The sequence below is a fragment of the Ascaphus truei genome, chromosome 6 (assembly GCF_040206685.1).
Source record: "Ascaphus truei isolate aAscTru1 chromosome 6, aAscTru1.hap1, whole genome shotgun sequence".
In the NCBI taxonomy this organism is placed as follows: Eukaryota; Metazoa; Chordata; class Amphibia; order Anura; family Ascaphidae; genus Ascaphus; species Ascaphus truei.
Genome location: NC_134488.1, coordinates 61,537,970 through 61,598,917, shown reverse-complemented (window position 1 = coordinate 61,598,917; position 60,948 = coordinate 61,537,970). Strand labels below are relative to the sequence as shown.

Sequence of the window (60,948 nt, the reverse complement as noted above, 5' to 3'; positions counted from 1 at the left end):
CGAACAGTTTGTTGTCTCCCGGGGGCTCGAGTTCGTCACATTGCGGATCGGGTAGACAGATTGTTGGGGGGGTGGGGGGCTGGGACTGACCCGGCAGTCCTGGTACATATTGGCAACAATGACAAAGTTAGAGAAAGATGGAGAGGCCAAAAAAATTATTTCAGAGTTCTAGGCCATAAGCTTAAGACAAGGACCTCCAAGGTAGTATTTTCTACCCCAGGGAGGCAGTTGAAGATTAGGGAGGTTAATGCATGGCTAAGAAAATTGTGTAGGAAGGAGGGTTTGGGTTTTTTCTGAGAGGTGCTATCTTTATGGAAGGTAAGGATTGCACCTCAAGAGGTATCTGCTGTGTTATGGGGTAGAATGTTAAAAAGGTTGGAGGAGATTTTAAACTTGGATGGAGGGGGGAGGGACAAAAAACAGATAAACTATATAGAATAGATGGGGATGGGGAAATAGCAAGGGGTCATGGAGGTAGAATGGGGGCAAGTGTACGTTTGGCAAGCAGGGAGACATCCATATTAAATACAGCTAATACTAGAAAACTTAAAAAAACTGAATCTAATTGGGAGTATAAAGGCAGGTGCAGGTAAAATAATAGTACAGACTGAAAAAAACTTAAATGCATGCTTGCTAATGCAAGAAGCCTGACAGATAAAATGGGTGAGCTTGAATTAATAGCTACAAGGGAGCAGTATGATATCATAGGCATTAGTGAAACATGATGGGATGAAACTCATGACTGGGCAGTTAATTTAGAGAGTTAATCCCTTTTCGGGAAGGATCGAGAAAATAGAAGTGGAGGTGGAGTATGTTTATATGTTAAACCGGATCTAACCCCTATTATAAGGGAAGATGTTTATGAAGGGAATGATGAAAATGTAGAGACCTTGTGGATAGAAATTAGCACTGGAGGTACAGTAAAAGTACAAAGAAAATGTTTTGTAGTACTATGCTATAAACCGCCAAATATCTATGAGATTGAGGAAGCCAAAATACTTTTGTAAATGGAGAAGGCATCAAAACTAGGTCATGTTTGCATAATGAGTGATTTTAGTTAACCAGACATAGACTGGGGCAATGAGATTAGCATTACAACGAAAGGAAAAAGGTTTTTGGGGGGGCTTAAAGACAATTACATGACCCAAATTATTGAGGAACCAACCAGGAAATGGGCAATACTGGATTTGCTAATATAAAACAATGTAGAAGTGTTCTGACAAGAAAATACTTATTCAAGAGATACTGATTCGGATTGCCAATTTCACCCACGACATACACATATGAATAATACCAACACCAGTTGTTAGTCAATTACAATTTATTGGTCAATTACTGTAGCTTCGGGTATATTCAGCATCTTATGGCAATCAGGATACCGCACAATGTCAACCAGGTGACCCCCACCATTTCAGAGATGAAATGCCTGGTGGTTGAATTTCTGTGATCATGTTTGTCCTGGGCGCAGAGCTGAGAACACTCCTGGTCTGCCGCAGATAAAGGTCTGTTAAATCTTGTGCGCCAGACAAACCTAGTCAGGAAACATATTCAGGCAGCCAGTCAAGATGTGAACAAAGATCGAGCGCAAATACCGTATTAGAGGGATGATGTAAAATAAATGAAAAGATAGAGACAAGAGGGCGGCACTCCAAACCGAAGGAGGTGTGTGCTGAGCACTGCTGTTTCGTGAAGGATTGCCCACCCAGGATTAACTCCCTGTATCCGGTGACCTGCTGTGGATGGCTACCACAAGGTTTTCCTGCGAGAAAGGGAGTGTTGGACTCTCCCTCCCTATCTGACCCAGGGTGGTCCCATTGCTTACATCCCATCTATGTTTGTGAGTGTTATTGATGATTTTTTTTAAATATTTCTATTATTATAAAGCAATCTGCACTATATTCTGTGTCCTCGCTTCCATACTGTGGGAATCTCCTCCCCATCCTCCTGACGATCTACGACCGGAGTTGGTTACTCTTAACAACCGCAAGGTACTCATTACTCACAATAAATGTGAGTAGGATTACTTCTGTGTACTATTTGGGCATTTCCCCTCCCCCGGCCCCCTTTTTGTACTGTATTGCACTATTGTATTTTTTCTTTTTTTTAATATATATACCTACCTGGATGTGAGTGCGCACCCGATCTCCTGCCCTCAGCCAGTCAAGATGCCAGCTACGGAAGCGCTTCTCACATCAAGTTATGGGTTAACCCCTTATGCGTCTTGGCAATCAGAAACAGGACACACTTTATTCTCCTAACAAGAAGCAATAACAAATATTCAAGTCCTGGAACATTTGGGTAACAGTGATCATAACATGGTCTCATTTGAAATAAATTATCAAAAAACAATTTACTCGGGTTCAACAAAGACTTTAACATTTAGAAAGGCAGATTTGAATAAACTGAGAAGTAATCTACAAGGAATATATTGGGATGATGTTTTTGCAGGGAAAAATGTGGAAGATAAATGGGCAGTCTTTAAAACATTGTTAGAAAAGCCCAATTATCAATGTATACCCTTGGGTAATAAATATAAAAAACAAGTCCAAACCAATGTGGCTAAATAAACAGGTAGGGGAGGAAATGGAAAAGAAGAGGTAGGCATTTAGATTCTTAAAGTCAGAAGGGACATAAGTATAATATTAGAATTATAAGGCATTTACCTAAAGTTGGAAAAGGGCAATCAAATTATCAAAAATGGATAATGAAAAAATTATTGCAATAAAAAGTAAGATCAACCCTAAAAAGTTATTTAACTACCTTAATAACAAAACAAATAGAAAAGAAAATATAGGACCCTTTCAGTGTGAGATGGGCAGGCAAATTATTGGATAAGGAAAAAGCACAGGTATTAAACACATTCTTTGCCTTTGTATTTACCAGGAAAGAAGCAATTGCCATAGTCAGGGCCACCAACAGGGGGGGGACAGAAGGGACAGGTTTCCCAGGCCTGGTGTCTGCAGGGGCCCGGGCAGCACTGCAAATTGTGCCCCACCTCTGGCCAGGCCTTGCTGCCGGTCCTCTCGCAGTCGAGTCCCGGTTCTCCTTCAACTGCAGGCCTCTTTCTTCTCTCTCCCATGCCGAGCTTCCAACACCAGTGCGTGACGGGCCTCTGTGACGTCAGCACGCTGGAAGTATGCTTAGCGCAGCTTCTGGCGCGCAGCAGCTGAGGGAGGCCCAGCATGTGCGCCAGCTTTGCAAGCACGTGGGACAGAGTGGAAGAGGCCCAACATGCAGCGCTGGCCACGGGGCCCCACGCAGACACCCGGCCCGGCCTGACCAGCTACAAGGTAAGTCTGTTTTTTAAGTATTGGGGGTGGGGGGTATTTTTTATATGTATTATGTTTTTTTATATGCATTGTTGTTTTTTTTATTTGTATTGGGGTATTTTTTGTATATGTATTTTTTTTAATATGAAACAGAGAAAAACCCGGGCGCTCCCTGATTGAGTTCTTAAGAACAGGGGCAATGTGACAATGAACTTTACAACCTTATAGACAAAGGTCCCCTCTGGTTCGTCTTCTTGTCCTATGGCTCAGACCCCAATAGGATCCTTATTTGTACAGGGATATAGAGAGAAAAAAGGGGGAGCACAGGTTGAAGAATTTGGGGTATCTAGAGTATCTAAATAGATATTTGTGGGTGTGCTTGAAAGATATATTAAATCACTTACACGGCGGTATGTATTTTTTTTTATATGCCTTGGTTTTTTTTAATATGTATTATTTTTCTTTTATATGTATTTTTTTTATATGTATTGTTTTTTTACTGGTGGATTTTTTTTATATTCATTGTTTTTTTTAATATGCATTAGGGCTTTTTTATATGTATTGTTTTTTTGTTTTTCGTCATTAAGTAATACAGCTTTACATATTAATTTGCATCACAGCAATTATTCAAATAAACACATTTGTATATAAAAGAAAATGTGAACCTAATTCAGGAAGGGTGGGAGGGGGGGGGGGATCGTCCAGACTTCCGCCTCTTCATTCTCTGAAGCTGACATAATTTCCTCCGAAGTACTTGAGTACGTCTCCCACGTGGCCAGCCTCATCGACCTCCTTCGAAGTTGCTGCTCTAGGCCTCTTTAAGGATATTCCCCATCCTATCTGTTTATTTTTCCAAGTTAATGTTAAGTCAGCGGAGAACGTGTTTCCCAAACTATTACAGCAGGACTGTGGATCCATCCACCCCATGGATGTCTATTTGTGTTAGCCACATAATCCAGACTTTTAGAAATTTAGCACCAGTATCATTAACCAAACTCGTTAACTTTTCCATCTGGCATACGTACCAAATTCTATTCCTAATTGCGGGAATAATTTCTGTCTGTTTCCGTAGTGCTGTGATCGCGCACCCCGTCGCAGTTGCAAAATGCACTATTAGTTTACTTTGCGATCTAGTAAGCCCCTTTACTGGTCTGTTTAATAGGAACAGCCAGAGGTCTAGTGGGATTGTTAGGCCTAAAAGCCTCTGTAGCCAATCTTTAATTTGCTCCCATATGGGAGATACCCGAGGGCAGGACCACAGCATATGTAAGAGATCTGCCTCATCTCCACACTGCTTTGGGCACAATGGGGAGTATCCTGGAACGAATTTGGGGGGTGAGGTACCACCTCATAAATAATTTATACGCGTTCTCCCTTAACGTTGTACATACAGACGTTTTAGCCGCAGCAGTAATTATTTTGTTCCATTCCTCTTCCTCTAGCGTTTCCCCTAGGTCCTGTTCCCACTGTGTCAGACAGCTTAGTTTCTTTGAGTGTGCTACTCCTGAACAGACCACCTCTCCGTATAGTCGAGATATGAGTCCCCTAGTTTCTGTTTTTAATTTACAGTTTCTCAAAATCTGTCAATTGGGATCGGGGCGAAGATTTGTTATAAAATGCTCTGATCTGGAGGAATCTTATTCTGTATGCGGGATGTCTTTTTCTGACTTAATTTGTTAAAATGTTTTGATTCTATTTCTCCCCTCCAGATCTTTAAGTCTAAAAACGCCTTTCTGTTTCCAAATGAGAAAATCTCTGCTGTTTAAACCTGGAGCGAAGTCTGCATTCCCATATAATGGGTCATTCATGAATTCTTTGTCATCTGTGAGCATCTAAATTTAGACGCCTCCCAAATTGCAAGTGAGTTGGTCATTGAGGACAGCGGCTCTTTCATGGATTGATAAATCCGTTTCGGGGTCCAAATCAGGTTGTGCAGTTCTAATGGAGCACATACCTCTTTCTCTAATTCTAGCCATCGTTTTAGGCTCGGATCTGTGTGCCATTGTAGGATTTGACCTAATTGGACCGCTTTGTAATACGATAACAAGCAAGGTACTGCTAGTCCCCCCGCCATTATTAGTGTGTCTTAGAATAATTCCCTTTATCCTTGGTCTCTTGTACCCTCATATAAATTTGGATATTAGTGACTGGAGCGCGGCTATGTCTTTATTTCTTACTGGTATTGGGAGAGTTTGAAATAAATATAAAATGCGAGGGAGAAGATTCATTTTTATACAATATACTCTGCCCAGCCAGGAGATTTTGTACGTGGACCATCTTCTGATATCTTCTCTTAATGTTTTTAATGTTTTAGGGAAATTTGCCCGATAGAGGGATTTAAAATTATTCGTAATTTGCACTCCTAGATATCTAATAGTAGATTGATGTTTAAAGCCTCTGACTTTGATCAATTTATTTTGAAACCTGAAATCTTATTAAACTTGTCCAGGAGGTGAAATAGATTTGTTAGTGAGATGAGAGGCCTAGATATAGTGAGGAAAATGTAATTCGCATATAACGCCACTTTATGTGTCTGATTTTTTAGGTGGATACCAGCTACATTTGGATTTGACCAAATTTGTGCCGCCAGTGTTTCCATACTTAGGGCAAATAATATAGGCGACAAGGGGCAGCCTTGTCTGGTGCCACTCTTAATTGGAAAAACAAGAACTAGGGAACTAGCTCGAACCAGGGGCACCAAAAGGCAGAGAAAAGGGAGTATATACACAATGGGTGATACTACCGTAATAGGTAACAGTGGTTTTCTCCAGAAATGAGTCCTATCTGCTCAAACCTCACTCGGATCTGTCCAAGATCCTTAGAACATGTGTAAAAAAGAGAGACAACAAGGGAGCAAAGGACAACAGCCAGAAGGGAATGGCAAGACACAGAAGAATAGAAAGATATCTTTTGTAGCTTCCTTCACAGTCTGCGCGGCTGTGTGTAGGGTCAATCAGTGGAACTGGTCTGGGTCAGATGACGTGATGTCAGCTGTATCTCTCTCCCACGTAGTTCTCCCACGATACAATAAAATGTATGGAGCGTATTTCAGATAAAAATAACAGCATTTATTGGTAGAAAAACACATATACACTGACATGTAGAAATGTCCTTGTCAGCAAACGTAGAAGCCGTGTACACTCCTGCAGTGATGTATCTCTGTCACCGCGTCCGGTAACAGGAGCTATGTCAAGCTGGAACTGGAGTGACTGCAAGCGACTACGGAAGCCTCCACAGGACAAGAAAGGCTGGCGGTTTGGAGCTACGCGTTTCGCCGTTAACACGGCTCCATTGAGCCTCCATAGAACCAGCTCAAGGCATCTTTTGGCTGCTAGCCCTTCTTCTACCCCTTATTTTTTATTTATTTACTAACCCTTATCTTTATTTGGCCAGAGCATTCTCTACTATCTTATTTGTTACCTTATTACCCGCCACTGGAAAACCAATAAAGACCTTGCACTTTTACCTATACTCCTGCCTGAGAGTGAAGTGTGTCGGGAGGAGGGGAAGGAATATTCTCTTGTAGATACTTCACCCCATACAGCTGGGGGCTGCAGGAGATGGAGGCACAACCCCAGAGGCCTGTCCTGTTCTCCCCCAAGTCATCGCGGGAGACTCAGGGCCCCACGTAGCCTGAGCATTAGATTCCCAAGGAGACCCTATCTGAGATTGGGGGGGGGAGGATAAGGGTTACATTTGGAGGCGCTGCTGAGATAATCAGGACAGGTTTTCAGTGAAGTAAAACAGAGTTATGTATGCTTCCCGAGCAAGTGCTGAGGATGGAAGGGCATCAGATACTAGGGGTAGTCAGGAGAGGCAGTCCGCTCGCAAAGCCCACCCTAGGTGCCCTAAGAGGGTGAAGTAGATCTGGATACAAGGCTATAGCTATCCTAGTCACCTTGAGGCAGATAGTTGTAGGATGCCTAGGGGGTAGCCTGGTTAACTTGGGACAGGAACTTCTGATAGGATCTGCACTATGAGTGGCTAAAAGTAGGTTGACGCCAAGTGCTGCAGGGAAGCCGAGTACACTAGCCAGTAACCAGAATACTAACCGCAGAGTACTCTGCAATTGTTTGCAATATGCACATAAGAGAGAGTTTTGCCTAGCCTGGGGTATGCCATGAGTTTTATCACTGGTTAGAGCTTAAATTGAGTATAGTATGTACCAAGGAACGAGTTGCCCTGAAGGCAGTGAGAGTAGTGCTACCGTGAGCCTAGTGGGTTCAGCAAAGATGGCGGCTGTAGGAACATGTGCCCCGCGCGGCCCTGAGGAGTTTAAAATGGCGACTGCTATGCCAGCTCATGCACCGCGTGGTGCAGAGGATCCAAAATGGCGACTCCTGCCAAGCCTAGATCGCGCACGTGCTGCATGCAAACAGGCTGTGCGACAAATGTTTGCAGAGATGTGCAAGGGTCTGGCACCAAAACCAGAACCAGACATAATTTCAAATTGTATGAAACACTGGTTTAAGAACCCTCGGCATCCATGGGGATCTCCCGCATAGCGGTTAGGAGTCGGGAGTCGAGGTTCAGAATACATGGCGTTAACCAGCGGAGTAAGTGGAGAACCGGTGGGGTTGAATGGAGTGGGATTTTGTACCTGGGCCGTAAGAGCCAAAAGAAATACTGTAGGTGAAATAGGTCCATCCGTCGGTCACTCTGCTCTAGGAATTTTTCAAATTTTGTGAATGTGCTGGCGTGCGCAGCCAAGACGCGTCCCACCTCAGTGGGATCCATGTTTGTTGGGCTGAGCATACTGTCACGCTGTGCTCACCACAACCAAGGCGGGACCCCAGAGCTGAGGTGGGAATGGGTATAACACCACCCACAGCCACGAGGGCGCATCTGGAGTGTAGGTTGGTCGAGGTAGCCGGTTCAGGGTTGGAGAGGTATACTTGCAGGGGTCAGGGTAGGAGAGGTCCGAATCGTTGGAGGTACTATTAGCCATGGTCAGGGTTGGAGAGTGGAGAGTTGTCGTTGTCCGAATGCTGAGGTCAGGGTTGGAGAGATGCGGATGGTCGGAAATAGCCGGGGTCAGGAGTACGTAGGTGCGGAGTCCAAGAAGCAAGCTGGGTCGGTACACAAACAAGGTTCAGCAATGCAAGGCAAGACTGTGGAGGCAGAGATGAGGAGAACAACAACGTAACAAGAGTTTATGCTCAGCCAAAGTGCCAGTGGCACAGCTGAGCATATAAGAAAGTGCACAGCCAAAAGGAAGAGAGGCGGAGCAGAGGCGCGGCCTCAGCAGAAACGGGGAAAGGCAGAGGTGCAGGAGACAGGTTCTGGCTAAGTAGCTGATTCCCTTTGTTGACGCAGAGCTTGGGCGTGCTGCACACACGTCACGTACGTGCGCTGCGCGTCACTGATGCGCAGGCGCAATCCCGAGGCGGGACCCTCCCCCACAGTATGAGTAGCACTCTCTGATGCGCACGTGCGCACTGTGCAGCCTGAGGGGGAAGTGGAAGGTGTCCTGTGTGGAGAGGGGCGTGAACGGAGGTAAGACGGGAGCGCGCTAAGGGCGGCGGGACTCCCGGATCCTTATAGAACCTTCCAAGTAGTCTAAAACAGATTCCAAAGCAACAAAAGGCGTTCATGTTAGTTCCTGTCTTACGCGTTTTGCTGTAGACTTAGCTTCTTCAGGGGCTCCTAATAGTTAAAGTCCCAGTGTCCATCTTTTATAGTCCCTCACTGATAACATCATCTTTTATAATTTTCAAAAGCTATAGCAAATAAAAATATCCCTTGTGAGCACTTTCACATGTATCAGACAGGTCTGGAACCGTGCCTTTCTCCATTATCTCCCAGCATACAGTGCTTCCACTGCAACTGGCCATTCTGGAAAATGACATGAAAATGAGCACACAGTGTCACACTTTTGTCACATGTTAGCATGGACTCTGTTGCATTATACTGTTTTTCAGCACAGCCAGTAAACCTACTCACAGACAGCTGTTTTGACATTTGGGGTCTCATCATTGCAGGGATGGTTACACTGGATTTGCAATTTGAAGCTGTGATCAATTTCAAACACAGATTAAATAAATTATGGTGGGTAAAAAAGAAATGGCAAAAAAAACTCCACCGTATAGCATACATCAAATAAAAATATCACTTGTGAGCACATTCACATGTCTCAGGCAGGTCTGCAACCCTACATTTAACCATTATCTCCTAGCATACCATGCTTCCACTGCAGCAAGGGATTCTGGGAAATTACATACAAATGAGCACAGAGTGTCACCTTTTACTTAAATTCCATTTTAACATGGAGGCCTATAAGGTTATGCTCGCTGCATTACAGCTATACAAAGCTATGCAATGTGCATTCTCACTACAAACCACTAGATAGAGCATTTGAACAAAAGTATAACGTACAACAACACTTTCAAAGTTTGACATACAGCAATTACAACATATTAAAATACAATTTATGTTACAGTATATCAAACCTTATATTAAACTTTTAAATCTTATATAAAAAAGGGGAGAAAAAAGAAACAAATGTTTTTATATAAATATACAGTACATGTAAAAGACTGAAGCAGGAGATCAGAAGCGCAAATACTCCCCAAATATGTGGAAAAAATAAGAGACACAAAATAGTGCAATAACGTATAAAACAACACTATGATGGTGGTAGAATTACCCCCTGAAGAAGCTCTTGTGAGTGAAACGCGTAGGGTGAGTGTGCAGACTCTATGGAGCCCCCTAAGCTGTGTCGAAGACTATTCTGAGGATCCTGGAGCGAGATCTGCCTGGTCTCTGCCTGCACCTGAGTAGCATTCTCTGTGGATGGCCACCACAGCTGCTAATTGCAGGAGCAAGTGGCAGGATCTATTCACTTTCTGACCCAGGGTGGTCCACATACCTGCACCTCTAGCACTTATGTAAGTGTATTACTTTTAATATTACTTTTTATATAAAAAAATCTATACTATATGTGTCCTCTCTGCTCTGTTCACATATGGGAATTACTCCATCTCCCTATCCTATTGCTGAGGAATATCCACTGGTACGCATTGGAAGAAATCCTCTATGAGTTGGTAACTCTGAATAACCGCAACGCCTAATTTCTGCTTCTGGCTTACAGTTTTGCGCCAAATCCGACGATTAGACTTACCTGTTGATTGGGAGTCATGGCAACCACTAGTGTGAAATAGCCGGCACCATCAGTGACACGACCCCCCCCCAAAAGAAGTCGTGGTTGCAGAATGAAACGTGCGTCGGGTGATGCCGTCAGTAGCACGACTAAGGCACAGGTCTTAGTCATACACAGTGCTCAGTACTCAACCACTTTTTGACTGAACAATCTAATAGTTAAACTAAGATGTGGGCCGAATCAGGCAGCCACTACCACCAGTCCGGACTCTGCAGCACTAGACTCTATTTCTATATGGTATTTCTATTTCTATATGGTATTTCCATTTCTATATGGTATTTCTATTTCTATATGGTATTTCCATTTCTATATGGTATTTCTATTTCTATATGGTATTTCCATTTCTATATGGTATTTCTATTTCTATATGGTATTTCTATTTCTATATGGTATTTCCATTTCTATATGGTATTTCTATTTCTATATGGTATGACTTTAGCTCTGGCAGGGTCGCAGCTTTAATATGTGATTTACAACAACTTTATTGAGCATCGAACAGGCTTGGACGGGAGAGGACTTAACCTTACAGGGTACAGGAACAATATTTGTTTTCTATTTGTCCACCACTGGGCTCCACAAGCTCTCTAATACGCTAATAATTTGTAAAAAATATATCTGGTACCAAGCTACAATTGAGACAGCTAAACTATGATGTGGGCCGAAATAGGCAGCCACTAGCAGCAGCTAGAAGTCTACACCACTATGTTATATCTCTTCTCTGAAAATTCGTGCAGCTTGTCAATAATGTGCTAACTCTAAGGGGGGAAGATACAAGCTTATAAGACATGGGAAAATTATATTCTAATTTCCATTGAGTACCAACCTTTCCAGAGTACCAGCCATGTACATATAGAACAGCCAGCATTGAACAGACAATAATCAGTCCTCGTCAATCTAGCAGGGTTAGAATATATAGGCGATCATTTACTAGCTTGCATCACCATACTAAGAGATACAGGGAGTTGTGAGTCCGGTGCTTCCTTTCAATACAGCTTTAAAAAACAGATGTTCGTATTTACCTGCAGTACTGGCACATCTACATGACCAGTTCTGTTCCAACCGAGGAACACAATACTGGTTGGCTTTCTAGCACCAGTAACCCTATATGATACACCACTAGGGCTCATTTGTATGCCTCATCTGGCGTCCTGTAAATAGCTGTTACACTGAGCACACATGCGCTGTTTGAGGTTTTAGCTGAGTTAGTTTTCTATTCATTATTTCGGATTTAATAAAATGTATTTATTTTCATTTAGTAGAGGATGAGTGCATCATCAGGGATTCTTTCTCTTCCGTGTGTACAATCAAAAAAGTTAGACATGTCTGATTTGGAGGCTCTCAAGGTTAGAGACCCAGGTATACCAAGGTTTGAAAGACTCCTTCAAGAACACTTTCATACATGCGCAGCTCCGTGCAGAGACCGCGAACCTCCTTCTGAGAGACTTCCAACTCTGCCTGTGCCTCTTCATCTCTGGTGGTAGCAGCAGCATTTGACCGCTCCAGGTTAGTCCTCATGTCCTCGAACTCGCTTTGCAAGTGACGCTTTGTCTTCTCCAAAGATACACACTTAGCGATCGCTGAAGCAGACCCCTTTGTAGCTCAATCTTAGCTTCTTGCTCCTTAACAAATCGTTCACGGAGGAGATTACAGTCATGCCTGGAACTTTGCAGCGCGTGCTCTCGTGCATCTTTAACTCGGCTCAAGGAATCGTCAACCTTTTCCTCATTCTTTTCCTTTGCCGCCACCTTTTCAATCCAGGCCTTCATCCCTGGACATTCTGTCATTCCCAGGAGGATTCCACCTGTCCCTCTAGGCTGCAGAACATCTCGGCTCCCTTCTGACGTGTGATTTCCTGATGTCACAGGCCCATCATTAAATGTATCTGTAACTTTCGCTGAAAGTTGAGAACCTGTTTCCTTTCTTCTTTCTTTCCTTTGTTTTGTAGGCTCTGAGGCATGAGCAGTACTGAGCTGACATTCATTGCTCGAAACTTCTGCATTTTCTCCTTGCTCACCACACGTTGCTTGCCATTGCAGTTCCTGGAGTTAATATTCCTCATACTGCTGGTACTTCTCTCATAGGGACTCTTCATTCTCGAGAACGTATTTACACGACTCTTCCGAGTGCCTGGGGTCCTCGACCCCCCACATACTATGGCATTTCGCTGTTGCGGCTCGCTGCCGCTATGCAGCCTGGACTTCAGCAAACCACCAGTTAAAGAACATTTCCAGATTTTTTCCTGGTGAATTTTCAGGTGTATTCTTTACACTCAGCACATGTAAAAGAGAAAAAGAACAAAGCGCACGACTCTCATAGTGTAAAAAAGCTACGAAACGCTTCTCCATGTAAGGATCATGCTGCTGGTGAAAGGATTGGCCATACATACTTGAAAAAACAGAAAGTGAATCCCTGCGCTTCTCCCATTGGGATAGCAATAAATGGGGAAATAAATAGCACAGGGACTTGCTATTGAGACTTACCTTGACGTTGGTTAGCAGGCCTGGCATTATTTGATCAAAGGATGTAACCAAAAGTCTCCTTTGTCTTACAGATTTAGTTTGCACTATGTATATTTATTTCCCCATTTATTGCTATCCCAATGGGAGAAGCGCAGGGATTCACTTTCTGTTGTTTCAAGTATGTATGGCCAATCCTTTCACCAGCAGCATGATCCTTACATTGAGAAGCATGGTGAATATATATTTGTTTCACGTATGGATAGCCTGACATTCTCCTCTATAATCTTCTGATACAATGCAGAATTCATGGTTGTGTCAATGATGGCAAGTCGTCCAGGTCCTGAGGCAGCAAAGCAGCCCCAAACCATCACACTCCCCCCACCATGCTTGACGGTTGGGATGAGGTTCTTCTGTTTCAATGCAGTGTTTGGTTTTTACCAAATATAACGTTTCTCATTGAGGCCACAAAGTTCTAATTTTGACTCGTCGGTCCAGAGAACATTGTTCCAGAAGTCTTGTGAATCATCTATGTGCTCTTTGGCGAACTTCAGACGGGCCGCAATGTTCTTTCTAGAGAGAAGTGATTTCCTCCTGGCTATCCTTTTATGAACGCCATTTTTGTTCAGTCTTTTTTTGATAGCTGAGTCATGAACACTCACATTAGAGATGGTGAGAGTGGCCTGCAGATCCTTTGATGTTACTCTGGGGTTCTATGTGACTTCCTGGATGATTTACCGGTTTGTTCTTAGCGAGATTTTGGTAGGACGACCGCTCCTGGGCAGAGTGACTGTGGTCTTGACTTTCTCCATTTGTAGATCTGTCTGACTGTGTGGAGCCCCAAATCCTTAGAAATTGTTTTGTATCGTTTTCTAGACTGATGAGGATCAATAACTGCTTTTCTGAGGTCCTCAGAGGGTTCTTTTGATCGTGGCATGCGTGTTTTCACACACCTGTATGGAGAAGACCAAACTCACAAAGCTTCTGATAGCTTATAACTCCAGGGTTCCACTTACTTTTGCACATACCCTGACTCTTGATTACTCATTGTTTGTCTAATTTATACATCATTTTGTTTCAAAAGACATGAAATTGGTTAATATAAACCTTATTAGATATTTAAGAAAAGCCTAGTTTTGATTCAAGAAAGTTATCATGGAAAATCTATGAATTTTGTGTAATTATCATTGGGGACCACAAACATTTTCTCGCCACTGTATATACTAGGAGGGACCATCTCTTAAGCTGCGCTTATAGTCCTTGCTACGGCGACAGAGACGGCACGCTGCGGTTGCTGAAAAAATCAAATTGAATGGACTTCCAGCGATCGCGACCAATCCGTCGCTCCGCTCCTATTATAAGCGCATGCGACAGATTCAATGCATTTGTTTTGACGGGACTATAAGCGCGGCCTTAATCACTTTTCTCCTCTATAAATATTCCTCCTTTCCTGAAGCTATCTATGCTAGGAATCATGAGACAGCTTAGCCTACGCTAAAATAGCCTTTTTATTAAACTAGCTGCTCTCTACCCTTCCCACACGGACACAGCAGTACCACTGCTTTAACCAGAGCACTTTCAACAATAGGTCTGCTGACTCACACTCACTTATTTCCTGCAGCAGATGGAAACTTCTCCGTGGCCGGGCCCCCAAACACCCCCCTCCCCCCCCACCTATTTTTAACTCAATATTTATCTGAGTTTTGCAAGGGAAGAGTAACAAACATGGGGAAGGCCCAAAAAATAATAAGAAGGGATGGTAGGGATACAGTCCAAAATATACATACAATAAAGCATAAAGACTTGATACAATTATACAGATACCAATGAGTGCATAACAATATTATGCAATACTGATTCATTTTTAGTTTAGATTTACTATTACTGGGAGATTAACCAACTGAAGGGTTATTTGTCTCTGTCTCAACATTCTGGTCCTTTGGTTAGTTATCATTTATAGTTTATAGCATAATTAAGAGAGGGTTTAGGCAGGGCCGTCTTAACAGCATTATAGGCTCCCGGGAAAAGCAGTGCACTGGGCCCTGCCAACTCTCTGCTACAAGTCGTAATTTTTCTCCTTCTACCGCGTTAGCGGGAGATTTGAATGTTGAGGCGGGTGATTGGAAAATTCTTTTAAATTCTGGTCTGTGCATAGATGAACATGGGGCCCCTATGCTCGTGGGGCCCCCGGGCCCCCTTAAGCATGCGTTAAGACGGCACTGGGTTTAGGCCTGGGACACGTGTGTTGGATCCATGGCTGACAGACCTTTTGGAATTTAGAGCAGGAATTGTTCAGGAAGTTAGTTATCTTTCCCATTTGGCAGATGAACCAAATGTTGTTCTTAATTTTGGAAACAGAAGGGATGCTATGTTGCTTCCATAGGGCTGCTAGTTCGCATCTTGTTGCGGTTGTAATATGGGAGATTAGCTTATTTTCAGCTCTAGATAACTCCTGTAGTGGTCTGTTCAGAAGGAAGAGCCAGGGCTCCAGGTGCAAGTCTAAATGTAAAATTCTCTGTATCCAGTTTTCCACTTTCCCCCAAAGTACTGCAACTGCCGGACATGTCCACCACATGTGTACGACTGAAGCTTGCTCTCCACAACCCTTCGGGCACAGAGCAAAATATCCCAGAACAAAATTAGATCATTTTAGAGGTGTTAGGTACCATCTCATCATAACCTGATATGCATTTCCCTAATGGTGGTACATATTGAACATTTCTCCACTGCCTCGAAAATGTCTTCTCAATCATCTCCCTCCAACTCCTCCCAAAGATCAGTATCCCATTGGATCATATATTTCAATTTCTGCTGGGAAGCAACTTGTGAACTTGCAAAGTAGCCGTAGAGTTGGGCTGTGAGCATTAATGTACTCACAGCAGTGGTGGATTTCCCATTAGGCCCGGCCATAGGGCGGCAACATTTTGGGGCAGCAAAAATGTCCACCCCCATATACATTTGCCGCGCTCTTGGGCCTATCGAGCCTGATGGTAAGGCACTTAGCTGTGGCGGCCGCTTACTGGCTGCCGCCCTCCTTCTCCTTTCGAATCGCAGCTTCAAATGACGCAGCGGAAGTCACCAATGTGATGTCACACAGAGTCTTGTCAAATGACATCAAGACGTCGCGTTACCATGGCAACACGACGCCGTGCAACATCATGTTGGTGACATCCACAGCGTCATTTTACGCTGCGATTCAGGAGGAGGGCAACAGCAAGGAGGTGGCCATCACAGCTAGGTGCCTACGGGCATAGTCACTCACCTGCTCTTCAGTGGAGGGTGATGTCTAGACTGACAATGAGGTGTATTATACCTTTATGCTAATTAACATTTTCCTCATTGTCAGTCTACACATCACCTTCCACTGAAGAGCAGGTGAGTGTCTACGGCTGACAGAAAGACGAGATATGTGTAAGTTTTAATATTTCATACTAGGTTATTTGTCCACCCACGGTACACCTTTTATAATAAGGGCACTCTGATACTGGCTTTGGCCAGCTTTTAATTGCACTAAATCACAAAAGCATATGCTTAATTTATTTAACCCCTTCAGGGAACTTTCACATATTTCACAAAGTTTAGTCCACGGGACAATAAGAAATAACATATATTCAGTGTAGGTACCTGCTAAACAGAGTCTACCTTGATGAAGTTGGCGGCTTGAATCATATTTTGATCAAAAGATGCAACCAAATGACTTCTTTGTCAGACAGATTTTGGTTCGAAATGTAAACATGTCACTAGTATATTTTAGGCCAAATTGGTAGGAGCGTAGGATCTGTTCTTTTGTTTTCCTTATTTCTGATATTGGCTACTAGTTGCTCCATACAGAGTGCAAATATTAGAGGGGAAAGTGGGCAACCCTGTCTCGTTCCACTTTTGATAGGAAATAGCTCGGAAGAGAAGCCTTTACAGATTACCTTTGCTGTAGGACTGGTATACAGAGCGAATGTCGCATTTAAGAAAGGAACATCCAGTCCAAACGCTTGCAGTATTGTGCATGTGTATGACCAGTCTACATGATCGAAGGCCTTTTCGTCGTCCGGTGCTCATGGATGGTATCTTATTTTTGGATGCAATAGCTATCAGGTCTATGATGCGCCTAGTATCATCAGCAGCCCCCCCCCCCCTTTTTTTTTTAAACATTAGGTTTAGTTTGTTAATATATGCACCAACCATTTTTCATTGTTATAATGACTTTTAGCTATTCCTCTTATTAATATTGATCATCTTTGCCTACATTAGGCTGATCCTTATGTGAATTTTCACTGTATTCTAACCGGTCCATGTGTATTATCTTGTCCTGTTTAGATATTTAATTTTAGGATCATAACTACTGTATTAAAAGCGTAGACTAGAAGAAAAAGGAAACCTAGTGAGTGAACACTCAGTCACAGAATGAGTATGAGTTGTATTAAAACATTTTATTATCATCAACGAATATAAAATAAAGGGATTTAAAATAAACAGCATATAATGTAACTGTGATCAAAATAACATTGCTGTGAGCTATGTTGATTTACATATGGAAGATATGACAATTAGTCAAAATCTTATGCTGTGCATTAACAGCCTAATAGGATTAGGGGTTAATATTGTTCACTGCTGTAATAACTGCCTTAGTAACCAGTGATATATGTGGGTGAGGTAGACCCAACTGATCTACTGATAACCTAACTAATGGTAGGTGTACAGATGGCAAAGTAACCTAGCAGAGATGTATCCCTATGTGTGGCCACGTAGCCGCTAGTCCATCAGTAGGGATGAAATGCTGCATAAGGTGGTTGATAAAATTCGCAGAAGGATCTGTTAAGATCACCCATATGTCTTGTATATCATGTCCCTGTATAAGAGAAGAGTGTCAATTACGTTTATCAGTTGCACAGCAGCCGCTATGAATGAGCAGTTGTGCTGTATGTGAGGGATAGACATCACCCGTCCGATCACAGGAAAAGCAGTAGCCCAAGATACATAGGCTGCTGTACTGTGGGGTTAATGGTGAGTAAATTCCTATCACCCGACCATTCCCAGCAATGCAGTAACGCTGTATGAGTAAACTGCTATTGTTGTGAGGTAGAAGGTGATCAATTGGTCACAGTAAATTAGCAACTGTAAGTAGGTTGCTATACTGAGAGATTGAAGTGAATTACATCCGATCACCCAATCAATCCCAATTAGCTGTTGGTGCAGATCTAACAGTGACTAGATAATGCCGTATGTAGATAGACTGAACGGCTATCCTGCACAGACCACAAGGATGTTTATACTAGAAATGAACACTGTTGCAGTATTAGCAGAAATAGCAGAGTAAGTATGTTTCCAGTATTCAAACCAGCGCAAACAGAGCCAAGAAGGTAATTAACACTGACACTGACTTATACATGCATTATCCCCTACATCAGCACTGATCACTGTTATATCAGTGCTGATGTGCTCGAGGATATGCCTAAATAGTAAGCAATGAGTAATAGAATTCCCCTATGACAGCGAAGAGCCTGCAGTGTAGAGGGCTATATGCAGGATCGTGATGTAGCAATAGTAATAGTGGAAAAGACGCCGGGACTCCGCAACTTAGATAAAATATCAGTGAATGTTGCAGCCGCAATGGTAGCGTCCCGAGTGTGGCCACACTCCTCCTCACATGATCAGTGCTGATGTAGGGGATAATGCATGTATAAGTCAGTGTCAGTGTTAATTACCTTCTTGGCTCTGTTTGCGCTGGTTTGAATACTGGAAACATACTTACTCTGCTATTTCTGCTAATACTGCAACAGTGATCATTTCTAGTATAAACATCCTTGTGGTCTGTGCAGGATAGCCGTTCAGTCTATCTACATACAGCATTATCTATTCACTGTTAGATCTTCACCAACAGCTAATTGGGATTGATTGGGTGATCGGATGTAATTCACCTCAATCTCTCAGTATAGCAACCTACTTACAGTTGCTATTTTACTGTGACCAATTGATCACCTTCTACCTCACAACAATAGCAGTTTACTCATACAGCGTTACTGCATTGCTGGGAATGGTCGGGTGACAGGAATTTACTCACCATTAACCCCACAGTACAGCAGCCTATGTATCTTGGTCTACTGCTTTTCCTGTGATCGGACGGGTGATGTCTATCCCTCACATACAGCACAACTGCTCATTCATAGCGGCTGCTGTGCAACTGATAAACGTAATTGACACTCTTCTCTTATACAGGGACATGATATACAAGACATATGGGTGATCTTAACAGATCCTTCTGCGAATTTTATCAACCACCTTATGCAGCATTTCATCCCTACTGATGGACTAGCGGCTACGTGGCCACACATAGGGATATATCTCTGCTAGGTTACTTTGCCATCTGTACACCTACCATTAGTTAGGTTATCAGTGATCAGTTGGGTCTACCTCACCCACATATATCACTGGTTACTAAGGCAGTTATTACAGCAGTGAACAATATTAACCCCTAATCCTATTAGGCTGTTAATGCACAGCATAAGATTTTGACTAATTGTCATATCTTCCATATGTAAATCAACATAGCTCACAGCAATGTTATTTTGATCATAGTTACATTATATGCTGTTTATTTTAAATCCCTTTATTTTATATTCGTTGATGATAATAAAATGTTTTAATACAACTCATACGCATTCTGTGACTGAGTGCTCACTCACTAGGTTTCCCTTTTCTTCTAGTCTACGCTATTGTATCCTATATAGAAGAGCACCTCACTTTTACTATCTAGCTGTGCGGGGGCCTCTCTCTTTTGTGTGTAGCTACTGTATTAAAAGTAAATGTAAACATAATTTCACTTATCACGACATCTACTTTCCATCACTTTACAGTGTGCAACACCCTGGGGTTCTCTTTCTCTTCGTATTTATTTGTTTCTGATAGCTGCTTGTTAATTGAAGGAGTTGGCGTTTCAGAAGTTGGGTAGTGCGAAGGTAGGTAGGGTAATGTGTGGTGAAGATGGAAATACTTCAATATGCATCTGAAATACTTTGCATATCCAATAATCGAGCAGCTATAACACCAGCAAATGGTGACACCCTTTGGCTGCCCTTCGGCTGGCACCTTTGGGACAACTTGAGTCAGGTGTTATGTCCCAGAGATACTTTTAGTAGAAATGAAAACAGCTGCATAACACACAGTACCTCATGGGGCAGACATGTACTGTAGACCCTAGTTTTTGCTTTCTTTTTTTTAATGTAGCCCCCCGATAGGTATTGGGGTGTTCCTCTTGCTCACTCATCTTCCCAACCTGTCCTGTTTTCCTGTAACCTCTCACTTTCTGTCCTGGATTCTGCGATCCCTTGAGTTCCGGTTTAGTGTTGCACAACCATGAACATCGGACGTGTTTGTATTTCACATGACAATGTCGTAATCATTGTTACAGAGCAGGTTTAAACCAGCGCAGAACAGTGAAATCGGATGTCACCGCCCAGGAATGCACACTCAGTTTCATGTAAGTGAAAGAACAGCCCCGGGTGCAAAAGCCCCGGACTTTTGCATAACACAGACAATTTACTGCTATTGGTTGACGTCATTACCACTTCCTCACTGGCTGATAAGATGTCTCTGTGTGAGGGAAAAAATAAACCCCTCCCTATGAAAGGGAATACAGTACACTGCTGCACAGTGATAGTACATATATACAGTATCTCTCAACAGCATCTTTTTCCAAAGCTCCTTCTCTACATAGAAAATATGTTATTATAAAGACTATTTTTGTTGTTGTTGTTATAGAAACATGAGATGCTGCTTTTATTTATATATTTTTCCAGTTTGTAGGATACGAGAAAAACATTTTTCACTTTTTTTTTTTTACTAGAGTGCTGGTATTGATCATGTGAAGTCACGATTAAGGTGTAGCAGACACTCCAACATTGGGCACATGACAATAGGTACAGTTTAGTTCCTCTGTCAATGTTGGATGCAGGAGTTTACAAGCTCCTAGGAAGGCACCAAAACAGAGGCAATGTGTTATATGCAAAGTTCAATTTGAATACATTGTGTCCCACGGCAGCTCGCAAGTAAGCACGCCCTCCCTCCGAAGCCAGCACCCTGAACGAGGCCTTACATGGTCTGTTTCTGTGTCACGGCCTTCAATTGGAAATAAACAGTTTTACATGACAAAGGAATTCATACTGTACCTTAGTATAGTTAGACTATATAGAGTTAAATCTTTGAGTGATAGATATTCTTGTAAGAAGTCTATTTTCTATAGTAAATCATAAGCTATACAAGATATGTCAGTGTAGTGTTGTTTTACAGCAGACCTCAGAACATTCTCTCACTCTGTGTGTGTGTGTATATATATATGCTTCAAAACCATTTAACATGGTCCCCTATAAGCTTAAGCTTGCTGCATTTCACAGCTTTGAGCACAGCCTTGGTTAAGATGCATAGCCAGTAAACCCACCTTAATGGGTCTCATCAGTGTGGAGTTGGTTATACTGGCTTTGCAAAATGAAGCATGGGATAGGTTTCACCACACTTAATAAAGTAATGGTGGGTAAAAAAAGTGACAAAAAAACTCCACAGTAAAGCATATAGCAAATGGAAATATTAGCAAGGGATTCTGGGAAATGACATGCAAATGAGCATACAGTAATATTTACATTGCTATATGCTTTACTGTGGAGGTTTTCTGTCACTTTTTTTTACTCACGATAACTTTATTTTGTGTGTGTGTGTGTGTGTGTGTGTGTGTATTGCTTGACCTGAAGAAGAGAGGATAACTCTCGAAAGCTTGTTCTATGACATAAATTGTTAGTCCAATAAAAAAGGTATCACCGAATACTGAAGAACTCATTTATTCTGCACTATATATATATATATATATATATATATTTCCCAGAATCCCTTGCTGCAGTGGAAGTGCTGTGTGCTGGGTGATAATGGTGAAAGGCGGGGTTGCAGATCTGCCTAAGACATGCAGATGAGCATACAGTATATTTACATTTGCTATATGCTTTGCTGTGGAGGGTTTTTGTCACTTTTTTTACTCACCATAACTTAACATATATATATATATTATATATATGTATATATATATATAGTGTATATATATATATATAGTGTATATGTATGTATATATATACTATCATCAACCATGTATGCAGTGCTTATTACACACGGCATTATACAGGATAGAATAACACAAATAAGGTTAAATCTGTCACATGTAAAAATATATAGAAAGAAGTGGGTATCCTGTAGAGCTTACAATCTAAGTGGTGTCTTGGATAAGAGTGGTTTATAGGGCATGGCAAGCGGATATGTGTATACACAGTAAGTCATGTTACAGAGCTCTGGAAGTACCTTATTATAAAGGTGTCCTTAAGAAGGCTCAGTCTCACCTTGTAACACAGGACAATACAAGTTTGTAAACACTGTTCTGTAACCAGTTGAGTTCAGACTGAACCTTTGTGCTGATCTGATTCAAGAGGACTTGGTCAGATCTGGTTTTTAGCTATTTGAGCATGCAGCAGGCACTGTCCAGGCAAGAAGTGCTATTGTCTGCACGTACTATGGGCTGTTACCAGTTTCAACCAGCTCCTGGTGAGTTGGTGGAGACACCATGGAGATGACATCAGCCCTGTAACAATGTAATTGCTGGTCCTTCTTGTACAACACAACATACACTCTGCAATAAGCTACATATATCTTTTCTCACATTTATATTTTTTTTCTAGAAAAACGGGGATTTGTAGGTACACATAATGAGAGAGACTGTCTGTCAAAGAGTGAAACTCAAACAAATCAGGGGAGCTCGTCTCGTAGTTATGAAATAAAGAAACACTACATAGTGTAATACTGTGGACTCCTGATGAAGCCGTAACAACGGCGAAACATGTAGAGTGTTTCAGCCCATACCAAAGAGGAAGAACAACTGAGGTCCACCCCTGTCATCAGATCCGGAAGTTCGCTTAACAACCGGAAGTGACGCAAAGGGAGTGCCTGGCGTGGACGCGAGAGTATTGCGGTGGAGCAGAGGATAGTGAAGAACTCAAAAGGATCGCGACCAGATGAGCACCCACTACCTATAATATCATACTGCCTACCTCGATCATATGAAGTGTAAGCCTGCATTTTTTGAATCCCTTTTAATACTAAATACCATCTGCACTATATGGTCTCTTTTCTTCTTTTTTTCTCCTTGGAGGTTGGGGGCTGGTGGCTGCTGTATACACAGGGAACATCCACCCCTTAAGTTGGATGACTGCCTGAATTTGACTGCTTTATTGTGAGTAGTCATTTTTGAGCTTTGTTTGCACAAATGTATTCACAACAGTATTACACTATGTAGTGTTTCTTTATTTCATAACTACGAGACGAGCTCCCCTGATTTGTTGGAGGATCACCTGGTGCAAGACGAGTGGAACAGTCTTTATCAAGGGTTGCAGTTTGTTTCTAAGTTTCTTAATTTTTTCTTTAGATCACTTGATTGTTATTATTATCACATTGCTTTATTATTTACACATATGTGGTTGAATTGTATATTTTCACATCTAGGGTGTGTTAGAGCGCTATTGTTAGTTTTTTTTCACTTTTTTTCAAAGAGTGAAACTCACTCATAATGAGAGAGACTGCCTTCCAAAGAGTGAGACTCACTCCCAATGAGAGAGAATGGCGTCTAAAGTGCAAGCCTCCCTTATTAATGAGTCTTTTTAAAATATGCATCTCGTTGCTGGTCTATTAATATTCATTACAATGTATATGCTGACTAAGTGAATCACAACGATTGCTTTAAAATGTAAGAGGTCCTTATTGTACAAGCAGTGTTACAGGTACAAGCAGTGTTATGTTACTGGTACAAGCAGTGTTACTGGTACAAGCAGTGTTACTGGTACAAGCAGTGTTATGTTACAGGTAGAAGCAGTGTTACTGGTACAAGCAGTGTTATGTTACTGGTACAAGCAGTGTTACTGGTACAAGCAGTGTTATTGGTACAAGCAGTGTTATGTTACTGGTACAAGCAGTGTTACTGGTACAAGCAGTGTTACTGGTAGAAGCAGTGTTATGTTACAGGTAGAAGCAGTGTTACTGGTACAAGCAGTGTTATGTTACAGGTAGAAGCAGTGTTACTGGTACAAGCAGTGTTATGTTACTGGTACAAGCAGTGTTATGTTACTAGTACAAGCAGTGTTACTGGTAGAAGCAGTGTTACTGGTACAAGCAGTGTTACTGGTACAAACAGTGTTATGCTACAGGTACAAGCAGTGTTCGGGTACAAGCAGTGTTACTGGTACAAACAGTGTTATGCTACAGGTACAAGCAGTGTTACTGGTACAAACAGTGTTATGCTACAGGTACAAGCAGTGTTCGGGTACAAGCAGTGTTACTGGTACAAACAGTGTTATGCTACAGGTACAAGCAGTGTTACTGGTACAAACAGTGTTACTGGTACAAGCAGTGTCACTGGTACAAACAGTGTTATGCTACAGGTACAAGCAGTGTTCGGGTACAAGCAGTGTTACTGGTACAAGCAGTGTTACTGGTACAAGCAGTGTTACTGGTACAAGCAGTGATATGTTACTGGTACAAGCAGTGTTACTGGTACAAACAGTGTTACTGGTACAAGCAGTGTTACTGGTACAAACAGTGTTATGCTACAGGTACAAGCAGTGTTACTGGTACAAGCAGTGTTACTGGTACAAGCAGTGTTACAGGTACAAACAGTGTTATGCTACAGATACAAGCAGTGTTCGGGTACAAGCAGTGTTATGTTACTGGTACTAGTAGTCTTACTGGTACTGGTACAAGCAGTGTTACAGGTATTAGCAGTGTTATGTTAATGGTATAAGCAGTGGTACTGGTACAAGCAGTGTTACAGGTATTAGCAGTGTTATGTTACTGGTATAAGCAGTGTTACTGGTACAAGCAGTGTCACTGGTATAAGCATTGTTACTGTGTTCGGGTACAAGCAGTGTTATGTTACTGGTACTAGTAGTCTTACTGGTACTGGTACAAGCAGTGTTACAGGTATTAGCAGTGTTATGTTACTGGTATAAGCAGTGGTACTGGTACAAGCAGTGTTACAGGTATTAAGCAGTGTTATGTTACTGGTATAAGCAGTGGTACTGGTACAAGCAGTGTCACTGGTATAAGCATTGTTACTGGTACAATCAGTGTTACTGGTACAAGCAGTGATATGTTACTGGTACAAGCAGTGTCACTGGTATAAGCAGTTTTACTGGTACAAGCAGTGTTACTGGGGCAGCCCTCTCTTTCAGAGGGGTCCCACAAACATTATACCCCCCCCCCCCCCCCCACAGAAAAATCAGTAAATGGGCGTGGCCACGTGTCGTACTAGCCAATCGGATGACAGAGTATGTTTGCTTGGTGGGAGGGCACTGCGTTGCCTGGAGACGGCCGTGCGTCACGTTGTGCCCTATCTGCGTTATATAAGGCGGGTCCCAGAGCAGAGTTGCTCAGAACCAGAGCGCCGCTGTAGACGGGATACGCAGATACACGTTCACCGGCGGGATTCATGGACAGCGGCCGTGTCAATGTGTTTTAAGGTATACTGGGTACACGGTGGAAGAGAGCGGCAAGGTTAGGGGGCAGGTGGGAAGAGGTGGCACAGGTCGGGCTGTGTCCCCATTGAGATAGTGAGACACGGGCTGTGTTTTCTGTCGGAGGAGGTGACCGGGTCCGGTGTCTGTAACTCCTGGGAGACATGGTGGCACAGGCTCCAGTCTCTGCCCCATGGGGGAGGAGGTGGCACAGGCTCCAGTCTCTGCCCCATGGGGGAGGAGGTGGCACAGGCTCCAGTCTCTGCCCCATGGGGGAGGAGGTGGCACAAGCTCCAGTCTCTGCCCCATGGGGGAGGAGGTGGCACAAGCTCCAGTCTCTGCCCTATGGGGGAGGAGGTGGCACAGGCTCTGATCTTACTCCCTTTTTTTGTTGTTGTTGTTGTTGTTGCAGAAAACAGAAGACGCCGGCAGCGGCTATAACGCTCACACCCCGGGGTGCTGCAAAATCTCGGAGTTCACAGCAGAGCCTCCCTGGGTCGTCAGTTAAAGGGTAAGCTAAACTGATGCTCCCTGGGGCCGGGTACAGAGGTGGTGACACCTTGTGTATTACTGTAACCTGCCCCCTTGTATCCTGACACTACTGGATAGAGATGTGCCAACCTGTTTATTTGGTTTGCTGCAGCTTCGCTCAGACTTTCCAATGTGAATTTTGATTGTGCTATTGGTGCTCAGCATTCTAGTGATGCGGCTCATTGTTCAAAATTAACTATTTTGCTTGAATTGTGGGAGAGAAGGTGATCACATCAATGGGCATTGCATTTTGATTCCTAACTTTTTGATCATCTCAAACTTTTGCCTTACCAAAACTTTAACACATGTAACAAGTTGGCACATCTCTACTGCTGAGTGCATCCCCACAACACTGGCATCAAGATGCTAATGGCATGAATAGTCCTTATGTATATTAGAGACTTGACTGTTTTTATACAGTGCTGTCTGTATACGGGAATGTTTCCATACACCCGCCCAGTGCTGTCTGCATGTCTGGCCTTGTGCTTACTGTTATTATTTACCTGCTATGGAGATAAAGTTCCAAGTGCACCCACATCCCAAACAACTGGGCCCATTAAGTTTTCAGGATTTCTATTGCCCCGTTTCAGTAGTTTTGCTTTTCCTGCAATCTCCCCTCACACCCTTGTTCTGTCCTGTGTTGCAGGTCTAGTAGATTTTCTGACATGTCCTGATTTTTACCCTTGCAGGTTGTTGCATACTTAAATACAAAATATTTAGACGTGTACGTTAAGACCCCACTAGACCCTCACAATGCCAGAGTACATCCAGGAGTCGGATTTTATCATGGTGGAGGAAGGCTTTGTGGCCAAAGACCTGATGGAGCAAATCATTAATGATGTTTCACAAACTGTAAGTACCCAACACAATGGTTTAGGCTGATGCCTCAAATCTATTTTTTCTTTTCTTCTTTCCTCAAGCTGCCTCCAGTTCTTTTATTGCAGTGCTCATTTTCTTTATTTATTTTTCCTCAACATTTTCTCAGTGTGGTTAAACCTGTCTGCCACCTACAAACCTTCACAATCATAGCTTAATTGTTTTTTTTTTTTTTTTTTTTTTTTCCAACCTCTTAACATTTGCATCTTCTCTCCCTTGGACCCCAAGCTTACCAATCATCTGTTCCTAATGTCTTGACAGGATAATTTTATTATAGCATTTTTTTTTTAACCAAATTTGTTGTGGAAACCCTGGTTCTTGTGTTGAACCAGAGGGCTCCACTGAACAAACGATGAGAAACGTAACTATCCTTGCACTACATACACCATGAGTGAAATGAAGTGAATTGTTCCTGAAAGATCTGAAACCAGCTTCCCTCGTTCAGTTCTCCTGGCTCTGCATTGTTCTGCATACTGTGCTCACACCTCACCCAGTGATCTCTCCTCCTTCCCAGGATGACAGGGATGCCTTCTTCGTGGCTGATCTGGGGGATGTGGTGAGGAAGCATCTGCGCTTCCTGAAAGCCCTGCCCCGCGTCAAGCCTTTCTATGCCGTGAAGTGTAACAGCAGCAGGGGGGTGGTGCAGATCCTGGCCGAGGTGGGAGCCGGCTTCGACTGTGCCAGCAAGGTAATGATGGGGGGTGTGTAGGTCCCACAGTGCTGGAAGGGTCTGTTACAGGACACTCCAACCACAGACTGAGGTGGGTAGGAAGAGACGACAAGGAGTGTTGTAAAGCCCACAATATTTAACTGGGTATTTGTACTCTTCTTAACATAACAAATGGGGCAGCGTTTGGTCAGGGTATAAATTATACATAAACACACAGATGCCCAACAAGTTCTGAATAACCCCAAACATTACCACATCATATATAATATATGTATATGTGTCAAAAGGAGAGAATATATATAGGTATTGCACTGTATTTTTGGGCATCTTTGTTTTTTGTTGTATACATTTAGCCACACCCACTAGCGGTCCTTTTGACATATGTAATGTTTGTGGTTTCTCAGAGCTTGTTGGTTATCCGTGTGTTTATTAGCTATGTACAACTGGTCTCAGCTGTATTTGGGAGGTTAGTGGCCCCTCCCCCTCCCCACTTTCCAAGTTGGCAGGTCAGTTTAATTTTCCTGGGTTTACGACAGATCCAATGCTGATTTATTATTCCTGTAATTATACAGGTAAATAAGAATTTTAGCTCTGGAAGTGTTGGGACCTGCTAACGGTCATGCCTTAAAGTTGGCTAGCAGGCTTAGGACGCTTTGGCAAAAGGGTTGAACTAAATGACTCGAATATATGTGTGTATTGCACTGTGTATTTTTGTCACATTTGGAAGTAGCTTTGGACAGCGGAAGTGTTAAATGCACCCTGTTACTAAGCACAGAGCTAAAGTTATTACACACTGTATTAAAGCTGTAATTACATTATTTATTTCCCCTCTCGATTATTGAAGCACACTGTAAACCTCCAGATGTGATTAACTCACATCCTTATTATTTATTTGCAGACAGAGATTGAGATGGTCCAGGGCATTGGGGTACAGCCTGAACGTATTATCTACGCCAACCCCTGCAAGCAAATCTCCCAGATAAAGTTTGCAGCCAAGCACGGTGTCACGATGATGACCTTTGACAACGAAGTGGAGCTGTCCAAGGTGTCGCGGAACCACCCGAAAGCCAGGTATGGGGCTGTGGTGGGGATGTGGCCGGCACATGCCTTTATAAAGTAGCTTATGGGGTCTGAACATGAGAGCCCAATGACTTTGGAGTTGCTAAATCTTTGACTTCTGAGCTCTCCAAATCCTATTTACAGCACTGCTATAGGACACGTAAAAGCTCGGACCACATAAACCGTCCCATGAATGTTCAGAGTAACGTGTTATGGGTAGGAAGTCAACAGAACAGGCTCATGTTCGAGATAATTAAACGAACAGAACCTCCCACTAGTTCAAGCTGAGGATAAGAACTGTTATGACAATGAAGAGCTGGCAGGCTGCAGATATTTAGTATTTATTGAAATGTTACCATTACATTAAGCACAAGTGTACAGGAAGCCCTGGATAATTTACTTCTAGAGGCAAGAGGATGCAAGTCCCACAACCTGTCCTACAAACCCATCCTGAAAATGACTATTTATTTTTCTTTGCAGGATGGTCCTGCGCATAGCAACAGACGACTCTAAATCTTCAGCCCGTCTGAGTGTAAAGTTTGGGGCTCCCCTCAAAGCCTGCAGGCACCTGCTTGAAATGGCAAAGGACCTCAATGTAGATGTCATTGGTGTGAGGTAAGTGTCAGACTCGTCCCTCTCACCTGCTCCAATGCAAACAAATGTGCTGCACTTTAGAATGATCGTGTATGTAACCACCTCCCACCAATGCTGCTTCTCCTCAGATAACCTAAAGCAACCTCCATGCAATTACTTATTTCCAATATAATGTCATTACAAGTTTCCTTGTAATAAGCTTTGTGCAGTCAGTCTCATTATGAATGTTCCTTCTGTACAGCTTTCATGTGGGCAGTGGGTGCAGCGATCCCAAGGCCTTCGCTCAGTCCATTGCTGATGCCCGGTTGGTGTTTGAAATGGCATCTGAGTTTGGGCACAAGATGCACCTGCTGGACATTGGAGGGGGATTCCCTGGAACAGAGGACTCCAAGATCAGATTTGAAGAGGTGAGTGTTTTTTACTGAAACTTGTAGGAGAGGTTGGGTTTGTAAAATGGGTCTCAAGAATTGAAAATAACTTCTCTCTGCCCCAGATTGCAGCTGTGATCAACCCAGCACTGGACCTGTATTTCCCAGAAGGCTCTGCTGTTGAGATCATTGCCGAGCCGGGAAGATATTATGTAGCGTCTGCTTTCGCGTTGGCCGTGAATATCATTGCCAAGAAAGAAGTGTTGCTTGAACAGTCTGGATCAGAAGGTACGTCCTAGCTAGTGTGACAGTACTGACTTTCTATCAACTTGGAGGGTGCAAAACTAGACTGACTATTTAGTGGAACATTACTTTTGTAAATGATCCAGCAACATGTATTTAGATACTTGATAAAATCCAATGGTCAACTAACTAACTTGTTTTTTTTTTTTTAATTTTATTTTTCCCTCACTTTTTCAGATGAAGACCACTGCTCCAATAAGACCATCATGTATTATGTTAATGATGGCGTTTACGGATCCTTCAACTGCATCTTCTTTGATCATGCTCATCCCAAGCCCATCCTTCACAAGGTACCCAGAACTCGGCTGATTCTTCACAAGAAGGCCCCTGTCCTGCACACCGCTAGTTGAATAATCCATAACATAATTATGGCAGCTCAAAAACAAATACTACTCCTGTGTAGCCCACGTGGTATTCCCACAGGACTCCTCAGTTGTCTAACATAGGCCACTTTAATACATTAATATTTTGCGAGCAAAATGTAAACCTCAATACACCAACATTAATATTAAGCTTATGATACTTCTGACCGGCTTATTATTTACACTTATAATCTGACTCCCTTAAAGTAGTTGGACAACCCTGGCAAAGTGATGGTTAACCCTCTGGCTGCCAGAGCAACTCATTGCTCACAGGATATTTAACGCCAATATTTAAATTGGATGCTGTATTTCCTTGCTCAATATCTCTCAATGTTTCCTCACGCAGAAGCCCTTCCCGGATCAGCCAGTGTACAGCAGCAGCCTCTGGGGCCCTACATGCGATGGTTTGGATCGGATCGCTGAGCACATCCAGCTGCCCGAGCAGTATGTGGGCGACTGGCTCCTGTTTGACAACATGGGGGCCTACACCGTGGCAGCATCATCCACCTTTAATGGCTTCCAGCAGTCCCAGATCCACTATGCCATGCCACGGGCTGCCTGGTAGGGGACACATTGCCTTCTGTATAAGGGAGGGTGGGGGGTTTACTTTGCTACCAGATACAAGATCTAGTGTTGCTTATTTTTAGGTCCCAAAAGTACAAACTGCCTTGTGTATAAATTCTTTATACGCATTAAGTATACTTTCCAGCCCCTACCTTCAAGCAATTACTGGATTTCATAGTAGTTAGTTATACCAGGGATTTAATGTTGACAAGACTGACAACTGTTTCTCTCTCACAGGGAAGCTGTGCATCTGCTGCACCAAGGGTTACCGCAAACTGAAGAAAGTGAGACTCTCTGCACCCCTATGTCCTGCGGCTGGGAGATTTCAGACACCATGTGCTTCGCTCCTGTCTTTGCTCAGACTGGCATGATCTGAAACCCCAGGTTCTGCACTCTGTAAAAGGAAGGCGATGCTTCTCTGCTCTGCATTACTATCGTTTTGTTCGGCATGAGGGACCAATATTTCAATGTTGTCTTTCTGTTTTTAAGTATGCAACATAAAGTGTGTTATCAGACTCTTTCTGTATCCTGAAGGTGGGGGGGGGGATAGAGGGCAGAGTCTTTGTCCTGCGGGGATGGGTTAACTTATTTTAAAATAAAATATTTATTATTTTTTAACTACTTGTTGACTGGCTTTATTGTAAAGGCTGTGCAGTTCACACTTGCACTACTTTAAACCTGAGACATGCATCATGAAAGATATACATTTACAAAGTGGTTTCAGTGTGAGTCCAGGATTAATTCTGCATGTTGACTGCTTGAGTGCTGTCGCTTGTGAAATTACTGCTTTGGTATAAAGGTGGCATTGCTTCTGTTGCTGCAAAATGGGCCAGTAAAATTATTACTTTACAATGTATTGTTGGCCTCTCTGGCACCAAAGGGGTTAGAAATGGCATTTGTTGGGTTTAGGGCCCAAATAATTTTCTTGTATAGCACTTCTAGTTTCATGCAGTGCTTTACAGAGACATTTTGCCGGCACAGGTCACTGCCCCGTGGAGTTTACAATCTGTGTTTTGGTGCCTGAGGCACCAGGAGATAGTGACAAGTTCACAAGAAGCAGACACCGGAATTGAACCAGGTTCCCCTGCGTCAAACTCTGTGCCAGTCAGTGTCTTACTCACTGAGACACTGCTTCTCAGATGTCTCGTCAGTGACTCACAATTGCCCACAGTGCCTACCATGAGCTCAGCGCTACATTTATCCGTGGGTCACCTCACTCAGCTGGTCTATTTCCCCAGCCTGTCTGCAGACACCTGAGGGTAACACATGACCACCTACTTATAAGGCACCAACATAATCTGCAGGTCAATACAGTAGGTGAGAATGATAATAGAACATCCACATGTATGAACGTAACACTATGTACTGGTACAATAAGTAGTTTGGTGATGACACTGTCCCTTGTGGCTGTGAAGGCCTAGAGCAACTAGGCTCCATTAGACTACTTATCTGGATGTTAATAGTAACTGTATTCCCTAGGGACAAGAACATATTGCAAAAAAGGTAATACAAATCATTTCAAGGATTGAGGTATGGAAGAATGCATATATGCTATTTGCATTCCAGAGGAATCCTTTGCGATATGCATAAGTGAAACATTGTACGCTGGTACACACTTGATTGAAGACATGCACAGGATAATTGCAAACATGCCTTGTAAGCATACGATCGCAATTCATAGTAGGTAACCGAACATCACAAAAAAAGCCGGTCTCAGATTTAATCATGGAGAATGATCTGTGTGCTTTCTTTCTTTATGGTCTCACTGCAAGTGTCCACCGACACGTACATCTCAGCAACTTCTTAGTCAGGTGTGTAATCTGTATGTAGCGTTAATGCATACACCAACACATTTTTGTGCATGTTTTGGGTATTACCCTTTGTTAGATCTAATGTGTACTGTGTTTTACTTTGATTCCAGAGGAATGCTTTGTCTTGATTATATATATATATATATATATATCTCTCTCTCATCGGTCATCCCATGGCTGTGGTCACCAATGGGTTAAGTCCAACCCACCAGCTGAGAGGACAAACAACTCTTCCTGTAGAATGTTTTATAAATGGTCACACCCCTCCTTCCCATGTAGTCTCTTTCTGTCCTAGCCGAGTCTGTTTTAGGGGAAAAAATTACATTTTGGGGCTTACCTGATTTATTTCAATCGAATCCTTGGGAGTTCTTTCTCCGGCTGAGGACCCGATTTCGCATACCTGCAGGTGCTTGCTAGTCGGGGGAAGCCTGGAATAGGCTATGCTGTAAAAGCAACACATACAGGACCCCTATAAGCTCATATTGATCCCCCAAAATAACCACAACATATGCATATAAGTGTCAAAGAGGAGTGCTACGGAGCATGGCAATATATATTTAAAACCAGAGAGAACATGAAACACAGACAAAGCTCAGTGCTACATCCACAGACACTAATACACGGTACAGTGCCTAAATAAATATATATAGATATCTTTTGAATAAAATGGTCTTTTAGTTTAACTCTTTGGCCAAAGTGTTGTAAGCCCTTGAGCCCCTCCAAGGCAGACCACGTCTCAAGGGTCCTAACACTAAAATAGATTCTTAATAACCTGTACATTACCAGGAAGAATGATTTATAATAAATGTGTCAAAATTAGTTGCATAGTTCTAAGTTTGATTGAAGCTCTAATTAACCTGTATAATACCAGGCAAAGCACTCTGGGTTAGATTTGTCACAATCAAACTGGATGCAAGTTCCCATGGGTGAAATTCTTGTTCAGCTGGTCCCAGCTGATTTTGAGGGTGAATCCTTCCCTAGTTTGAAGCTCACCCCTCCCACTTTTAAATGGTTAAAACTTACTCAATTGCATCTTCCACACCCATGGGAACTTGCATCCAGTTTGATTGCGACAAATCTAATACAGAGTGCTTTTCCAGGTTAATAAGAGTTTCAATCAGACTTAGAAGTATGATTAGACTACCACTGTGTCCAGTATTTTTGGACAAGCCATCTGGGAACCCTATACACCAAGCAATCTCTCAGTAAGATACAAGGGATAATGTTCTTCACAAAAGGGTTAAGGTTTGTATATAAAAAGTTCAAGTCCAAGTAACTAACTGACAGCTGCCCCAGAACCACCAATCCTGAATATGGATAACAAGAAAAACCACAAAAAACAGGGGCGCTGTAGCAAGCAAAGATGTTATATTGAACTACAAAAAAATATATAATAAAACATATGATTCAATGCATAAACGTTTAGCAAAAGATGAAAAAAAAAATCAGAAATTATTGCCTGAAAGGCTTGCATATATTCATACCTATTTGTCATACACCACATCATTGATACCATGCTAGGGTAGGTCATGGTCCATGTCATTTGACCTACATATTTGTTACAGTGATATTGAGATTTTTCAATACTTGTCCACTCTATTAGTCCCTGTGGTCATTGGTGTACACACTGATATACTCACCTATAATAGCGGTGTCTGATCTAGCGCACTCTTTTCCCACATTCCCCTCCCCACTTGTATACATAAGAAATAGGTACAGTTGGAGGGTATGTTTTAGCTAGGAAGGGAGCATATATTGGAATAGGGAAGGGGACAACTCGTGGTTGATTAGAGAGCTGGGAGTACCACTGCTTTTTAATGACATGTTTTTAAGGAGGAGGCTACATTAAATAATTGCATTAACTGACGTATAAATTGGCATTCTTTGATTACTATGGGGCACTGTGCTGCCCTCCTCCACCCGGAAGATGGTGCTGTCTGAAGTCCATTGTTTTCCCCTAGAGATTATACGGGGCGGATATTGGCAGCCATCTGTAGTCATGGCAAGAATCCCATAAACTATTTTGTGGATGATGCAGAAGCCGGTTGAATTCGCATCAGTTTCATTGTGAGTGAATACAGAGACACAGTGCAGTAACGGAAAGGAGTGTATCAATATTAGGAAATACCTCTGCATTACATACCATTTGGTTTCCTTGCGTGTGTGCCTGAATCAAAGATGGCTGCTCCCTGCTTCATCACGTGACATATGCTTTACGGTTACAAGTGTCGGGATAGGATTGGAGCAGAGGACGTCCGAGGCCGTGCAGGTGATGATATGCACAGAAAGTAACCGGGGCCCCCAAACATATACCGGAGGACTATCACGCACCCCCTTGGGGGCATATCCTGGGCTATAGGGGGAGGGACGTAGTCTGTGTATAGTGGGGATCTGTTACATTTATAATGGCCGGCACACTGAGAGTCTCTTATCTGTCACATGTAGGTTTATATTACTGTGGCAGTGTCCCTTTTTAAAGCAGCCTCTGGGGATTTTTTTTGTTCTGGAGCTGTGTGGGGGATCTCTGTGGAGAGGTTAGACTCACTATTGTGGGGACAGAGGTCCGGGTTTGTCTTTTTACGGTTTCAGTCATGTGGAGTGTCTTTTTTTTTGTTTCTTTTTGGGTGCCTGGCACTGGGTATGTCTGGGGGAGGGAGGGGTTACACTAAGGGGCAGTGTTTTCCAAACCTCTACTCGTGATCTGCAGCCACACCAGGTTTCTGAGACAACCACTTAACATTCTATTAGTAGACGAAACGAGTGCATTCACCTGGGTGGGAGTGCATTGGTTATTCCCAAAACCTGGTGTGGCAGCGAGTCACGAGGAGAGGTTTGGAAAACACTGCATTAGGGGTTTTGACAGGCTGGACAGAGGGTAATATGTTTGTTTGTATAGACATCTAGCACAGTGACTGTATACTGGATATTGTGTAAAACATTACAGGAAGAGTGTATCCATCAATCTATATTTTAATAACTGACACGTTGCACTTCAGAGATCAATACCTGAACAACAAGGTGTATTGTCACCTGTCCACAGTGTGACATGTCTGTCTTACTGCAGCATGTCCTGTGTCACACACAGTAACTGACCCCATGTGGCGTGGGTCGCACACTAATTCTCCTCTCTCTCCTCTCTCTGTGTAGCCATGCCGTTTATTGATATCCAGAGTAAGCTGGGGATCAATATAGACAAGTGGCTGCTGCTGCAGAGTGCGAAGCAGCCGTACCGCAAGCCCGCGCACTGCCATGCCTTTGAGAAGGAGTGGGTGGAGTGCGCCAGTGGCATCGGGCAGACCCGGGCACGAAAGGAGTGCAAGTTGGAGTTTGAAGACTTCTGTGAGTGTATGAACAGGACCAAAACGGTGAGGACAGTGCAGTTCCTAAAGAGAACACATGGGGGGGGCTCTTTAATTGTTCTCTCCCTATTGTGGTATGTCAGGGCAGCTGTGCTGGGGGCGCCAACATTTTTTTGGAGGGTCACGGGTGGTTGCAGAGGTCCTGCGCTCTCCCCCCGGGCATTTAAATTAAATGCCGGGGGACCTCGTGAGGCCTCTACTTACCGGGATTCAGCTGTACAAATGACACACTGGGGTCATGTGAAGTCACGGTTACCACGGTAACGTAACGTCAAATGACTCCGTGGGTTACGTGACACAACGGAGGGGGGCACAGCAAGGAGGAGAGGAGGCACGGGGGGTGAGGGGCGCAGCAAAAATAGTTTGCGCGCCCCTGTGTCAGGGTATACTGCAGCAACATTACTATTGAGGCCTACAGACACTCTCTGGTATTGTTTTAACAACCTGGACATGTTGAGTTATCTGAGGGAGCAAAGTACAGCAAATAAAAGTACCACTTGTGAGCACATTTGCATTTTCTCAGACATTCTCAGAAACCGGCCTTTCCCCATTATCTCTTAGCATACAGAACTTCCCCTGCTGCCACGGATTCTGCTTAATGACGTGCAAATGAGCACAGAGTATCACCTTTTTGCTGCTTATGCATTTTAACATGGACCCTCTATAAGCTTAAGCCTGCTGCATTACATGGCTTTTTCAGCATAGCCTGCATTGAAGTGCATAGCTAGTAAACCTACTCAGACAGCTGCTTCAATATTTTGGGTCTCTTCAGTGTGTGAGGTTGGAAACTATGATCTACATGATCTGACAGACGGAACCAAATGATCAGATTATATGTTGGCACACAGCGATCGCGATTTAACTTCTCTTATAAAGAAACAACGTTTTCTTTCTATAACATTACAGCACGGTACCCAAAAATTTTGTTTTTTGACATTTGCATATCTTTAATGTATAGTGCCATCCATGTACATAGTGCTTCACAGCTGTAAGTGACTCCCCAAAATTAGATTTTATACATAATGGGAATAAGCACCTCCAAGCATAAAAGTAAACAGGGAAAAAGTCCCTGTCCCGAAGAGCTTACAATCCAAGTGACAATTACAATTTCTCATCACTTAAAAGAAGCTTTGGCAATAGCACCTCACAGGGTAAAAGACAATTTTTCTGTACGTGTCCAGACTGATAAACCCAAATCGACTGAAATCTGTTCACGATGAATATTGGCCTTTGAGAGTTTACAATTGGCAGGTGATCAACATTACCTAAGAATAATCATAAATGTATATTCACACAATAGACATGGGGTTTCACAATTTTAGAGCAGACTAAAGATACAGCAAATTTATTGAGATGAAATATCTTGTGCTGTGTAACGCCTCTTCTCCCACTGCCGTCTGACTCGCTGTTCTTCACACATCAGTTAATTACTCTCGTTCTGCAGGCGTTTGAGCACATATTCCAACTCTGTGACGAGGGAAACTGATATATTAGTGAGGTCTGTCAAACACTTTGATGTTGTTGGATGGGCTTACGTGTGTCTGTAATGTGTCTTGTTTTTGGCCTCAGAATAAGCGCTTGCAAGAAATTCGGGATCAGAAGAAGAAGCTGGAGAAGGAAGGAAAGTACAAGGCACCGGATTTCAGCAAAGATGAGAACCGCCCGTGACCTGCATGCCGGAACCTGAATAAGATCCACTTGTGCTTGCTTCTCACAGAAATGCACTTGTTGTCCCCCGCTGCTACGTTTGTCAAAAAGGGTGATGAGGACTTCACATAACGCAGCTCCTACCTTTCTTTATTAAAATGTCCATTACATGCCATTGTTTGGTCTGATCTCTCCTTACCGTCACTGTCCCTGGTGTCTTGCAGCAAGCACGGCTTCTAGGATATCTTTTGCAGCAAAGATAGAAATGCAGTGGGATATTCGTCACTGTGCTAGTGCTCGTTTGGGCACGATCACATAAACGCCGTCTCATTTAAGTAGGGTTTTCCTGTGTGATAGTGGCCCAATCATCACTATTGCACTTTGGTGAATAACCCCTCTATATACGTTCTTTTCAGGTTACGTTACAAAGACCGTGCACAGGCACCATATTAAGAGCTAATGACCTTGTATTCTATGAGGTTGTTGGTTTAAAAGCAACGGTTCCCAACCTTTTTTACACACTGCACCACCTGCTACAAAATGTGTTCTGTGGAACCCTAAGTAATCTTATTCATACTCTCTTCAGACTATTGCTTATAAAACTGTGTGACCGACTCCAGGCAATATAGTGTCCTGAGCTCATTGAGGAACACCAAACTGAACCTCCGTGTATCCAGACAGCGTGGGTGGTATAACTGAATTACTGCATGAGCATCCAAAGTCACACCCGACAATGCCTTGCAGATGTGGACTTAATGCATTGTGGGGAGTGAATTTGGATGCTCCTGCTATAATTGACAGCTATACGAAACACACTAAAGGGGCAGTACCCACACGGGCTCAGGAACCCCCTATACTGCCTGAGATCTGCCATTACAGATGTTTTGGCGCAGAACCCATTGGAGACACCTCGCAAACTCATAGGGATTCCTGAATCGCTGGTTTAGAGCATCAATGTATATATGCGTGACACTTAACCGTGCGTCATGCTGCTTACCACTGCCTTAAACGGTATAGGGCAGAACAATGAACAACTGGCTGATTGCTTGGTGTTAATTCGCATCCAGAAGTACTGGCACCTAACACCAGGAAACATCTGATTCATTCCCAGCATTACTGACACCTAAGCCTGAAATCACATCCTCGTTTTATATCGAATGCAGAGCGATATATATCTAAAACAGACAGCTATATATCTAGAACATGCAGAGCATTACGTATATATCTTTATATGACTGTACTGGGCACTTGACAAGAGACAGTACAGGGAATTATAGTATAAGTGCAACAAATAAGATCGGACAAAAGGAAAGGAAATCCCTGCCACAGAGCTTACAGTATAAGTGCTATGATGGGAAATGCACAGAGACAGCAGGTGAGGGAATAAGTGCAGTAGATGGCAGTCATTGTTAGGAGTGACTGGGCGTGTTACAGTAGCTAAGAGTCCAGGCTAATGAAATGCTTCATTTAAGAGGTGAATTTTAGGGTTAGTCTGAATTGTGGGGAGAGCAGGTGCTTGGAGTAAACAGGGTGAGGGAGTTCAACAATAATCCAGACGGGAGAGGATAAGGGCATGCATTAGAATTTTAGCAGTAGCATGAGAGAGGAAAGAGCAGATCTTAGTAATATTATTACAGAGGAAGAGGCGACAAGTTTTAGCCATGCTGTGAATGGAGAAGGAAAGGGAAGAGTCAAATGTCGCTCCTAGGCAATGAGCTTTGGTAACCGGATAGATGGTAGAACCATTTACGGGGATGGAAAAAGGGGGATATTAGGCCAGGTATCGGGTGAAATAATAAGTTTAAGGCGACAGAGTAATATCCACGAGCATATATCCAGGAGGCAATCAGAGACTTGGGACTGGATTGCAGGGTAGGGGTGGCTAGATATATCTGCATATCATCTAGATATCTATAGTACGCATTGTGATATATATGTGTATATATAAATATAAACGTGGGGCTTTATATATCTGTAACGAAGAGAAATATATAACAGCATAATATATGTATCATGCAAAAGTAGTACTGTATCTATAACATACAACAGTGGTCTGCAGTACTCACTAGCAGTGAAGCAGGGGTTAAATAAATGATTGAGTGGGATCCTGGGAATAAGTGACACTCACTCTTCATTGATAACTGGACAGAGCAGAGTGCGTTTTGCAGCCTAATATATGTATTGTATTTAATCTCATACCTTTATCTACATGAGGCATAATGTATTTATCAATTCTATCTGACATGATACACATACATTTTAACCCCAATTATGTGATGTACATTGACCATCCTGCATCATAAAATACACATCACATACCCTCCAATATTATATTACCTCCAGCACTGTTCTATGCAGTGCGTGTGTACTGAGGTGCATATATATATATTTGTGTGTATACAGTGAGATGTGTTTAAATATATATATCTGTGCAATGAAATTTAGATGTATACAGTACTAGCTGAGAGACCCGGCGTTGCCCGTGAGTTAAATTTGCCGCTAGGAAAAGTTGGGGGGAGGGACAGTGGACAGGAGGAGGGGAGGGACGGGGACAGTGGACAGGAGGGGACGGGGACAGTGGACAGGAGGGGGGGTAGTGGACAGGAGGGGGGTAGTGGACAGGAGGGGGGGGGGTGGCGGGGGACAGTGGACAGTGGACAGGAGGGGGGGACAGTGGACAGGAGGGGGGACAGTGGACAGGAGGGGGGACAGTGGACAGGAGGGGGGGGACAGTGGACAGGAGGGGGAGGAGAGTGGACAGGAGGGGGGAGAGTGGACAAGAGGGGGGTGACAGTGGACAGAAGGGGGGTGACAGTGGACAGGAGGGGGAGGAGAGTGGACAGGAGGGGGGGGGGGAGAGTGGACAGGAGGGGGGGAGAGTGGACAGGAGGGGGGGCACACACACTGTGTCCCACACACACACACACACACACACACAGTGTAACACACACACAAAGTGTCACACACACACACACAGTGTCACACAGTGTCACACACACACAGTGACACACACACACACGTCACCTCTCCTTCCGGCCGCCGCCATGTTACTTAGTCCGCGAGGGAGGAAGGGGGTCCTTCCGTCCGCCGCCATCTTAGGTGCCGCGTGGCAGCGGCAGGCTGCCCTGCCCACTGCCTGTCCCCGCGCCTGGGAGGGAGGTGAGTGGAGCGGGAGGGAGGTGAGTGGAGCGGGAGGTGAGTGGAGCGGGAGGTGAGTGGAGCGGAAGGGAGTTGAGCGGGAGGGAGGTGAGTGGAGCGGGAGGTGAGTGGAGCGGGAGGGAGTGGAGCGGGAGGGAGGTGAGTGGAGAGGGAGGTGAGTGGAGCGGGAGGGAGGTGGAGGGAGGTGAGTGGAGCGGGAGGGAGGTGAGTGGAGAGGGAGTGCAGCAGGAGGGAGGTGAGTGGAGAGGGAGGTGAGTGGAGCGGGAGGGAGATGAGTGGAGCAGGAGGGAGGTGAGTGGAGCGGAGGTGAGTGGAGCGGAGGGGAGGCGGGGAGGTGAGTGGAGCACCGGGTAGAGGGGGAGGTGAGTGTGATGGGGGGGGAAAGGACAGAGAGAGAGGTGTAGGTGTGTGTGTGTGTTTTTTTTGGACCTTTGGCCCGTCACTCCGCCTCAGGCCAATGAGAGGTGTGGGGGGAGGGCCAAGGGGGTGGTGTGAGTGTGTGAGGCCAATGAGAGGTGTGCGGGGGCGGGCGGGCCAAGAGACCAATGAGATTGCCACTAGGGACAGGGAACACAGTGAAACATACATACATACAATGCTTTCAAAAATATATAGTAGATATATGTGTATGTGCAGTACAGTGCAGTGAACTGTATACAGCCTGTGTGCGAAGTGAGGTATATATGTGTGAGTTCAGGGGTGTGTGTGTATATATATATATATATATATATATATATATATATATATATATATATATATATATATATATAGTGGTTGACAAATCATCAAAAAATCTACTCGCCACACAAAAATATCTACTCGCCACCTAGTACCAACGTGTGCTGCTTGGGCCAATATTTACTCGCCCGGGGGTTAAATCCACTCGCCCGGGGCGAGCAAATGTATAGGTTTGTCGAACACTGTATATATATATATATATATATATATATATATATATATATATATATATATATATATATATATATATATATATATATATATATATATATATGTGTGTGTGTGTTTGTACATTGAGACGTGTGCAGTGAGTTGTGTGTGTGTGCATTGCGGTTTGTGTGTGTTTCTGCAGTGACGTGTATATATGTGTGTGTGCAGTGTGGTGTATATGTGGTTGTGTGCCTACAGTGAGGGGTAAATATATATATATATATATATATTTATATACAGTGTTCGACAAACCTATACATTTGCTCGCCCCGGGCGAGTGGATTTAACCCCCGGGCGAGTAAATATTGGCCCAAGCAGCACACGTTTGGTACTAGGTGGCGAGTAGATTTTTTTGTGTGGCGAGTAGATTTTTTGGTGGTTTGTCAACCACTGTTTATATATATATATATATATATATATATATATATATATATATATATATATATATATATGAAGAGAGAGGCACAGCGCACCAAAGTAAATTGATTAACAGGTGTATTGGAAACACATATAGCAAACTTCACATGAGATACAATAAAAAAGCAAGCTCCTCGCAGTCCGGGTGAGAACAAATGAGTTCAAAGATGGTATACAGATGGGGCCCAGCAAGTCAGGTCCCCGGACTTCCGTTCGCAGTACTCGGGAGAAGGAGGAGATGCCAAACTGAAATGCTCAACAGCGGCCGTGTGTAAGGACGCCAAACATGGGAATCCTCTGCTCAAAGAACCAAGCGGCTGTGCCGCTCGCAGCTGATTGGGAGGTTCCACTCTGTATGCGTGATGACGTGAAAGTGTAATGTGACGACCTCAACGCGTTTCGCACGGGAGTGCTTCATCATGGGATGATGTCACTATCATAGGGGTACTACTATATATACCCCTCATTTAGATTCAATGATCATAATTGTAAAGCTATGGCCAATATTCCACAAGTGGCAAAACCAGCACTAAGTTCCAAAACTACGTGGAAAAAAGGAGGAATGATAGTCTCCACACCACCACGGTCGATGCACAATAATACCCTGCTCACAAAGGAACATTTCATTCAATCAGTGGTATATACAAATAATGATATACAACTAGGATTATGTATAAAAAATGCCTGGCGTGTTGTAACTAGACCTAATTAAATGCCAAATAAACTTGTATAACTTAGGTGATGGGAATTCTAACAGCCTCATGTTTGCAAAATATTACAACAAACACATATTTATACATTTTTATACGCATATAATAAAATACACTCAAAAATTAGCAATAAGAATATGCAATAAAGATGTAAGAATGTGTTCATATGAATAGAAGTACCTCCCCCATATAAGGATCTACACTGAGAACCATCACACGAGCTGCCCCATATGGGGGGCCCATTCAAATTATAGACACTAAATTTAATTCTTTAGATGAATCTATAAACTAAAATTTTTTACTTTATTAATGTTAAAAAAACTGTTGGCAATATAGTAAGAATTGTTTAGTGCGCTGTGCCTCTCTCATTTTGTTGAAGATCTTCACAGATCATATAGAGGGCGAAGGGAGCGCCTTCTGCGGCATCAGCAGCAAGAAAGTGGGTGTTTGTTTGCATCTACTTCTAAATCCCTCTGTCTGGACAGTCTGCGCCAGTGGGACTCCTGTTTACATGTATGTATATATATATATATATATATATATATATATATATATATATATACATACATACATATATATACATATATATATATATATATCCCCCTGAGGAAGGTCCCATTCTGTAGGACCGAAACGTTGGGTTTCTGGATGTATTTTTGCTTTCACTAATACACTTTGATTTTCAACATTGAGTGCTGTCTCTTGTTTACCAATCCTTGGAACGGTAACGTATAACTACTATATATATATATATGTGTATATATATTTATACATACATGTATATATATATATATATATAAAATGAAAATAGCCGTGTTAGTCCAATTGCGATTGTGCAGAAGAAATGAGTTCTTCAGTATTAGGTGATACCTTTTTTATTTGGACTAACAATTTATGTCATAATACAAGCTTTCGAGAGTTTTCCTCTCTTTCTCGAAAGCTTGTCCTATGACATAAATTGTTAGTCCAAATAAAAAAGGTATCACCTAATACTGAAGAACTCATTTATTCTGCACTATATATATATATATATATATATATATATATATAATATTTTTTTTTCATTTGCTATATGCTTTATGGTGGAGGGGTTTTTGTCACTTTTCTACCCACCATAACTTATGGAAACATATCCAAGCGGTGGAAACATATCCAAGTTTCAAATTGCAAAGCCAGTATAACTAGCCTCACACTGATGAGACCCAAAAGGTGGCTTCTCTGCCTTTTGGCCAAGACCAAGTGTAGTGTCTATCCTACCTGTGGCAGGAGTAGGATGGCCAGTGGCACTCATTTGGTCCTCTGGTCTGGTCGTGAGGTAGGATGAGCCCAAGGTTTTCTTGGGTCCATGCACCCCGGCTGGAGAATTCCTGGGGGGGTGTGGGGGTCGCTGTTCTTAGTAGAGTACCGTCTGTGTGAAGCTCATAGTGGGCAAGGTTATGCCCTAACGCAGCAACACACTGGTACGTTGAACCGTTCCCAGCATCGGACACTTGATGCTACGGATTTACTTCCCTCATTCATGTCGTTCCTGGGCCTTCTGGCTAAGGGGGGCCAACATTTTTCAACCCGCCCATCAGGGTTGGGGTGCTCCTGTACAACCCATGCACTACGGCAAATCACCGTCCCTCATCAGAGGGAAAACGACCAAGACTTTGACTTTCTTGCAGGACTTTTGGCTGAAGGGAGGAAGAGATGGATGTTCTGAGTCTGACGGAGGACGGTGTCAAAGACCCCGAAGACCTAGGCCTATGGGCTGAAGATGTTCGGGGGGAAAAGCAACAAGGACTTGTTCGCCCCCCGCAGACAATCTCGTGCCCCCCCTGGGAGGTGCGCCCCCCAGTTTGCGCACCCATGCTAGGCGATAATGGTGAAAAGCAGGGTTGCAGACCTATCTAAAACATACGAATGTGCTCACAAGTGATATTTTCATTTGCTATATACAGTATATATATATATATATATATATATATATATATATATATATACAGTTGTGTGAAAAAGAAAGTACACCCTCTTTGAATTCTATGGTTTTACATATCAGGACATAATAACAATCATCTGTTCCTTAGCAGGTCTTAGAATTAGGTAAATACAACCTCAGATGAACAACACATGACATATTACACCGTGTCATGATTTATTTAACAAAAATAAAGCCAAAATAGAGAAGCTATGTGTGAAAAACTAAGTGCACCCTTACTGCTTCCATAAGAATTAAGATGCTAAGTAGCAGACAGGTGCTGCTAATCAAATGCCCTTGATTAATTGATCATCAGCAAGTGTGACCAAGTATGACCACCTCTATAAAAGCCGAAGTTTTAGCAGTTTGCTGGTCTGGAGCATTCAGGTGTGTGTTAACACAATGCCAAGGAGGAAAGACATCAGCAATGATCTTAGAGAAGCAATTGTTCTGCCCATCAATCTGGGAAGGGTTATAAGGCCATTTCCAAACAATGTAAAGTCCATCATTCTACAGTAAGAAAGATTATTCAAAAGTGGAAAACCTTCAAGACAGTTGCCAATCTTCCCAGGAGTGGACGTCCCAGAAAATTCACCCCAAGGTCAGGCCGTGCAATGCTCAGAGAAATTGCAAAAAACCCTAGCGTTACATCTCAGACTCTACAGGCCTCAGTTAGCATGTTAAATGTTAAAGTTCATGACAGTACAATTAGAAAAAGACTGAACAAGTATGGTTTGTTTGGAAGGGTTGCCAGGAGAAAGCCTCTTCTCTCTAAAAAGAACATAGCAGCATGGCTTAGGTTTGCAAAGTTGCATCTGAACAAACCACAAGACTTCTGGAACAATGTCCTTTGGACAGACGAGACCAAAGTGGAGATGTTTGGCCATAATGCACAATGCCATGTTTGGCGAAAACCAAACACAGCATATCAGCACAAACACCTCATACCAACTGTCAAGCACGGTGGTGATGGGGTGATAATTTGGGCTTGTTTTGCAGCAACAGGACCTGGGAACCTTGCAGTCATTGAGTCGACCATGAACTCCTCTGTATACCAAAGTATTCTAGAGTCAAATGTGAGGCCATCTGTCCGACAGCTAAAGCTTGGCCGAAATTGGGTCATGCAACAGGACAATGATCCCAAGCACACCAGCAAATCTACAACAGAATGGCTGAAAAAGAAAAGAATTAAGGTGTTGCAATGACCCAGTCAAAGTCCAGACCTCAACCCGATTGAAATACTGTGGCTGGACCGTAAGAGAGCTGTGCATAAAAAAATGCCCACAAACCTCAATGAACTGAAGCAACGTTGTAAAGAAGAGTGGGCCAAAATTCCTCCACAACGATGTGAGTGACTGATAAAGTCAGACAGAAAATGATTACTTCAAGTTATTGCTGCTAAAGGTGGTTCTACAAGCGATTGAATCATAAGGTATACTTAGTTTTTCACACATGGCTTCTCCATTTTGGCTTTATTTTTGTTAAATAAATCATGACACGGTGTAATATGTCATGTGTTGTTGTTCATCTGAGGTTGTATTTACCTAATTTTAAGACTTGCTAAGGAACAGATGATTGTTATTATGCCCTGATATGTAAAACAATAGAATTCAAAGAGGGTGTACTTTCTTTTTCGCACAACTGTATATATATGTGTGTGTGTTCATTGGTGCAGTATGATGTTTATATGTGTGTGTGTGTGTGTGTGTGTTGTGTGTGTGTGTGTGTGTGTGTGTGTGTGTATGTGTGTGTGTGTGTGTGTGTGTGTGTGTAGTGAGGTACATATGTGTGTTTGGAATGAGATGTGTGTGCAGTGTGATGTTTGTGTGTGTGAGTGCACACATATAGTGAGGTGCACTGTATATATGTGTGTGTGTGTGCAGTGAGGAGTATAAATGTGTGCGAATTGTAATGAGGTGTATATATATGTGTGATTTGCAGTGTTGTGTATATATATGTGTGTGAGCAGTGTGGTGTGTGTATATATACATAGATATATACACATACGTGTGTGTGTGTGTGTGTGTGTGTGTGTGTGTGTGTGTGTGTGTGTGTGTGTGTGTGTCTGTGTGTGTGTGTGTGTGTGTGAATAATGGATGGGGATCTCCTCTGACTCCCCACGCACAGCTGGTCCTGCTTCCTCCCCCTCTCCTCCTCCCTTGCATAGGATCACACGGCTCGGGACGTGCTCACTGCAGGTATATACTGTGTATGTGTGATGTGTGCACATATAGATAGATATGTGGATGGGTGGGCCATGTATGTATAATATATGATATACACGCGTGGATGGCTGCATGTACACACAGAGATGTGGGGATGTAGATCTGGGTGGGGCTCTTTGTATGTGAGGTCCTTCCCCCTTATTACCAGGAGACATAGGCTGGGTGTGGGGAGGTCTCTATCTGGGGGTGTCTTTCCATCCCTGGATGTCTCTGCTGTAAATACCTGGATGTCTCTTTGCACTATCTGATGTCTCTCTCTATCCTTTAATCTCTGAATATCACAGCCACCGGATGTCTCTTTGCAGAAGATGGCACTGTCACGTTAGAAGCTGTCTCTCTTTCTGTGACTGTCTCTGTATGTGACAGCCTGTGATCCGTCCCCCCATTCCTCCCTCTGGATATTTGCTCTGGCTGTCTCTATGGACACCATCTCTGAATGTGAGCTCCCATCCCTGACTGTCCCTCTGTATGTCTCTGCCTATGGACACAGTCACTGGATGTGACATGGTGCTTCTGTGAATGCTGTTACATATGACATCCTTTCCCAGGTTGTCCCTGGATGTGGCACTCTACTACTGACTGTCTCTCTGGATGTGATGCCGTCTCTGGCTGTCTTTGGATGTGATGTTCTTTCTCTGGCTGTGACACCCTGTCTCTGGCTGTGATATTCTTTCCCTGGCTGTCTCTGGGTACGGCCCCCTGACCCTGTCTGTCTCTCTGGATGTAACACCCTTCACTGGCTGTCTCCCTGGATGTGATTTTCTTTTCCTGGCTGTCTCTCTGGATGTGATATTCTTTCCCTGGCTGTCTCTGGGTACGGCCCCCTGACCCTGTCTGTCTCTCTGGATGTGACACCCTTTCCCTGGCTGTCTCTCTGGAGGTGATATTCTTTTGCTGGCTGTCTCTTTGGGTGTGATATTCTTTCCCTGGATGTCTCTGTGTACGACACCCTGACCCCTGTCTGTCTCTCTGGATGTGACACCCTTTCACTGGCTGTCTCTCTGGATGTGACACCCTTTCACTGGCTGTCTCTCTGGATGTGACACCCTTTCACGGGCTGTCTCCCTGGATGTGATATTCTTTCCCTGGCTGTCTCTGGATGTGACGCCCTGTCACTGGCTGTCTCTCTGGATGTGACAGTCCCCTCACGCCTGGATGCTCCCTTTCTTTGGGGATTTGCACACAGACACTGCACCCCCGCCTCAGTCACAGCCTCCTCCGCACGGGGGTAAGTGGCTGATTCCTGTCACTTGGGGTAGTAACATGTAGAGTCCTGTCACCCCAGGTGGGGTAGGTGTCCCTTGGGTGCTGGCTGCATTTCTCAGTGTAATTCCTTATCCAGCAGATCTGCAAGAGACTGAACACAAAGGGTGCTACGTTATAGCAATAACTCCTATTCATCGTTTCCTGAAACTGGGCCTCAGGCTCACCCCTTGTTCAATTCAATGCATCTTACCCCCTGCTCTCTCCACCCCACCTTCTGCTTACTGTATCTCCACCAAACAGAGGTGGAGGCCCTGTCCTCTGTATAGTGTAAGAGGGGTCCCTGTGCTTTGTATAATGTAAGAGGGGTCCCTGTCCTCTGTATAGTGTAAGAGGGGTCCCTGTCCTCTGTATAGTGTAAGAGGGGTCCCTGTCCTATGTATATTGTAAGAGGGGTCCCTGTGCTCTGTATAATGCAAGAGGGGTTCCTGTCCTCTGTATAGTGTAAGAGGGGTCCCTGTCCTCTGTATAGTGTAAGAGGGGTCCCTGTGCTCTGTATAATGCAAGAGGGGTCCCTGTGCTCTGTATAATGTAAGAGGAGTCCCTGTCCTCTGTATAATGTAAGAGGGGTCCCTGTCCTATGTATAATGTAAGAGGGGTCCCTGTCCTATGTATAATGTAAGAGGGGTCCCTGTCCTATGTATAATGTAAGAGGGGTCCCTGTGCTCTGTATAATGTAAGAGGGGTCCCTGTCCTCTGTATAATGTAAGAGGGGTCCCTGTCCTATGTATAGTGTAAGAGGGGTCCCTGTCCTCTGTATAATGTAAGAGGGGTCCCTGTGCTCTGTATAATGTAAGAGGGGTCCTGTGCTCTGTATAATGTAAGAGGGGTCCCTGTCCTATGTATATTGTAAGAGGGGTCCCTGTGCTCTGTATAATGCAAGAGGGGTCCCTGTCCTATGTATAGTGTAAGAGGGGTCCCTGTGCTCTGTATAATGTAAGAGGGGTCCCTGTTCTATGTATAATGTAAGAGGGGTCCCTGTGCTCTGTATAATGTAAGAGGGGTCCCTGTCCTATGTATAGTGTAAGAGGGGTCCATGTCCTCTGTATAATGTAAGAGGGGTCCCTGTGCTCTGTATAGTGTAAGAGGGGTCCCTGTGCTTTGTATAATGTAAGAGGGGTCCCTGTCCTCTGTATAGTGTAAGAGGGGTCCCTGTCCTATGTATAATGTAAGAGGGGTCCCTGTCCTATGTATAGTGTAAGAGGGGTCCCTGTCCTCTGTATAATGTAAGAGGGGTCCCTGTCCTATGTATAATGTAAGAGGGGTCCCTGTGCTCTGTATAATGTAAGAGGGGTCCCTGTCCTATGTATAGTGTAAGAGGGGTCCCTGTCCTCTGTATAATGTAAGAGGGGTCCCTGTGCTCTGTATAGTGTAAGAGGGGTCCCTGTGCTTTGTATAATGTAAGAGGGGTCCTTGTCCTCTGTATAGTGTAAGAGGGGTCCCTGTCCTATGTATAATGTAAGAGGGGTCCCTGTCCTATGTATAGTGTAAGAGGGGTCCCTGTCCTCTGTATAATGTAAGAGGGGTCCCTGTGCTCTGTATAATGTAAGAGGGGTCCCTGTCCTATGTATAATGTAAGAGGGGTCCCTGTCCTATGTATAGTGTAAGAGGGGTCCCTGTCCTATGTATAATGTAAGAGGGGTCCCTGTGCTCTGTATAATGTAAGAGGGGTCCCTGTCCTCTGTATAATGTAAGAGGGGTCCCTGTCCTATGTATAATGTAAGAGGGGTCTCTGCCCTCTGTATATAGTGTAAGAGGGGTCCCTGTGCTCTGTATAATGTAAGAGGGGTCCCTGTGCTCTGTATAATGTAAGAGGGGTCCCTGTCCTCTGTATAATGTAAGAGGGGTCTCTGCCCTCTGTATATAGTGTAAGAGGGGTCCCTGTGCTCTGTATAATGTAAGAGGGGTCCCTGTGCTCTGTATAATGTAAGAGGGGTCCCTGTGCTCTGTATAATGTAAGAGGGGTCCCTGTGCTCTGTATAATGTAAGAGGGGTCCCTGTGCTCTGTATAATGTAAGAGGGGTCCCTGTGCTCTGTATAATGTAAGAGGGGTCCCTGTCCTCTGTATAATGTAAGAGGGGTCCCTGTGCTCTGTATAATGTAAGAGGGGGTCCTGTGCTCTGTATAATGTAAGAGGGGTCCCTGTGCTCTGTATAATGTAAGAGGGGGTCCTGTGCTCTGTATTATGTAAGAGGGGTCCCTGTGCTCTGTATAATGTAAGAGGGGTCCCTGTCCTCTGTATAATGTAAGAGGGGTCCTGTGCTCTGTATAATGTAAGAGGGGTTCCTGTGCTCTGTATAACGTAAGAGGGGTCCCTGTCCTCTGTATAGTGTAAGAGGGGTCCCTGTGCTCTGTATAATGTAAGAGGGTCCCTGTGCTCTGTATAATGTAAGAGGGGTTATGTCCTCTGTATAGTGTAAGAGGGGTCCATGTCCTCTGTATAGTGTAACATGGGGTCCTGTGCTCTGTATAATGTAAGAGGGGGTCTGGTCCTCTGTATAATGTAAGATGGGGTCTGGTCCTCTGTATAATGTAAGAGGGGTCCTGTGCTCTGTATAATGTAAGAGGGGTTCCTGTGCTCTGTATAACGTAAGAGGGGTCCCTGTCCTCTGTATAGTGTAAGAGGGGTCCCTGTGCTCTGTATAATGTAAGAGGGTCCCTGTGCTCTGTATAATGTAAGAGGGGTTATGTCCTCTGTATAGTGTAAGAGGGGTCCATGTCCTCTGTATAGTGTAACATGGGGTCCTGTGCTCTGTATAATGTAAGAGGGGGTCTGGTCCTCTGTATAATGTAAGATGGGGTCTGGTCCTCTGTATAATGAAGGAGCGGCCCCTGTGCTCTGTATAGTTTAAGCAGGGTCCTGTTCTCTATCTAATATAAGAGGGGTCCCTGTCCTCTGTATAGTGCAAGAGGGTCCTATGCTCTGTATAATGTGAGGGGTCCCTGTCTTCTGTATAATGTATCAGGGGTCCTGTCCTCTGTATAATTTAAGATGGGGTCCTGTGCGCTGTATAATGTGTGAAGGTTCCTTTATCCCCCAATATAATGTAAGGGTATAATGTATGTATAAGGTATGAAGGTGTTTCTATCATTTGTATAATAAAGAGGGCTGCTTGCCCCCTACTATGTAATATTGCATTTCTATTCCTAGTATAATCTTAGCGTGGCCCCTTTCAGCAATATGATTCAAGGGGGTGTCTGTCCCCAATATCTGACTCATTCTCCTTTCCCCCCTCAGTGCGACCCCCACCCTCCCGGAGAGATGTCATCCTCAGATGAAGAGACCCTAAGCGAGAGGTCGTACCGTAGCGAGAGGTCATGTCGCAGTGAGAGGTCTGGGAGTCTGTCCCCCTGTCCCCCTGGAGACACTCTGCCCTGGAATCTCCCCCGACACGAACAGAAGAAGAGGCAGAGCAAAGACTCTGTGCTGGACCCTGCAGAAAGAGCCGTGGTCAGGGTGGCAGGTGAGCAGACTACTCACTGTACAGCCTGGGACACTGCACCCTGATGCTACACTGCACCCTGATGCTGCACTGCACCCTGATGCTGCACTGCACCCTGATGCTACACTGCACCCTGATGCTACACTGCACCCTGATGCTACACTGCACCCTGATCCTAAACTACACCCTGATACTGTACCGTATCTTGATCCTACACTGCACCCTGATCCTAAACTGCACCCTGATCCTAAACTGCCCCCTGATCCTAATACTGCAGTGTGATCCTACATTTCACCTTGATCCTACACTGCACCCTAATCCTAAAACTGAGCCCTGATCCTACACTGCACCCTAATCCTAAAACTGAGCCCTGATCCTACACGGCACGCTGATCCTAAAATTGCATCCTTATTCTATACTGTTCTCTGATCCTACACTGCACCCTAATCCCAAACTGCATCAGGACCCTACACTGTGCTCTGATTCTTCATTGCAACCTGATCCTACACTGCTCCCTGATCCTATATACTGTCCTATAATCCTAAACTGTGCCTTCATCCTAAAACTGCACTCTGGTCCTTTACTGCCATCTCATCCTAAACTGGGCTCTATTATACACTTTGCTCTCATCTTTAACTGCCTTCGAATCCCATTAACATTCCCAGAATGCATTGTGACAAACATGGCTATAAGCCACCTCCTGTTGCCATACAACGTTATAATAATGCTATAAGACTCAGTGATAAAAGATCTTATGGAATGCAGGTAAAAGCCCTACAGACAGAAAGCTGCTCTATATCATCCCGTGCTGTCTCCGCTCCCTCTTATAACCCTCAGTGATGTCATGATGCCGCTCCTGAAGGTGGGGCTGGGTCCTCCCGTGTAATGGCTTGGGGTGTTTTTAGGGCAGGACGTCAGTATGACTGTCAGGGAGATGAGTTCTCACATGTTACTGTCTCAGAGCGGGAGAATCACACTAGACTTGAGAGTCAGTGATGGCATGTGATAATATACCTCTCCCTATATGTATGATAACGTTTATATATAGATATATAGCGAATAGATACTACCAAAATCAAAAAATACTGTAGCACTCTCTGTATAATATAAAAAAGTGTTAATGCATCAGGCAAGCATAAGGGGTCAAATACAGAAAAAAGGAAGCAACGTTTTGGACCTGCCGGTCCTTTATCAAGCTCCTCTTTCTGTGTTTGACCCCTTATGCTTGCTTGATGCATTAAAACTTTTTTTATATTATACAGGGAGTGCTACAGTATTTTTTGATTTTGGTAGTATCTATTTCCACGGTTGGAAGGTAATCCAAGCTGCTCTGCAAGCACCCTGTCTGAAAAGATAAGTAACTCATTAACTCATTATTTTCTTGTTATACCTGTTTGAGTGCCCTGAACTTCTTGTTTTTTAGTATATATATATATATATATATATATATATATATATATATATATATATATATATATATATAATATATATATAAAAGAAAGCTGTAATGGACATACCCAAACTGTTATGATATGTTTATGAACCTCTCCATAGATACAGTATATCATACATTACCTCTGATGGCATTATCTAACCATATGCTATATATATATATATATATATATATATACAGTGGTTGACAAATCACCAAAAAATCTACTCGCCACACAAAAAAATCTACTCGCCACCTAGTACCAAACGTGTGCTGCTTGGGCCAATATTTACTCGCCCGGGGGTTAAATCCACTCGCCCGGGGCGAGCAAATGTATAGGTTTGTCGAACACTGTATATATATATATATATATATATATATATATATATATATATATATATATATATATACCTTGTACATAGCTTAACTGTTATGATCTTTAGATAGAATGCCTCTCGCCTCTCTATGTGCTTATGTGGCTCTCTCTCACTCTGCATATATCATGTATATATAGTGACCGGCAGAGCATGTGTGTATATAGTGACCGGCAGGATGTACCCTCTGTGTGCTTGGCATGCAGCCCCCTCAAGTGTGTACAAAGTGCACAGCTATGGGTTTCTCGCAGGCGGAATTAGTCAGTCAACGAGTTTAACTGGAGGGTACTGCATATAAATATGTATATATATATATACATATATACAGCTGGAATCTGACGCCATAACAGAGCAGCGGGACCCCTCTGACTGGGGATGATAGAATGCAGATTTGCTTTATCTGTTTCCATGGAAACACAGAGGGCTGAGCAGCCATTCTTCTGGCTGCCATGGTTACTAAGCTCTCCGTCTCCTCGCTGAATTTGCCAGGCCAAACCCTGGTGCACAGCGAGGGGGGGATGGGGTCTCCCTCGCCTCTTGCTCCCTTCCCGCCTGGCTTTGTTCTGAGGCGGTCATCGCATGCTTAAACAGTAAAAATAAAGAGTATATACACCGGAGCCCCCGAGTGTGATCTCGCCTCCCGTACTTGCACAGAACGATCAGCAGGCCCCCAGAATCAGTGTTACCACTGTGTGAAAACGTTACCTGTAATTACAGAGAGTAGGGCGCAACTCCCCAAACGTTATACCCTTTGCGGGGCACAACCGCTGCCCATTCATGGCTAAGCAGCTCCTAGCGGCACCCTCCAGCTGTAACACAATGCCGTGCTCATACCTCTGCTGGCTGCCATTGATTCCCGGGTTACTTGGGCCTTCTGACACCACTTCTTGTATCCTTACAGTCAGGTTCCAAGTCACTTGCAGACTCCCGGGTTTGACGTTACCGTTGGGCATTTTTTGCTGGTGACAGCCAGTCACAGCTCAGCATCTTTATGGTTTCTCTGGCATCTTCCGTGCCACTTACCTGCCTCCAGGTTGGGGGGGGGGGGGGCAGAGGTATACCCCCTGTGATGGAAGAGCAGCGAGGCAGGGAATACATCCCTATCCTCACAGATATTGAGCACTTTAGAAATCATGACATATTTCTTTATTCAGTATACAGGGATAACATGAAGACAAAAGAACAAGCGCAAATACCGTATTGTATTATATCAGGTGTTCACACTTATAAGAGTGAATATAGAAATAGAAATATATTATACAGTCCTCTGAAAGGGTGCAGCTCAATCCAAGTCCAGAGAGAGATATTGAGGCAGGGGATCAGGAACGCACTCACATCCAGGAATATAAAAAGGAAACGACATACACAAGTAGTACCACAGAGGTTTGATGAACGTATCTTAATATATAAAATCGAAAGGTTAGTGCTATCTGCGGTGAATCTGATTGGTCCTCAGCCTCTGGCCAATCAGATTGGTGGCTCTGACGTCACCCAACTGCCACTCTCTTTCCCCTCGGACACACACACGCACACTCTCTCTCTCTCTCCCCCCCCCATCACACTCACCTCCCTCCCCGGCGCTCACTCACCTCCCTCCCCGACGCTCACTCCCCTCCCTCCCCGGCGCTCACTTCCCTCCCTCCCCGGCGCTCACTTCCCTCCCTCCCCGGCGGGGGAACAGGCAGTGGGCAGGCAGCCTCGCCGAGTGGCTAAGATGGCGGCGCCCGGAAGGACCCCCTTCCTCCTGCAGCTGCCTCGCGGCACCGAGTGCCTAAGATGGCGACACCTGGAAGGACTCACCTCCCTCCCCGGCGCTCACTTCACTCCCTCCCCGGCACTCACTTCCCTCCCCGGCCCTCAATTCCCTCCCCGGCGGGGGAACAGGCAGTGGGCAGGCAGCCTCGCCGAGTGGCTAAGATGGCGGCGCCCGGAAGGACCCCCTTCCTCCTGCAGCTGCCTTGCGGCACCGAGTGCCTAAGATGGCGGCGCCCGGAAGGACTCACCTCCCTCCCCGGCGCTCACTTCACTCCCTCCCCGGCACTCACTTCCCTCCCTCCCCGGCGCTCACTTCCCTCCCTCCCCGGTGCTCACTTCCCTCCCTCCCCGGCGGGGGAACAGGCAGTGGGCAGGCAGCCTCCGGAAGGACCCCCACTCCCCGGTGCTCAACCACTTCCACCCACCGCCCAGAGCACGCTCTCTACGGCTCACCCCCCACCCCCACACGCCGCTACCCCGATCAACATCCCCGAGGAGCAGGAGGAGGGCAGCAGGGAGTTGCGGCCGCGCAATAGCTCCTGCCTTTGACGCCCCCCCCCTGCCTTTGACGCCCCCCCCCTGCCTTTGACTCCCCCCCTGCCTTTGACGCCCCCCCCTGCCTTTGACGCCCCCCCTGCCTTTGACGCCCCCCCTGCCTTTGACGCCCCTGCCCAGGCTTTGACGCCCCCCCCCCCGCCCACCCCTGCCTTTCACCGGAGTTGCGGCCGCGCAATAGCTCCTGCCTTTGACGCCCCCCCCTGCCTTTGACAACCCCCCCTGCCTTTGACGCCCCCCCCTGTCTTTGACGCCCCCCCGTGCCTTAGACTCCCTTCCTGCCTTTGAAACCCCCCCTGCCTTTGACGCCCCCCCCTGCCTTTGACGCCCCCCCCTGCCTTTGACGCCCCCCTGCCTTTGATGCCCCCCCTGCCTTTGACACCCCCCCCCCTGGCTTTGACGCCCCCCCCGCCCACCCCTGCCTTTCACCGCCCCCCCTGCCTTTCACCGCCCCCTCCCTGCCTTTCACGCCCCTGCCTTTCACGCCCCCCATCCCCTCCCTGCCTCCGGGCAACGCCGGGTATATCAGCTAGTTATCAATAAACAAGTAGCAACCTCACTCATGTTTCTTTTTGGTTATCAGGAATGACCACCTCCGATACAAGTTTCAATGGTGTTGTCCATCAGCATAGAGTCATCAGGGACATGGTGGAAGGAGGATCCCATATGTGGAAAATGGAGGACACAGGGATGGTGCAATACAGCTTTATAACAGATAATGAATATATAAAAAAGTAACACTCACAAACATAAAATGGATTCAAGCATTGGGACCACCCATGGTCAGACAGTGGGAACAAGCTGCACTTCCTCCTTCTCTGGTATTCCACCCGTGGCGGCCGTCCACAGTGGAGTTTTACAGGAAGATGGAACTTATTCTTTTGCAGGATGTCACAAGAGTCCACCAAGAGCCAGATAGTCCTTTTACAGCATGTGCTGTCCACCCTACGCGTTTCGCTAGAAATAAGAGCTTCCTCAGAGGTTTAGGTGTCTCTCTCCTCCAGTCCATCCTTTTATACTGTAATTTTCAAACTTTCAAACTCTCCGCCATTGCTGGGCGGGGCCGTGACATCATTACGTTGGCTGGCGTCTCGGTGCGCGATGCGGGTTATTGACGTCATTGCACCCGCTCTGCCGTGCGTTCCAGTGACGTCACAACTAAACTGATTGTATGCTGACGGACAACACCATTGAAACTTGTATCTTATGTGGTCACTCCTGATAACCAAAAAGCCATGATTACTCACAGGAAACGTGAGTGAGGTTGCTACTGGCTTATTTATAATACGTTCATCAAAACTCTGTTGCACTACATGTGTATGTCTTTTCCTTTTATATTCCTGGGTGTGAGTGCGCCCCTTATCTCCTGCCTCGATAGAGGGATAACATGTCTACAAGATATACAGCATGAACAGAAAGATCATCTTTGCTGACACAAACATTACATGTATTGCATCCTCTGGGCTTCTCACCTGGTCCTCAATGCAGAAGCCAGGTAGGGAGGGACCTGTCTAGTGTGGAAAGCCACTTAATCCCAAATAATGTGGAGGTTTTACCCAAACTGATGTTTGTCTCTAAACTGGGATGAAAGGAAGAGAACTCACACCACAATAATCAGAGTCATCATCTTAATCCTGCTGCTTTAAAAGGAAACCATCTTGTAATTAACACAGACATGGGAACTGCTGGCAGATACACACCCATCTAGTCTGACCGTACAGCACAGTGTGACCGCTCCAGTTACTGGGGGTTGGATGACCTGGAGAAACACACATATAGTGTCAGCGACCTGAGACAGACTCAGGAAATGAATGTGATGGTGTTAGGATGTGCAGCCTGTGTGCGGGACATTGGGTGCCTGTGTGCTGGACATTGGGTGCCTGTGGCTGGAATGGAGCAGGACAGCACCCATTGAGAGGCAGTCTGATTAATAAGGAGGCACGCACTCATTAGAGGGCACTCTCACTCATTAGAGGGCGCTCTCACTCATTAGAGGGCACTCTCACTCATTAGAGGGCGCTCTCAGTCACTGGAGGACAGACTAACTCATTGTTTAACATTCTCCTTCATTGGAGGGCAGCCTCACTCATTTGAAGACTGTCTCACTCATTGGAGGACAATCTCCTTCACTGAAGTACAATCTCACTCATTGTTGAACAGTCTCACTTAATGCAGGACAGTTTCACTCACTGGAAGGAGGGTAATCTCTTATCAGAGTGTAGTACCCCCCTGTCTATGCTTTGTGTCCCCGTGTCCCCGGTGCAGTTCCCTGTGTCCCCGCTTGGTGTCTCCTGTGCAGTTCCCCGCTGTCCCCGCTGGGGGTCTCCCTCGCGTAGGACGCTGCCCGTGACGGGGGGAGCCGCACGGGGGCGGGGACAGGAGACGGAAGTCTGAGCCGCAGACACCGGACTATCCCGCGGATACCGGGTACAGCGGGCGGTTTGGGCGTCATGTCCGGGTACATCCCGGGGCAGCTCCCGGTAGACCGGAGACAAGAGAGTGAATACGTGCGGGCATATGAGGGAGTGCTGGAGAGATACAAAGGTACCAATCGTCCCGGATCTCTCGGGTGCTGGCTGGGTGCCCGGCCGGTGTTATTTGTGTTATTGTGCAGCCCGCACAGGAAACAGTGTCATATGGAAGTGACACAGACAGTGAAGCAAAGGGATAGGCAAAGGGGTCTGTGTGACAGTGACAGGGCTAAGTGACATTGCCATAGGTGTTGACGAGAGACGGGTTAAGTGACAGTCCTGGGCTGTAGCAGTGACCGGGTTAAGTGACAGTCCTGGGCTGTAGCAGTGACAGGGTTAAGTGACTGTCCTGGGATGTAGCAGTGACCGGGTTAAGTGACAGTCCTGGGCTGTAGCAGTGACAGGGTTAAGTGACAGTCCTGGGATGTAGCAGTGACCGGGTTAAGTGACAGTCCTGGGCTGTAGCAGTGACAGGGTTAAGTGATTGTCCTGGGCTGTAGCAGTGACAGGGTTAAGTGACAGTCCTTGGCTGTAGCAGTGACCGGGTTAAGTGACAGTCCTGGGCTGTAGCAGTGACAGGGTTAAGTGACAGTCCTGGGTGTAGCAGTGACAGGGTTAAGTGACAGTCCTGGGCTGTAGCAGTGACAGGGTTAAGTGACAGTCCTTGGCTGTAGCAGTGACCGGGTTAAGTGACAGTCCTGGGCTGTAGCAGTGACCGGGTTAAGTGACAGTCCTGGGCTGTAGCAGTTACAGGGTTAAGTGACTGTCCTGGGATGTAGCAGTGACCGGGTTAAGTGACAGTCCTGGGCTGTAGCAGTGACAGGGTTAAGTGACAGTCCTGGGCTGTAGCAGTGACCGGGTTAAGTGACAGTCCTGGGCTGTAGCAGTGACAGGGTTAAGTGACAGTCCTGGGCTGTAGCAGTGACCGGGTTAAGTGACAGTCCTGGGCTGTAGCAGTTACAGGGTTAAGTGACTGTCCTGGGATGTAGCAGTGACCGGGTTAAGTGACAGTCCTTGGCTGTAGCAGTGACCGGGTTAAGTGATTGTCCTGGGCTGAAGCAGTCACAGGGTTAAGTGATTGTCCTGGGCTGTAGCAGTTACAGGGTTAAGTGACAGTCCTGGGTTGTAGCAGTTACAGGGTTAAGTGATTGTCCTGGGATATAGCAGTGACCGAGTTAAGTTACTTTCCTGGGACGTAGCAGTTACAGGGTTAAGTGACTGTCCTGGGCTGAAGCAGTTACAGGGTTAAGTGACTGTCCTGGGATGTAGCAGTTACAGGGTTAAGTGACTGTCATAGGGATGTAGCAGTGACAGGGTTAAGTGACTGTCCTGGGATGTAGCAGTGACAGGGTTAAGTGACTGTCCTGGGATGTAGCAGTTACAGGGTTAAGTGACTGTCCTGGGATGTAGCAGTGACAGGGTTAAGTGACAGTCCTGGGCTGTAGCAGTTGCAGGGTTAAGTGACAGTCCTGGGATGTAGCAGTGACAGTCCTGGGCTGTAGTAGTGACCGGGTTAAGTGACTGTCCTGGGATGTAGCAGTGACCGGGGTAAGAGTCTGTCCTGGGGTATAGCAGTGACCGAGTTACTTGACTGTCCTGGGGAATAGCAGAGTTTAATTCTTGGGGTATAGGAGGGTGACAGGGGTTAATTGACAGTCCTGCATGTAGCAGAGTGACAGAGTTAAGTGACAGTCCTGGGGTGTAGCAAAGTGACAGAGTTAAGTGACAGTCCTGGGGTGTAGCTAAGTGACAGTCCTGGGGTGTAGCAAAGTGACGGGTGAGTCATAGTCCTGGAGTGTAGTAGGGTGATTGATGGTCCTGGGGGTAGCCGAGTGACTGGGGTGAGTGACAGTCTTGGGGGTAGCAAGGTGACAGTGGAGTGGGTGTATCAGGGTGACAAGTAATAGACAGTTCTCCAAATGTAATATGGAGACAGAAATAAATTGTCAGTACTCTCCCTATAGAAGCTCGTGCCCTTCCTCACCCCCCCCCCCCCTCTGTTATTGGGAAGGTGTGGACCCTGAGTGAGGGTGTGTCCCCCGCAGGATAGACGCTCTGAGGACAGCCAGGTGTGCCCCAGACAAGCGCTTCCTTCCTGCGTCTCTTTAATCTGTGAGCCCCTCGGCCCATGGCCAGTTACACTGAGACAGGGGACTGGTTTTACTGGATGTGGGGCCAGTTATGCTGGGTCTGGGGGACTGGTTGCGCTGGAGCAGCAGCTGTTCACGGGTTTCCCAGCAGCTGCCCAATCTCTCCCCTGGCTGGAATTTCTGGTGTCTCATAAATGTATACACATGCCTCCGGTTAACCCTTCCAGAACAATGAGCGTGATAATTATGGGGTCGTGATAATTATGGGGTCGCATGTCGTGATAATTATGGGGTCAGGGGTCCTGTAATAGTGATATGTGCTATATTAAGGGTATATTGGGCTGTGGGGTTTTGTATTAGCGAGATGTGGGGGTGCTGGTTTTGTGTTAGGTGGATGTTGAGGTGTGGGGTTAAGTTAGGGAAGGTTTTGGGGTTTGGTGTCTTGTATTAGGGGTGATGTGGAGGTGTGTGGTCCTGTGTTAGGGGTGATGTGGAGGTGTGTGGTCCTGTGTTAGGGGTTATGTGGAGGTGTGTGGTCCTGTGTTAGGGGTGATGTGGAGGTGTGTGGTCCTGTGTTAGGGGTGATGTGGA

General features: G+C 44.8%; 3 protein-coding genes and 3 long non-coding RNA genes across 18 annotated transcripts in view; 4 read left to right on the top strand and 2 right to left on the bottom strand.

Annotated features, from left to right (window-relative positions):
- Nucleotides 1–1,314: 1,314 nt before the first annotated feature.
- On the bottom strand, nucleotides 1,315–34,731 carry LOC142497127 (uncharacterized). The gene is made up of 4 exons (XR_012802181.1): nucleotides 34,693–34,731; nucleotides 32,887–32,992; nucleotides 2,121–2,254; nucleotides 1,315–1,531 (listed from the first exon to the last, which is right to left on the bottom strand). It is a non-coding gene; the product is annotated as an uncharacterized LOC142497127 (long non-coding RNA).
- Nucleotides 3,990–6,740, top strand: LOC142496475 (uncharacterized). Its single transcript, XR_012802000.1, has 2 exons — nucleotides 3,990–5,129; nucleotides 5,815–6,740. It is a non-coding gene; the product is annotated as an uncharacterized LOC142496475 (long non-coding RNA).
- LOC142497123 (antizyme inhibitor 2-like) lies at nucleotides 25,272–31,356 on the top strand. Its single transcript, XM_075604521.1, has 11 exons — nucleotides 25,272–25,417; nucleotides 25,824–25,922; nucleotides 26,632–26,794; nucleotides 27,333–27,506; nucleotides 28,387–28,559; nucleotides 29,028–29,162; nucleotides 29,383–29,548; nucleotides 29,635–29,797; nucleotides 29,990–30,102; nucleotides 30,521–30,735; nucleotides 30,976–31,356. Exons 3-11 carry the CDS (start codon nucleotides 26,696–26,698, stop codon nucleotides 31,112–31,114), a joined length of 1,377 nt encoding a protein of 458 aa, XP_075460636.1. The 5' UTR covers nucleotides 25,272–25,417; nucleotides 25,824–25,922; nucleotides 26,632–26,695; the 3' UTR covers nucleotides 31,115–31,356.
- On the top strand, nucleotides 34,667–37,730 carry NDUFS5 (NADH:ubiquinone oxidoreductase subunit S5). The gene is made up of 3 exons (XM_075604527.1): nucleotides 34,667–34,818; nucleotides 35,697–35,914; nucleotides 37,478–37,730. Exons 1-3 carry the CDS (start codon nucleotides 34,758–34,760, stop codon nucleotides 37,574–37,576), a joined length of 378 nt encoding a protein of 125 aa, XP_075460642.1. The 5' UTR covers nucleotides 34,667–34,757; the 3' UTR covers nucleotides 37,577–37,730.
- An 8,495-nt stretch (nucleotides 37,731–46,225) lies between these two features.
- LOC142497122 (uncharacterized) overlaps nucleotides 46,226–60,948 on the bottom strand; it is a 20,811-nt gene continuing 6,088 nt past the window's right edge. Inside the window, exons 2-3 of the long non-coding RNA XR_012802180.1 lie at nucleotides 51,542–51,671; nucleotides 46,226–48,331 (exon numbers count right to left, since the gene is read on the bottom strand). This is a non-coding gene — a long non-coding RNA (uncharacterized LOC142497122). The remainder of the gene's footprint in view (nucleotides 48,332–51,541; nucleotides 51,672–60,948) is intronic.
- MACF1 (microtubule actin crosslinking factor 1) overlaps nucleotides 46,868–60,948 on the top strand; it is a 121,972-nt gene continuing 107,891 nt past the window's right edge. For 4 of the 13 annotated variants that reach the window (XM_075604510.1, XM_075604511.1, XM_075604515.1 and 1 more), the window contains exons 1-2: nucleotides 47,176–48,202; nucleotides 51,476–51,701. In XM_075604510.1, coding sequence (XP_075460625.1) covers nucleotides 51,500–51,701 — 202 coding nt within the window. In that variant the 5' untranslated portion in view covers nucleotides 47,176–48,202; nucleotides 51,476–51,499. Of the gene's footprint in view, nucleotides 46,948–47,175; nucleotides 48,203–51,475; nucleotides 51,702–58,149; nucleotides 58,341–60,948 lie in introns of those variants that run through there. The other 9 variants (XM_075604513.1, XM_075604514.1, XM_075604512.1 and 6 more) reach the window with 4 other exon arrangements.

Excerpts from the sequence above, each read along its gene's own strand:
- LOC142497123 (XM_075604521.1), top strand. The coding sequence starts at position 26,696 with ATGCCAGAGTACATCCAGGAGTCGGATTTTATCATGGTGGAGGAAGGC. Across the intron at positions 29,163-29,382 it reads GTAGATGTCATTGGTGTGAG|CTTTCATGTGGGCAGTGGGT; the intron begins GTAAGTGTCAGA and ends CCTTCTGTACAG. Across the intron at positions 30,103-30,520 it reads CCAAGCCCATCCTTCACAAG|AAGCCCTTCCCGGATCAGCC; the intron begins GTACCCAGAACT and ends TTCCTCACGCAG.
- NDUFS5 (XM_075604527.1), top strand. The coding sequence starts at position 34,758 with ATGCTTTACGGTTACAAGTGTCGGGATAGGATTGGAGCAGAGGACGTC. Across the intron at positions 34,819-35,696 it reads GGACGTCCGAGGCCGTGCAG|CCATGCCGTTTATTGATATC; the intron begins GTGATGATATGC and ends CTCTCTGTGTAG. Across the intron at positions 35,915-37,477 it reads GTATGAACAGGACCAAAACG|AATAAGCGCTTGCAAGAAAT; the intron begins GTGAGGACAGTG and ends TTTTGGCCTCAG.